Source organism: Nicotiana tomentosiformis, chromosome 4 (assembly GCF_000390325.3).
Source record: "Nicotiana tomentosiformis chromosome 4, ASM39032v3, whole genome shotgun sequence".
Taxonomy (NCBI): Eukaryota; Viridiplantae; Streptophyta; class Magnoliopsida; order Solanales; family Solanaceae; genus Nicotiana; species Nicotiana tomentosiformis.
The window spans coordinates 19,104,269-19,176,357 of record NC_090815.1 but is presented as its reverse complement, the minus strand read 5'-3'; the positions used below and the strand labels follow the sequence as shown (position 1 = coordinate 19,176,357).

The window sequence follows — 72,089 nt, the reverse complement described above, 5'->3', positions numbered from 1 at the left end:
ATTTATCATTTCTCGACTTGCGTGCGCAGTTCGTAAAATTTTCCAAAAAGTTTTCACGTAAAAAATAGATTAAATGTGAATTAGAGCTTTAAAACTCAATTGAGTTGACTTGGTCAATATTTTGAGCAAACAGACTCAGATTAGTGTTTTGCCAGTTTTGGTAGGTCCGTATCGTGCTTTGGGACTTAGGCGTATGCCCGGAATCAAATTCCGAGGTCCCTAGCCCGAGATATGGAATTTTGATAAAAAATTAAAAGTATAAGTTCAAATAGTGACCGGATATCAAATTATGTGCAAACGATCCCAGAATAGAATTTTGATGATTCCAACAACTCCGTATGGTGATTTTGGACTTGGGAGCGTGATTTGAATTTTATTTGGAAGCCCGTAGTGGAATTAAGCTTGAAATGCCAAAAGTTAATTTTTTGGGATGTTTGACCGGGGGGTTGACTTTTTGATATCGAGGTTGGAATCTGATTTCGGAAATTGGAATAGGTCTGTTATGTCATTTATGACTTTTGTACAAAATTTAAAGTCATTCCGAATTGATTTCATGTGTTTCGGCACAAGATATAGAATTTAAAAGTTCAAAGTTCGTAGATTTTGATTTGAAGTGCGATTCATCGTTTTGATGTTATTTGTTGTGGTTTGAAGCCTCGATTAAGTTCGTATGGTATTTTGAGATATGTTGGAATAATTGGTTAAGGTCCTGAGGGTCTCGGGTAGATTTTGGAAGGTAAACGGAATGAATTTCGGACAAAGAGTGTTGTAGAAATTTCGCTAGAAGTTTCTGGTGCGTAGAGCCAATTTTGGAAGCTTATATCTCACATTTCATAAGAAATCAGAAAGTTTTCAAAACATGGAAGTTGTAGTCGTTTGATTCTAGTTTCCAGAAAGTTAAACCATTTATTATTTGGACATTTGTACATAAAGTTATGATCGATTGAAGGAAAGATGGTAGAGCAACTTCTGGTGGACTTTTAGTGACGGAAAAATGGACTTTTAGTGACAGATGGACAGAAACTTAAGGACCAAAAATGGTCATTTCCTTCATTTCGTTTTGGATTTTTAGAGCACGGTTCTTGGGCGATTTTTATGCGATTTTCACAGAAAAACATTGGGGTAAGTGTTCCTTATCCTATATTATTTATATTTCATGATTCCATACTCATTTACATCATGAATCCGTGAATTTATGGAAGAAAAATCAAGATTTTTGTAAAATCTTCCAAAAATGAAAATTTAAGATTTGGAGGTCGAGTTGTTATCGGAATTTGATAAAATTGGTATGGGTGGACTCGTAATTGAATGGGTTGTCGGATTTTGTAAGTTTCGCCGGATTCCAATATGTGGGCCCTACGGGAAAATTTTGAGCTAATTTAGGATTTTATTAAAAAATATAATATTTTCTTATGAAATTGATTACTATAATTTTTTACCTCGATATCAAAAAGTCAACCCCCGGTCAAACTTTCCAAAAAATCAACTTTTGGCATTTCAAGCCTAATTCACTACGGATTTTCAAATAAAATTTTGATCACGCTCCTAAATCCATAATCACCATACGGAGCTGTTGGAATCATCAAAATTCTATTCCGGGGTCGTTTGCACATAATATGACATCCGGTCACTATTTGAACTTATACTTTTAATTTTTTATCAAAATTCCATATCTCGGGTTAGGGACCTCGGAATTTGATTCCGGACATACGCCTAAGTCCCAAATCACGATACGGACGTACCAGAAAAGTTAATACACTAATCCGAGTTCGTTTGCTCAAAATGTTGACCAAAGTCAATTCAGTTGAGTTTTAAAGCTCTAATTCACATTTAATCCATTTTTCACCTGAAAACTTTTTGGAAAATTTTACGAACTGAGCACGCAAATCGATAAATGATAAAATAGTGCTTTTTGAGGTCTTAGAATACAAAATTAAGTATTAAATTTAAAGATGACATTTTGGATCATTATATATATATATATATACACGCAAACATAGAAGACAACTCCGAAATAAATTTCCAAGCTCACATAAATTAGGGAATGAGTACGACTACCGTTGCATGTGATGGAAGAATAAGACCTCCAGGTTTCAGAAAGCAGTCTCTAGCAGTGATAACACTTCCCAACATGCTCTGCAAAGTAAGACAAGCATATTCCATGTGAAAAAGTTAAGAAGTCATGGATTCTCCCGCATACATCAAGCCAAACTAGATGTAAGCGTGCCTCGGCGCCAGATCAGCCATTAGAGAAGCAATTTCTACAATAAATGTCTATAAGAGAAGCATTAGAATGTGCCTGTCTCTCCGCTATTACCTCATAAAAAAGCATGTAACGCTCAGAGGCGGATTCAGAATTTGATGGTTACGGGTGTCACTCAGGAGCGAATACACATTTATCGAAGCAATGTCAGGCGACACCACTTCGTGAATTCTTTTGCTAAATATATGTATTAATATTGCGAGGAAGCGGATAAGTAGAAAAAAATGACGTCACTTGACATAATTTATCTCTTGGTATATTGGTTATGTGCTTGATTTTGCTCTAAGAGGTCAAAGGTTCAAACCTCAACTAGCACCTCTTTTTTTCTTTTTGCAAATATTTGAGAGAATCTATGCGGTTAAAAATTGTGATGAAGTAGAATTTAATTCAGGACTTTTCTGACTTAAGACTCAACAAAACCAATACACTAAAGTTATTTCTTGTGTAGAAGTATGATAATTAAAGTTATTATTCTCGTTCTTTTATAAATTTTAACACCGCTTATAAAAAATCGGTGAATGTCCCTGGTGCCACTGCTTTTAATGCAAACCGACCATAGTGAAGAGATTGAACTTGGGTGTACATTTAGTCGGTTTGATCCATTTTTTATTAATTCGGTACGGTTCTGTCCATTTTGAATTAATTCAATTCAATTTAAAAGATTGTTTTATGCATAAATGAATATGTGATCACAAAATCGAATAAGTTATATCCAATTCGGTCTAATTCTCTAGGTTCAAATTCGATTAATATGATTAAAAAATATAAAGAAAAATAAAATTTTAAATTAAGAAATACATCACTTCAATCTACGTATAGCTCGATTAATATTACGTCTTTGATGCATCACTCTAGTTTCTAAAATTAATAAAATAACATTAGATAGATAAAAAAAAGGAAATAATTAAAATCACATTCAAATAAAATAAAGATCTAGACAAAGAAAAAGGAAGCAAATATACAATTTAAATAAATAATAAAAAGGAGATTGTACAAAATAGAGTAAATAACAGAGGTGAAGAAATTAAAAGAAATTAAAAGAATTTAAAAGAAGGAGCATAAAGAAAGAAGATAACAACAAAACAACTAGGATTTCAACAGAGTCTCGATCCTGGGTTTTTCATGTGGAGTTTCAGTGCTTTAACCATGGCACCTACAGTCATTTTGTTACTTGGGGTGCCACTCTTTATATATGTTCAATATTTGAGGAAAATACTAGTACATATATACGATTTTACTCGAGCGACCGGGTGGCGTACCACCCCCAAGCCCCTACATAGATCCGCCCCTGGTAACGCTGCGGAAGCCGAATATATAGAGAGTGATTAAATCATAACTATTATTTCTAAAGGTAGCTAATAAATAGTAAATAAAACAATAATAAAAAGAACACCAGAAATTAACGAGGTTCGGCAAAATTTGATTTTTGCCTAGTTCTCGGACACAATCAACTCAAACTTTATTTTACTCCAAAAATACAAGTGAAATACTACAAGAGAGAAAGAAGATTCAAATGCCTTAGGAGATAAGAAGGCAAGTTGGAGATGCTTACAAATGAACAAAACTCTTGCTATTTATAGAAGGAAAATGACATTAATAATGTCATGCATGACATCACATTAAATGTGATCATGCAATGTAAATGCATGAAAAAATATATCTACTAATTGTGAACACCTAATTTTTGACTATGCGTGAATAGTTTTCACTCACACTCTCACTTTCCCCATGCACTTCCCTCACATAATCCCTCCACCAACACACACGGACACTCACAAAAAAAAGGAGATTCATCTCTACAGGGGCGACTCGACATAATACGGGGCCTAAGGCGAAAATAAAAAGCGAGGCCTTAAATTTTTTTAATTATTTATTTTACTCTTATAATTTATCGAATTATAATTAGTTTTAATTATTGTCAATGTCTAACTAATTTGTTTAATCTCTATTGTGTTATCATATTGAACTTTATCAATTTAGTTTTGAAAACTTTTTTCAAATGAGGAACAAATATAGAAATTGTTAATGGTAATTGAATTAACACTTTTTACCTGATTGAGTTTGTCAATTAGAGTATTCTTCTACTTATACAGTTCCTCTTAGCACTTTTAATCCTAAATATAAGTTGAAACAAATAATATTGTAGTAACTACTAGTATGTTTCATGAGTCATTCAATGTTAATGACGAATTTTAATTAATATTTACTTGTCAAAGTAGGTTGAAAAATGTATAAAGGCACTCAAGAATTAAGAAATATTTTTCTAAACTAACATTGCAAGAAGATCGATTTAAGTTGGCAAGAATTAAAGAAAGAAAATAACTAGTAACTATAATTTAAGATGCGTAAAACTTTTAACTATAATTATTAAATATTATATATATATATATATATATATATATATATATATATATATATATATATATATATATATATATTACTTATAGGGTTTGAGGCCCTAAGTATTTTGGGGGCCTCAGGCCATTGCCTTATTGGCCTTAGGCTTCGGCCGACCTTGCATCTCTACCCCAAACACATACAATACTCTACCCCAAACACATACAACACAAAGTCAAAAAAGGGAGGAGGAAAATCAAAAAGAGGGGAGATTCTTTGCACAACAGAGAGAGAAGCGGGGGAATATAGAGAGAGAGAAACATTAAGAGGGGATTGACGAAAAAAGAGAAGGTACAGATCTAGAAAAGAAAAAAACGCAGCCACACCTCCTCTCTTCTATTTTATCTTTTTCCTACCACTTAATCACAAACCAGCTATTTTCTTTCATCCATTTTTAGCCATGTGACCTTTAGCCACTCAAACTCCAGCTGAAAATCAGCAACAAACCCAACAACAAAAACACACCAAAATCCACCCAAAACACCCCCAAAATAGCCCCCTAAACCACCGAAATCACCCCAAAAAATAGCCCCCCAAAACCCAGCAAAACACCAGCTGAAACCTGCTGCCGAAACCGCTCAAAAATAGTCCAAATATCTGGCAAAAAAAGCAGTCAAAATTCAATGAAAAAACAGCCATAAAATATGCCGCAAAAGCATCAGCTCATCTATAAAGTATTCGAGGTTCCGGCGCCGCTGCGTTTCTATTCGGGTTCTGGCTGGTTTTCTATATTGGAGTCCATTCGGCTTTGATTTCAGCTGTTGTAATTTCACTGGAGGTGCTTACAAATAAAGGAAATATTTTTGTTACTAAAGGTCCGACCGTTTACTTTAAGTTTCGTTATTTACATATTTGTCTGTGATTTTTCTTAGATATGGGTTTGAGTTTATTTCGATAAAATTATTGCCCGAAGAATCATGCTGCGTATTTGTTGCTCTGTGTACCTATGCCCTATTTAGTATAATTAATCATCCATTTGTTAGTTATGGGAAGAGAAGCATGATAATTTTAGGAGTAAATGTATAATTGGATCTTTGTCTTTAATCAAGTGGGTCGTTAGTTCTTTTAAGAGTACTTGGGCTTTAAGACTATTATTTGGACCGAGCATTTGCATTTATTTGAATCTCAGCAATATTCATTGGCAATTTAATTCACTCTGTAGTTTAATTTGTAATTTCGAAAGAATGTTAGCAATTAATTAAGTTGTAACATAATTGTTCTTGTTAATAATTTTTAGTTAAAACATAGATTTCTTCCTCAAGTAATTCCATAATTCATGACCTTATAATAATCTCAAACTTTAAGAAGAATAATGAACACCGATAAAGTGCTTTAGGCGCGCTTTTAATTAGTTTATTGCGATTATATATACGTTCGCGTGACATAATTGTGATTTCCAAATTTAAAACAAAAGTATGTGTTCACGCAACTTTGGTAAAAATAATCTTAATATAATAAAATGCTATTAATTGTGTACACGTACGCGTGATATAATTTTGGTACAATAAACAAAACGGATTCACACACAGTGATTCGTTACAAAGATAGTTTCATATTTTAATAATTAAAAGCGGATAGATAAAACATGAAAATCAATAAATCACAGTTTATCCAGAATTAATTCAAGTGAAGTTGTGGTCAATAAAGCGACCGTATTAGAATCACGGGACTCGGAGAATGCCTTACACCTTCTCCCTGGTCAACAAAATTCCTTATTCAGACTTTGTTTTCATAGACCAAATTAGAAAAGAGTCAAATCTTCTTTTGAATAGGAATTCAAATAAAAGGTGACTTGGAACACCCAAAAAATAATTCCAAGTGGCGACTCTAAATAATAAAATAATACATACTTCAAAAACATCACTTTAACTGGAAAAACTCTTTAACCCACAAGAATTCATAACACACTTATCTTATCATTTTGAGGGTAGAAAATGAGTGTGACAGCTCTGGCGACTCTGCTGGGGAATCTCAAGAACTCGAGCTTGTACATTTAACTTTATTTGGCTTTATGAATTTTTGTATATACTGTGATTTATTTGGGCCTAATGTGTTATTTGTCTGCTTTTTACCATTTTGATATTGTTGAAATGTACATATAAACTGTCTTTTCTCGCACCCCTCAGAGTCTTCTTGAATTTAAATTGGAAATTTACTTGACATAGCCCGCTTTATTTGGGATAGCCGAGGTGCTTGTCACCCGATGAAGGATTTTAGTCACACATATTTTAGGCGGGGAGTACCACCAGCTAAGCCGGAAAGCAATTCTACTGGTACGCGGATCCTCCTCGGCTTGAGTTGTCCGCTCGAGTAAGCCAGTCTAGATACCTTCTCCCCGAGGATTTAAACATAGAAGAACATACCTCATACCGGATCCCTAGTAGGTACGTTTTTTTGCATCACGTACATTTGACTTTGGGGACTCAACACAGGGGTTGGGTCCATCTAGGACAAGTGCACCCAATTTATAAAGCCATCCTGATGCATTTAACGTGCTACTTGTGCACTTATTTGTTTTGGCTTGCATGTTGACCATCTTCTAAAATATCCAGGTATTTGAAAAAATCCTGAAACTCTACTGAAATTTTGAAAAAAAAGAATCATTTCAAAAATAAGCAAAATATTTTCAAAAAAACAAAAAAACAAAAACAAAATCATGTTTTTGTGTTATGTCAACACCGATCGAACTACGCGGGTATGATTCTCACCGGATGTGAGATACGTACGCAAGCCCCATCGATTCCGACCCCCAATTTTCAATAATCCAAAAAGATATGTTCCTTTAATTTCTTCTTTAGAAATATTTCTTTGAGACGTCAAATCCAAAAATTCAAAAATATTTTCTTCCTTTTTTCTAAAAAAACATTTTCTCCCAAAATTCAAAAAACAATCAAAATCAAAATCCATTTTTTTTCTTTCTTTTGAATAATAAAAAAAAATCAAAATCCAAAAATATTTTCTTTCTTCTTTAGAAGTCTTTCTTTCACCAATTCTCCTAAAACAAAAAAATAAAATCAGAAAAAAATTTAAAATATTTTCGTTGCTAGGAGATTTTGTCGGATTATTTGTATATGAGTAAAAAAAAGGAATTAGTTTATTTATTTTATTTCTGATCTTCCTGAACTACGTAATGATCTGATTGATGCGACATCATGATACGTAGGCAATCCCCATCACATTCGATCATTGCCATTAAGAAAAAACAATTGAGTGAAAAAAAATGAAAGAAAAGAGTGACTAAAATAATAGGGATTCCATCATTGCCACTAAATAAACTAAGTGAATGAAAAAAACAAAAACAAAAAAAAGAAAAAGAAAAAAAAATAGAAAAAAGAGAGAAGAAAAACAAAACAAAAATCAAACAAGTTAATGTTGATTGAACTATGTTTGACTTGATTCCGAAAGGATACGTTGACAACCTCTCTCTGGGGTTCAGTCATACCAAAACAAAAATTTACATTCGCCCAAAAGTTGAAACTGGGGCATATGTTGTAATGGTTCGGCGATGGTTCCGCCTGTAAGGTTCCAAAGTTGTAATTCAATCCAAATTTTTTTTACTCAAATTCTTCTCAAGTCCTTTCGATCAATCAACGAGAATGTTCAAGAATTGGAGGATACAATCACTTGGATCTGATGCAACCACAATGAGAGAAATAAAATAAAAGAGTCTTATTGGTGAAAACCTTCACGGGCATCAAAGGGCGATGACGAGCAGAGAAAATAAAAATGAGATAGTCTTGTTAGTGAAAACTCACAAAGATCACTATAAGACGATAGTGAGAAGAGAAATTAGAGAGGCCAGCTGGTAAAAATTCGAAAATGGCACTACTGATCGAAAAGAGGTTCCTCACAGCCAGTAGTATCGACACAGTCCTGGGCAAGGTTTTTCGGTTTCGAGGCGAAAGTTGTGATGAATTTTTTAGGGTCGAATGGTTTATAAGGATTAGGCGTCCAGTCCAAAATGTTCATTGAAGTCCGCATGTACTCCGAGATAAGTCTTTCTTTAATTTTTGTTCCTCGAAAGTGACACCTCTTGTTTAAACTCATTTCTCCATTCCATTGCTGTTTACTTTCAATCCCTTTCGGTATAACTTCGTGTCAAAATAAAGGCAAAGAAAGGATGATAAGACCGATTACAAGGCTCTCGTTTGAAGCGAACGGATACATTGAAAAGGCACCCAACCTCGGTAAGGGCATCAAGGCCACAAACTGACCACCACGTTGAACACTCATAATTTTCTTTATTTGCAGCAGGAACAAAGAAGTGCATAATGGCAATTCCTACAGGACGAATGTCACCATAGGTAAGTTTCCTCATAATCTCCAATTTCTTTTATTTTTAGCATGCATCACTACCATTCATACCTTTCATTTTCGTAGCTTAACCCAGGTAGAACCTTTTCGCCTAAGGTGATCCAGCTCATATTTCCGGGTAGATGTATTCTTCGCCCATGCTTTCTTTACGTTTCTTAACCCAGGTAGAACCTTTTCACATAGGGGTATCCAACTCATATTTTCGGGTAGAAGTACTCTTTGCCCAGGCTAATTTTCGTAGCTTAACGTAGGTAGAACCTTTTTCGCCTAGGGGGATCTAGCTCATATTTTCGGGTAGAAGTACTCTTCACCCAGGCTTGTTTTGCATAGCTTAACCCGTGTAGAACCTTTTCACCTAGGGGGATCCAGCTCATAGTTCCGGGTAGAAGTACTCTTCGCTCAGGATGTTTTACTTAGCTTAACTCAGGTAAAACCGTGTCTCCTAGGGATATCCAGCTCATATTTCCGGGTAGAAGTACTCTTCGCTCAGGTTGTTATATGTAGTTTAACCCAGGTAAAACCTTTTCGCCTAGAGGGATCCAGCTCATAGGTCCAGGTAGAATTACTCTTCGCTCAGGATGTTTTACATAGCTTAACCCAGGTAGAACTATTTTGCGTATGGGGAATCCAACTCATAGTTCCGTGTAGAGTACTCTTCGCTCAGGATGTTTTACGTAGCTTAACCCAAGTAGAACCTTTTTTACTAGGGGTATCCATCTCATAGTTTCGGGTAGAAGTACTCTTCGCCCAGGCTGTTTTACGTAGCTTAACCCAGGTAGAGCCTTTTTCTCCTAGGGGGATCTAGCTCATATTTTCGGGTAGAAGTACTCTTCGCCCAGGCTGTTTTACGTAGCTTAAACAAGGTAGAGCCTTTTCACCTAGGGGGATCCAGCTCATAGTTCCAGGTAGAAGTACTCACTCTTCGCTCAGGATGTTTTACGTAGCTTAACCCAGGTAAAACCTTTTCTCTTAGGGGGATCCAACTCATAGTTCAGGGTAGAAGTACTCTTTGCTCGGGATGTTTTACGTAGCTTAACCCAGGTAGAAACCTTTTGCTAAGGGGATCCAGCTCATAGTTCCGGGTAGAAATACTCTTTGCTTAGGATGTTTTACGTAGCTTAACCTAGGTAGAACTTTTTCGCCTAGGGGGATCCAGCTCATAGTTCCGGGTAGAAGTACTCGTTGCTCAAGATGTTTTACGTAGCTTAACCCAGGTAGAACCTTTTCGCCTAGGGTGATCCAGCTCAAAGTTCCGGGTAGAAGTACTCTTCACTCAGGATGTTTTATGTAGCTTAACCTAGGTAGAACTTTTTCGTCTAGAGGGATCCAGCTCATAGTTTGGATAGAAGTACTCTTCGCTCAGGTTGTTTTACGTAGCTTAACCCAGGTAGAACCTTTTTGCCTGCGGGGATCCAGCTCATAGTTCCGGGTAAAAGTACTCTTTGCTCAGGATGTTTTACATAACTTAACCCAGGTGGAACCTTTTTGCCTAGGGGGATCCAACTCATATTTCTGGGTAGAAGTACTATTCGCTCAGGTTGTTTTACATAGCTTAACCCAGGTAGAACATTGTCACCTAGGGGGATCCAGCTCATAGTTCCGAGTAGAAGTACTCTTCGCTCAGGATGTTTTACGTAGATTAACTCGGGTAGAACCTTGTCGCCCAGGGGGATCCGACTCATATTTCCTAGTAGAAGTACTCTTCGCTCAGGTTGTTTCACGTAACATAACCCAGGTAGAAGTTTTTCGCCTAGGGGGATCCAGCTCATAGTTCCGGGTAGAAGTACTTTTCGCTTGGGATGTTTTTTATACCTTAACCCATGTAGAACGTTTTCGCCTAGGGGGATCTAGCTCATAATCCAGGTAGAAGTACTCTTCGCTCAGGTTGTTTCACGTAACGTAACCGAGGTAGAACCTTTTCGCCTAGGGGGATCTAGCTCATAGTTCCGGGTAGAAGTACTCTTCGCTCAGGCTTGTTTTACGTAGCTTAACCCAGGTAGAACCCTTTTGCCTAGAGGCATCTAACACTTTATTCGTAATACCGGGTACCAACCCCTGGTTACATTCCTTTCAGTAATACAGGGTACCAACCCCTGGTTACATTTCTTTTAGTAATACAGGGTACCAACCCCTGGTTACATTCCTCCTTTCAGCAATACTGGGTACCAACCACTGGTTACACTCATTTAAGTAATACAGGGTACCAACCCCTGGTTACATTCCTCTCAGTAATACATGGTACCAACACTTGGTTACATTTTCCTTTAGTAATATAGGGTACTAACCCATGGTTACATTTTCCTTTAGTAATGCAGGGTACCAACCCCTGGTTACAGTTTTTTTTAGTAATACAGGGTACCAACCCCTGGTTACCTTTCATTTTCAGTAATACATGGCACCAACCCTTGGTTACATTTTTCTTTCAGTAATACAGGGTACCAACCCGTGGTTACATTTCCTCTTCAATAATACAGGGCGCCAACCCCTGTTTACATTTAGTATCAATAATAAAGGACGCCAACCCCTGGTTATATTTTATTTCAGTAATACATGGTACCAATCCCTGATTACATTCTTTTTCCGTAACACAGGGTATCAACCCCTGGTTACTTTTCCTCACCAGTATCGGGGTACACTAATCCCTAGCTGTGTTTTCCCATATAGGATCTCCACTCCTTAGTTGATTTTTATTTTTTAGAGATAGGGTCTTCACTCCTTAGTCTCCTTACCAGTATCAGGGTACACTATTCCCCATCGTATTTCCCCTAACATAAGTTACACCAATATTTAATTGAGGCATCATTAAGACAATCAAGGTACACCATTCCCAAAGAATCATATTTTCCCAAGGTACACCAATCTTTAGTTGAGGCACCATTTAGACAATCAAGGTACACCATTCCCAAAGAATCATATTTTCCCAGGGTACACCAATCCCGACCTTTTATTGCTTTCAATAATGAAGTAGTATAAAGTTTTGTTACAAATAACTCACAAAATTTTCCTAGTGAAAACTGGGGTAGAAAAATTTCGTTCGTTTGTTTGTTTTGGTGACTGAGCAGGTTTTACTTCGAGGCACGGATTGGAGATGACCAATAAAAGAAGTCTCAATCCAAAATAAAGGAAGTGAATCCAGATTGCAGAAGCAGATGAAAAGATGTGAACTGTTCAAGACATGACTGAAGTCACGAGCATTGCATTTCCCGTCTTCATCAGAAGAGGCCGTAGAAGAATGAACTGGCACCAGCAGCGAGCAAGCATCAAGGTTTAGATCAGAGTCTGCGTGAAGAACTAGTCAAAACTCAGATCAAGTTTTATAAGACTTATATATATGAATCTTGTAACTCATAGCTGATAGGGTTGTTTAGTCTCTTCTGATTTTGATGTAATAACACAACTACAGACCGAAGCCTCGACGGAACCTCACTCGACTCTCCAACTCTAACATTAAATCCTTTTCCTTGAACTACACGCGACCTGATTCCCTTATAAACCAGTAAATGTAGGCCGTCCAAAACCAAGACTCGGTTGTACTCTTTTTGCTCTTCCCTTTTGAATAATTTTATGGTAAAAAATTAGTCGTATCGCTCACCTTATCTTTGCTTGAAAACTCTTTATGTTTCCAAACAAAGAGGGGCATGCTGTGAGCACCTAATTTTTGACTATGCGTGAATATTTTTCCACTAACACTCTCACTTTCCCCATGCACTTCCCTCATATGATCCCTCCATCAACACACACATACACTCACAAAAAAAGGAGATTCATCTCTATCCTAAATACATACAACAAAAAGTCAAAAAGGGGAGGAGAAAAGTCAAAAAGGGGAGAAGGAAAATCAAATAGGGGAGGAGGAAAGTCAAAAAAGAGGGGAGATTCTTTGCACAATAGAGATAAACGGGAGAATATATATAGAGAGAGACATTGAGAGGGGACAGACGAAAAAAAGAAGGCACAAATTTGGAAAAGAAAAAAACGCAGCCACACCTCCTCTCTTCTAGTTCATCTTTTTCCTATCACCTAACCACAAACCAGCCATTTTCTTTCTTCCATTTAGCCATGTGAGATCACCTTTAGCCGCTCAAACTCCAGCTGAAATCAGCAGCAAACCCAACAACAAAAACACACCAAAACCCACCCAAAACACCCAAAAAACAGCCTCCTAAACCACCAAAATTACCCAAAAAAATAGCCCCCCAAAACCAAGTAAAACACTAGCTGAAACATTTTGCCGAAACCGCTCAAAAATAGTCTAAAAATATGACCAAAAAAGCAGTCAAAATTCAATGAAAAAACAACCATAAAATCTGCCGCAAAAGCACCAGCTCATCCGTAAAGTATTCGAGGTTCCGGTGCTGCTGCGTTTCTGTTCGGGTTCTGGCGGGTTTTCTCTGTTGGAGTCCATTCGGCTTTGATTTCAGCTATTGCAATTTCACTGGAGGTGCTTGCAATAAAGGAAAGATTTTTGTTACTAAAGGTCCGGTCGTTTACCTTAAGTCTTCGTTTTTTACATATTTGTCTGTGATTTTTCTTAGATATGGGTTTGAGTTCATTTCGATAAAATTGTTGCCTAAAGAATCCTGCTGCGTATTTGTTGCTATGTGTACCTATGCCCTGTTTAGTATAATTAATCATCCATTTGTTAGTTATGAGAAGAAAAGCATGATAATTTTAGGAGTAAATGTATAATTGGATCTTTGTCTTTAATCAAGCGGGTCGTCAGTTCTTTTAAGAATACTTGGGCTTTAAGGCTATTATTTGGACCGAGCATTTGCATTTATTTGAATCTCATCATTATCCATTGGCATTTTAATTCACTCTGTAGTTTAATTTTTAATTTCGAAAGAATGTTAGCAATTAATTAAGTTGTAACATAATTGTTCTTGTTAATAAGTTTTAATTAAAACATACATTTCTTCCTCAAGTAATTCCATAATTCATGACCTTATAATAATCTCAAACTTTAAGAAGAATAATGAATACCGATAGAGTGCTTTGGGCGCACTTTTAATTAGTTTATCGTGATTATGTATACGTTCGCGTGACATAATTGTGATTTCCAAAATTAAAACCAAAGTATGTGTTTACACAACTTTGGTAAAATCAATCTTAATATAATAAAATGTTATTAATTGTGTACACGTACGTGTGACATAATTTTGGCACAATAAACAAAACGGATTCACACATAGTGATTCATTTCAAAGATAGTTCTATATTTTAATAATTAAAAGCGGATAGATAAAACATAAAAACTAATAAATCACAGTTTATCTAAAATTAATTCAAGCCAAGCTATAGTCAATAAAGCGACTGTGTTAGAACCACGGGACTTGGGGAATGCCTTACACCTTCTCCCCGGTCAATAAAATTTCTTATCCGGACTTTGTTTTCGTAGACCAAATTAGAAAAAAGTCAAATCTTCTTTATAATAGGGATTCAAATAAAAGGTGACTTGGAACACCAAAACATCAATTCCAAGTGGCGACTCTGAATAATAAAATAATTCCTATTTCAAAAATATCACTTTAATTGGAAAAACTCTTTAACCCACAAGAATTCATAACACACTTATCTTATCATTTTGCGGGTAGAAAAGGTGTGTGACATCAATTTTCTCCTAAAATGAGGCTTCCAAATGTTCATCCAGTTCACATTAATCTTGTCAAATTCAACAAATCTCCACCTTGGCAAGATTCCACCAATTTTATCTCACTGATAAATTTTGATTGTGTCTTCAACTTCAATCTTCAAATTTCAACAATGTTGATCAAGTTCAAACAATGTTGAAACTTGATCGCAGTCACTACTTTTGTTAGCATATCAGCAGGGTTGTCTGTAGTTCGGATTTTCTGTACCATGACTCCACATTCTTCTATAATATCTCGTATAAAGTGATATCGAACATCAATGTGCTTCGTCCTTGCATGATAAACTTAGTTCTTTGCTAATTGGATAGGACTCTGACTATCACAAAATAATGTGATGTTTTCTTGACCAATATCAAGCTCTCTAAGCAACTCGTGAAGCCAAATTGCCTCATTTATAGCCTCCATAGTTGCCATGTACTCTGCCTCAGTAGTAGACAAAGCAACCTTTGACTGCAAAGTAGACTTCCAACTAGCTGGTGCATGTGAAAAAGTGAAAACATAACTAGTAGTTGATCTACGCTTGTCCAAATCACCCGCATAATATGAATCACAATATCCAACTAGATACTGACTATCTTCCTGCTCAAAAATCAATCCAACATCTACAATATTACGAATATACCGTAGAATCCATTTCACAGCTTGCCAATGCTCTTTTCCTGGATTATGCATATACCTGCTTACAACTCCGATAGCATGTGAAATATCAGGTCTTGTGCAAACCATAGCATACATCAAGCTACTAACGACATTCGCATATGGTACTCTTGACATTTACTCTCGTTCAGCTTCATTTTTCGGCGACATAGCAACACTAAACTTAAAGTGAGGAGCAAGCAGAGTGCTAACTGACTTCGTGTTCTCATTCATGCCAAATCGATCTATTACTCTTTTCAAGTATTGTTTCTGAGATAGATAGGGTTTCTTTGAATGTCTATCTCGTTTTATCTCCATGCCAAAAATTGTTTTTGCCTCACCCAATTCCTTCATCTCAAACTCCTTTCTTAGTTGAATCTTCAACTTCTCAATTTCCTCTTGACTTTTGGAAGCTGTCAACATATCATCAACATTTAGGAGAAGATATATGAAGGTTCCGTCTTCAAGCTTGCGCAGATACACACAATGATCGTATTTGCTTCTTCTGTACCTCTTCCTCAACATAAACTTGTCAAATCGCTTGTACCATTGTCTAGAAGATTGTTTCAATCCATACAACGAATTTTCAAGTTTGTACACCATATTTTCTTTTTCAGCAACTTTGAATCCTTCTGGCTAAGTCATATAGATTTTCTCTTCCAGGTCTCCATGTAAATATGCAGTGTTTACATCTAACTGAACTAGTTTCAAATTCAACTATGCTACCAAAGCCAACAAAACTCTAATGGAGGAGTGCTTCACGACTAGGAAAATACCTCATTGTAATCAATTCCCTCCTTTTGAGCGTATCCCTTGTTCACCAATCTTGCTTTGTAGCGAACATCTTCTTGGTTAGGAAATCCTTCTTTCTTTGCAAATACCCATTTGCGCCCAATTGCTTTCTTGCACTTCGGGAGATTGTCCAATTTTCATGTACGATTCTGATGAAAGGACTGCATTTCTTCATTCATGGCAATCCTCCACTTATCTTCTTCTGAGATTTGGACTGCGTCTTTATAAGTGGTAGGAACACCATCAGTTACAATTGAGAGGCTGCACAAGCCACCGTCTCTATGAGACGGTCATGTTTCTTTATTGTTCTTTTTGGCTTGCTGGTTGCTATTGATTCAAGTTGTTGTTGAGGTTCCTGAATTGGAATCTCCCTCTCTGTTGACTCTTCTTCAAGGGGAAAATATTTTATTGTTTTCTCGTTTTCTCCCTATGTTGGAAAAATTAATTTTCCCTCAAACTCCACCTGCTTTGAAGCACCACCAATTTGTTTGGCATCTTCAACTGTCACCTTATCTGTTATGGCATATTCATCAAAAGTAACATCTTTGCTGAATATAATTTTTCTTGTCTATTGACTCCAAAAGTAATCACCATAAATATAGCTTTCTTTGCTCTCGGATCCAATTTTGACTCTTTCACATGATAGTATACAATTGAGCCAAACACATGCAAAAAATTATAATCTTCAGTAGGTTTTCCATACCATTTTTCAAATGGTGTCTTGCCTCCAATAGTGATAGATGGTAGACAATTAATGAGGTGGCGTGCATATGTTATTGCATCAGCCTAAAATTCTTTGCCCAAGCTAGCATTGGATAACATATACCAAACCTTCTCCGGCAATGTCCGGTTCATACGTTCTGGCACTCCATTCTGTTGTGGCGTATTTCTGACGGTGAAATCTCTCAAAATTCCATCATCTTCACAAATCTTATTGTAAAGATCAATTTTGTATTCTCCACCGTTATTTGTGTGAAGACTTTTTGCCTGTTTGAGTCTCTATCATCGCCTTCAATTTGAGAAAAGTTCCCAACACCTCATCTTTGGTTTTCATAATATACACCCACTGTCACAACTCGCAATTTGGAGTTGTGATCTCGGCCAAGAACTGGTGAGAAAAGGTCCTTCTGATGGTCTGACGTAGAACTGTCTACTCGGGTAACTTGGGATTTTTAATTTTAAGCATATATAAGGGGGGTATAGGTGATGAAAGCTCCGACCTGCCTCCCCCATACGTTCTGCCACCAAGCCGTATAGAACGAGCTACCTTGGGAGCAACCTCAAGGGCCTGCCTAGATGTCTCAAAGGAGTGTCAAAGGTATCCACACGAGTTTGGGAACTCGTGTGGATGACGCTACGCCTTCGGGCCTACTTTGGGCATCAAAGTGGCGATGGAGGTTCGATGTGTGGAACGGCTAGCCCCGTAGACTGCCGAATGTTGGAACTATACCTCCGTGCTGAATGGATACTTGACGCACCTATCATAGGGGCATCATGTGTCGACTTGTGAGCATGGCTTGGGTCAACCATGCAAGTAAGGGTCCGTTGGCCTAAAGGTACAGTTGTGGGGCGACACTGCACTATTCGGGATGGAAGCGTGTCGCGAGGGCAATGTATGGGCATGGCACAAAAGACGCGCATGACAATGACCAAGGGCTAAAGGTTGCCTTACTCGGGCGAGGCACGAGCTAGTCGCGGATGCACTAAGCGAGTGTCAAGCTTGAGGGTTGGGTTGTGCATGCGGGAGTGATGCTCAGTCTTGGGCTAAGGACAAGGTATGTCCTAAGCCAATCCCACAGGACGCACATGGATTGTGATCCTAAGATGAAGCGCCACGACCTATCTAAGACCAAGGGCCTAGGCCTCTTACGGGCGGCACAAGTTGGGGAGAGCCTACGGGCGAGTCCCATCAACAGGCACAGGATCATGCTTGGGAATCCTGGGATAGGATAACGCCTGGCCTGCAATGAGGGGAACTGCGGGCGCCGCACGGGCAAGCAGGTGACGCTACCCTATGTAAGGATTTGGGCCTATGACACTTGGTATCAGAGCTGATTAAGGCCATATTATGCGATGGCACAACGTCAAGGCAAAGGGTGGATATGGCGATCGCATTTTGGATGTAAGTGCAGAGATCACGTCAATGTAGAGATTGATGTTCATATGCCACCAAAGATCGAGAACCCGATACTGATGGTCGACGAAATAAATGGGTGATTTCATTGTATTTCATGAGTCTAAGGTGCTACTGAATGAGGTGATATGCCGATGAGTCGGATGGCCAAGAGAAAGCCATGTTTGCCAGGTCGTTCAACCATATTGCGAAGAGTGGGAGCCATGGACTATAAACTTGGGCATGATCATAGCGGAGATCTTGCCAAGGATGCGTGCAACACATCAAGTGGAGTGTCTTTCCTACGGGAGAAGACCTTTGGGCTGCCTGAGGGCATTGCCAAGGTGAGGAAACAGATTCGAGGGTATAGCGAAGCTTCGAAACTTGGAGGATTTCCAAGTTAGAAGGTGTCATTTTGGAAAGAGGTACGTCGAATGATCGGGGACCGTGCGTGTCCAGGTGTGAGGCACACCGAACCGGGAAGCCGTGCTAGCAGGGCCAAGAGGGCGCCTGTCTATAGGGCGAGTATTGAAGTACTACCGGGAGCATTGGCTACTTGCTGAGGAAGTGACAGTTGGAAAACAAAGATCTTTGTTTGGGAATGCGGCGATCTATGCTATGACTTTGGAAATGTAGTACTCACCAAAGGTCGTCCCAACTGCTGGCCGAATGCCAAGTGGGACGACAGAGCTAAGATGTATCCTCCACATTGAGTGTGGGAGGATCCCGCCTGTGCAAGAGGCATATGGGAGAAGTCGTGGGTCTGGAAGCGAGCACATCTTCAAGGTAGTGAGGGCAAGGAAAGCTACGAGAGCGAAATGCTACGTGAGCTATGCCAAGAGGGCATCTTAATGCTACGGGAGCGAAAGGCTACGGGAGCCATGCCAAGGGCATCTTAAGGCTACGGGAGCGAAAGGCTACGAAAGCGACGTCAAAAGAGAACATGATGTGCTAACTTGTGAAGGGAAAGCTTCAGACTGACATGAAGGCCGTGAGGGTCATGGTGTGATTGAATAGTGTGGGTCAATCACAAAGTTAGACACCAGAGAGTGCAAGTACGGAGGCACGCTTGGAAGATACTTAGGGGAGAAGTGCATGGGGCACGACTCCTTTTGAGAAAGGACTTCGAGGAAGTCCAACCCACAGGACAAAGGGAGCTTAAATGGGCATACCTGAGGGGGCAGACTCCGGGATGTCTTAAGCCATGATGTGTCATCGGGGACGATGACATTATGAGTGTGGGAGGATGTCACAACTCACAATTTGGAGTTGTGATTTCGGCCAAGAACTGGTGAGAAAAGGTCCTTTTGATGGTCTGACGTAGAACTGTCTACTCGGGCAACTTGGGCTTTTAAATTTTAAGCATATATAAGGGGGGTATAGGTGATGAAAGCTCTGACATGCCTCCCCCATACGTGCTGCCACCAAGCCGTATAGAACGAGCTACCTTGGGGGCAACCTTAAGGGCCTGCCTAGATGTCTCAAAGGAGTATCAAAGGTATCCACACGAGTTTGGGAACTTGTGTGGACGGCGCTATGCCTTCGGGCCTGCGTTGGGCATCAAAGTGGTGCTGGAGGCTCGATGTGTGGAATGGCCAGCCCCGCGGGCTGCCGAATGTTGGAACGAGACCTCCGTGCCGATTGGATACTTGACGCACCTGTCATAGGGGCATCATGTGTCGACTTGTGAGCATGGATTGAGTTCAACCATGAAAGCAAGGGTCCGTTGGCCTAAAGGTGTAGTTTTGGGGCGACACTACACTATTCGGGATGGAACCGTGTCGCGAGGGCAATGTATGGGCATGGAAGGAAAGACGCGCATGACAATGACCAAGGGCTAAAGGTTGCCTTACTCGGGCAAGGCATGAGCTAGTCGCGGATGCACTAGGCGAGTGTCAAGCTTGAGGATTGGGCTGTGCACGCGAGAGCGATGCTCAGTCTTGGGCTAAGGACAAGGTATGCCTTAAGCCAATCCCCCAGGGTGCGCATGGATTGTGATCCTAAGATGAAGCGCCATGACATGTCTATGGCCAAGGGCCTAGGCATCTTATAGGCGGCACAAGTTAGGGCGAGCCTACGGGAAAGTCCCATCAACAGGCACAAGATCGTGCTTGGGAATCCTGGGATAGGAAAAAGGCTGGTCTGCAGCGAGGGAAACTGCGGGCGCCGCACGGGCGAGCAGGTGCCGCTACCCAATGTAAGGATTTGGGCCCGTGACACCCACACTCTTCGAGAAAAGTCATCAATAAAGGTTACAAAATAGTGTTTTTTACCTAATGAAGGTGTTTTAGAATCACCCCAAACATTATAGTGAACATAATCCAAAATACCTTTAGTATTATGGATAGCTGTTCCAAATTTAACACTTGTCTGTTTTCCCTTGACACAATGCTCACAAAAATTGAAATTGCAAGTCTTTACTCCTTTTAACAATCCTTAATCTCATAAAATTTTCAAGGATTTTTTTCCAGCATGTCCCAAGCGCATGTGCCATAGCTTGGTTGCTTCTGCCTCCTTGTCATCACTTGATGTCACTAATGTTGTCCCAATAAATGTACTACTATGATAGTGGTACATGTTATTATTTCGCCGAATTACCTTCATTAATACTAGTGCACAAGAGCATATTCTCATTACCCTATTTTCTGCAACGACTTTGAGCCACTTTGACTCTAGGGCTCCTACAAAAATGAGATTTTTCTTCAATTCCGGTACGTATCGAACATTTGTTAATGTTCTGATCAATCCATCATGGTTCCTTAATCGGATTGAACCAATACCATATGCGGTAAGATGAATGTTATTTGCGGTGTGAATAACTCCATATTCTCCTTCTTGAAAATCAACGAACCAGTCCCTGTTGGGACACATATAATAGCTACAAGCTGAATCCATCAACCATATGTCAGATGGTTTGAATGGCTCACTTGTAACTAGTGAGAAATCAGAGTAGTCACAATCACCTACATTTGAATCCATGATAGCCTTCCCATTGTTAGGTATGGCCTTGTTTTTCAACTTTGGATAGTCTTTCTTCTAGTGCCCCTTTTCTCGGCAAAAGGCGCATTCATCTTTACTGGGTCTGGATCTTGACTTGGATCTTCTTTTCTTCGTTCTCATATGATTTTGAGAACGACCTCGCACGACCAATGCTTCTTCTTCTCCACTCTTTTGTTTTTCTCTTTTTCTTTGTTCATAGTTGTACAAGGCAAAACAAACTTCTTTGAGAGACACTTAATCATTCCCATGATGTAGAGTAGTTTTGAGGTGCTCGTACTCATCGAGAAGTGAACTTAATAATATTAAGTCCATATCTCCATCACTAAAAGTCACGTCCATATTCTGTAAATCTATCTCCAACTTATTAAAGCTGGTGATATGATCATTCATTATAGTACCAAGAACATATGTGAAGCATAACGGTCTTTTTTTCATGTAAGGTTTATTTTGACTGTTTTTCTTCAAGAATTTATCCTCTATTGCATTCCACAATTTACTTGCAGAAGTTTATTTTGTATATGGATACTTCTGTTCTCTTGCTAGGTACGATCGAATGGTACCATAAGCGACGCGATTGATAATCTTCCAATCTCCTTCTCCGATATTTTTCTGGTTTCTTTTCTTCTATGGCAATATCTAGCCCTTGTTGAAAAAGGACATCAGAACCTCAGCTTGCCACATCTCGAAATGTCCTGACCCGTCAAAAATTTCAACTGCAAATTTCGCATTTGACATAATTTTTGTCATAAGAGAAGATGCCAACGACGCATTACTGACAGCCAATGTGGACTCTTCATTTTTATTATCTCCTATTTTGCTACAAATACTATTTATTTGCTGACAGTACAAAACACCAAAGTAATTCTTTTCTGATGTGGAAGTTTAGACTATGCTGCAACCACAAAGCATACTAAGATAGAACCTTGGCTCTGATACCAAATGTTCCGGAAGACAAATATATATAGAGTGATTAAATCACAACTACTATATCTAAAGGTAGCTAATAAATAGTAAATGAGACAATAATAAAAAGAACTCCAGAAATTAACGAAGTTCAGCAAAATTTGATTTTTGCCTAATCCTCGGACACAATCAACTCAAACTTTATTTTACTCCAAAAATACAAGTAAAATACTACAGGAGAGAAAAAAGATTTAAATGCCTTAGGAGATAAGAAGGCAAGTGAGAGATGTTTACAAATGAACAAACTCTAGCTATTTATAGAAGGGAAATTGCCTTAATAATGTGATGTAACATATCCATTCTGAAACTATAACATCAACTTCTTCATCAATTTCAACATTTTGAACTAACCAAAAAGTATGATATAGTCATTAGTCACCACAGTAAAATGAATTTATATAATAACAAGGGATTTATTTATCCATAATAAAGCGATTCAATTACGACAAAGTTAGAAATGCCTACTTTTTCATTGGTGACGACTATGGAATTTCAGGTGTAGTGAGAACATTACGATATTTTCTTCTTCTTTCCTAATGTTTGAGGGGCATGGGCATCAGGTAGTAACTTAATGCCATTGAATATTGAAACCTATTCACTTCTCACCTAGGTTCTTCTTCCTTTCTCTCTCTCTTAATTCATGAAAAGGGAAGGTTATTTCTAAAATGATTCTAGGACTTGCAACAACTAAAATGTCACTCGACGGGATTCTAGTTGTCTTATCAACCAAATTTTGAAGCATATTTTAATGGTTGTTGGTTAGAGATGGACTTTATTTATACTAATATAAGCTCCCGATTAGTTTAGGTTATTTCATAAGTCCCAGAGTGAAGGGTACCACTACTACATCCCCATCTCCCTCCATTGAGCCTACCGGCTTTACAGAAGCCTCTAAGTTCAAAGAATGGCGTGATGCTATGTCATCTGAGATGACAACTTTGTTAAAAATCAAACATGGTCATTGGTTTCCTTCAATTCCTCCATGAACACTCTAGGGTGCAAATGGATCTTTCAGATTAAAAGAAACTCTGCTGGAGCTATTGAGCGCTATAAGGCTCGCTTAGTTGCCAAGGAATTTCATCAGGTTGAGGGTCAAGATTATCATGAAACATTCAATCCAGTCATTAAGCCCATGACAATTCAAATTATATTATCATTGGCAGTCACCTATGGTTGGACTCTAAGGCAATTAGATGCATGCTCAAAATGCTTTTCTACATGGTGATCTTCAAGAGGATGTCTATATGGTTTAGTCTCCGGGTTTTGTTCATGTTTGCGAGCTTCACAAATCTCTTTACGGTCTTAACCAAGCTCCATGAGCTTGGTATAAAAAGCTTAATTAATTTTTCATCTTTGTTGGTTTCACCACCTCTAAGACTGATGTTTCTTTGTTTATCTACTTTCATTACAATGTGGTTGTCTACCTATTAGTCTATGTGGATGACATTGTGCTCACAGGAAACCGCTCTTCATTTATTGACTCATTTGTTCAAGCTCTGGGTCGTGCATTCTCCATAAGGGACCTTGGTCCACTACATTACTTCCTTGGAATTCAGGTGTGCCACAATAGTGATGGTATTTGTCTCTCTCAATCTCAGTATATCCAGAGTATCCTCACCAAAGCTGGTATGATTCATTGTAAGCTTCTAAGCTCACCCATGGCCACAAATGCAAAGCTTAACAAAGGTGACATTCCCGACTTTGATGATCCAAGTCTTTATCGACAAGCTGTTGGTGCACTTCAATATCTTACTTTAACAAGTCCGGACATATCATTTATGGTAAATAAAGTGTGCCAGTTTATGCACAATCCATCGTTAAACCAGTGGGTTGCTGTGAAGCGCATCCTTAAATATCTCCAGCACACTAAATCCATGTCATTTCTCATTTCAAAGGCTTTTAACCTTTATTTACAAGCTTTTACAGACTCCGATTGGGCTAATAGTATTGATGATCGCTGTAACGATCCGGCCGGTTATTTCGAGAGCTATAATACCATTTTTATACATTTCTACTTCTTTTCATGCTATTCAGCTATATTATATTATATCGGGTTAGTTCGTTCGGGACCGGAGTGGTTTCAAAGTGAATTGAGATACTTAGTCTCTTAAGTAGAAACTTAAGTTAGAAAAGTCAACCGGATGTTGACCTATGTGTCAACGATCTCAAATTTGAATTCTGATAGTTCTGTTAGCTCCGTTAGGTAATTTTGGACCTAGGAGTGCGTCCGGAATGTGATTTAAAGGTCCGTGGTAGAATTAGGCTTGCATTGGCGAAATTGGAAATTTGACAATTTTGGTTGGCTGTGGAAAATTTGATATAGGGGTCGGAATGGAATTCCGGAAGTTGGAGTAGGTTCATGGTGTCATTTGTGATGTGTGTGCAAAATTTGAGGTCATTCGGACGTGGTTTGGTTGGTTTCGGCATCGGGTGCAGAATTTAGAAATTTAGAAGTTCTTAGCCTTGAATCTGAGGGTAATTTGATGATTTGATGTTGTTTTGAGTGATTCGAAGGTTTGAATAAGTTGGTATGTTGATATATGACTTGTTGATATTTTTGGTTGAGGTCCTGAGGGCCTCGGGGTGATTTCGGGTGGTTAACAGATTTGTCAAAGTTGGAAAATGCAGCTGAAGCTACTGCTACTACTATTTTTGCACCTGCGGAAGAAAGAGTCGCAGGTGTAAGGCCGCTGGTGCGCGTGAGGAATTCGCAGGTGAGGGCAATGCTGGGCTAGGCAGTATGCACAGGTGCGAGTTGGAGGTCGCATCTGCGAGCCTGCAGGTGCGAAACCTGGGGCGCAGATGCGGAAAAGGGAATGCTGGGCAGGCTTCGCAGAAGCGGAGGAAACGCGCAGGTGCGCCTTCGCAGGCGCGGGGTTTTGGGCTACAGATGCGGAAGCTGGGCTCCTAAGTGAGTTCCGCACCTGTGATGGAGTTTTTCGCAGTTGCGGTGGGGCAGAAGCGTGAAAGTTTCCGCATGTGCGAAAAACCTGGGCTTTAAATAGAACCCTTTGCGAATTTCGTTCATATCCACCATTTTCAAGTCGGTTTTTTGAGCTTTTGAAGTGATGTTTGAAGGGTGATTCAAGGGCTATCAGTGAGTTAAGTTTCTTGAGCCCTAATATTCGTATTTATGATGATTTCCCGTTGTTTAATCATGTAATAAGTGAAAATTAGGAGTTAGGGCTTGGAATTGTTAAAGAGTAATTTAAGGATTTGAAGGACCAAACGATGTCAGATTTTGATGAATTTGATATGGTTAGATTCATGAGTAAATGATCTTTCTAGTTTGTGACTTTTGTCGGATTTCGAGACATGGGCCCGGGGGACAGGTTTGAGCCGGGTTTTGGTCTAATTTTGTAGCTTTTCTTGTGAAATTCATTCCATTAGCGCGTATTGATGGTATTGTACTGATTGTGAATAGATTCAGAGCATTTGGAGGACGAGTCTAGAGTCAAGAGCATTGCGGGTAGAGATTTGACCTATTCGAGGTGAGTAACGATTGTAAATCTAGTTCTGAGGGTACCAAATCCCGGATTTTGTATCATTCTACTATTTTTAGTGACGCACATGCTAGGTGACGGGCGTGTGGGCGTGCACTGTTGGGGATTGTGACTTGGTCCGTCCCATAGAAAATGTAAAGTTGCATACTTTGTTGAAACTATATGATACTTATATGTTTTAGAAAGAGTTTATGTAAATTGGGTTGAATGACATGTTTGGGCCTTGTGCCAGTGTTGTTTGGACCCTTAGGGGCCTTTTCTTACTATTCTCTCATTGTTTTCGATTGAAAATCTATACTCAGTCATGGTTATACTTGTTTACTGCATACCTCAGTTTTATGACTCTATTTTGATGCATATAAATGTTGTTTTGGGCCGAATGCTCTGTTTTTACTGAAATGCCCGAGTGACTTGAGAGGTTTATGACTGAGTGAGGCCGAGGGCCTGATTTGTGAGGATATTTATGGGATTGGGATACATGCCGCAGTATGTTTGATATCGGCCGAGGGCCTGAGTGATTTATTTCATGATTTGGCTAGATATAGCGATTGGGCTGATCGAGCCCCTCCGGAGTCTGTAAACACCCCCAGTGAGCGCAAATACCTACTGAGTGCGAGTGCCGAGTGCTGAGTGACTGGGTAGCATGAGTGATTGTGAGGTATGCCCGAGTGGCAAAGAGTGATTGTGAGGTATGCCCGAGTGGCAAAGAGTGATTGTGAAGTATGCCCGAGTAGTTCGAGTGATTGTGAGGTTTGCCCGAGGGGCAATTTATGATTTCATCATTTTTTTCTCTCCTTTGCATTTTTCCTATGTTTGAAAACTGTTGAAAAATATATATTTAATTGATTCAAATCCTGATTTTAAAAGCATGTGGTATTTTTACTGAGATTTCCTGATATGAACATTATATGCTTTATTGCTCGTCATTACTGCTCAGTCATTATTTATTATTGTTACTTACTGAGTTGGAGTACTCATGTTACTCCCTGCACCTTGTGTGCAGATCCCGGTGTAGCTGGACATGGTAGCGGTTGGTGATTGTTCTGATTGCAGATTTTCCCGAGGATAGCAAGGTAGCTGCCTGGTGATCGCAACCCTGCTCTTCTCCCTCTTATCTTTCTCTTGTTGTATTTAGCTATTTTCCAGGCTGAGTTAGCCTTGATATTATTAGACAGATTGTAGTAGATGCTCATGACTAGTTACACCCCGATGTCGGGCTTTTCCTTCCGCACTTTTATTTTGATTGGAACTCTTTTACGAAGGTTTTTGTGTTAAATAACATTGAAATTATCTTTGAAATAAAAATATCGGTTTGTTTTGGAAATGAGTCGTCTTGCCTAGTTCCACGATGTGTCGTGACATATTGGTATCAGAGCCTAGGTTACATAGGTCTCACGAGTCATGAGCGGGTTTAGTAGAGTCTTGCGGATCGGTACGGAGACGTCTGTACTTATCTTCGAGAGGCTGCAGAACCTTTAGGAAACTCCAATTCTTGAATTCTTGTCGTGCGAATCTGTTGGTTCTAGTAACTAAACATCTGTTGTTTTATTCTCTCACAGATGGTGAGGACTCGTGCTACCGATCAGGAGGACCAGCCACTAGTACCACCAGCCGGGGCCGCTAGAGGCCGAGGCCACTATAGAGGTCATGGTAGAGGTAGAGGTGCAGCTCGTATAACAGCTGGGGCAGTACTTGCAGATCCACCGGTTGTCCCAGATCAGGACCAGGTTCCAGTTGGTGATGCACCAGCTCAGGCACCACCTGTGCCTATTGTGATTCCAAGCCTTCAAGAGGCCCTAACTCAGATTCTGACAGCGTGTACCGGCCTTGCTCAGGAGATCTCTAGCTCGACGGCCGCACCCACTTCTCAGGCTAGGGGAGGCACTCAGACTCCCGTCGCTCGCACACCCGAGTAGGTTATTCAGGGACTTCAGACACCAGAGGCACCACTAGCCCAACCAGTTGCAGTTGCTCAGGATTATGTGGTTCCTGCCATGCCTGAGGAAGATCATCATAGGTTGGAGAGGTTTGGGAGACTCCAGCCACTACCTTTCAGTGGCATAGAGAGAGAGGATGCTCAGGACTTCTTGGACAGATGTTAGAGGATACTCCGTACTGCTGGTATTTTGGAGACTTGTGGGGTCTCATTCACTACCTTTCAGTTACTGGGGCTGCACTCAGATGGTGGGAGACTTATGAGAGGTGTAGGACTGTTGGCGCAGCACCCCTTACTTGGCAGCAGTTCTCCGTGGTCTTTTTGGAGAAGCTCGTGTCTCGATCCTGCAGAGAGGAGCTATGCAAATAGTTTGAACGGCTTCGCCAGGGTGATATGTCTGTGACACAGTATGAGATGTGGTTCTCTAAGTTGTCCCGTCATGCTATCTGGTTGGTTCCCACGGACAGGGAGAGGATCATGAGGTTTATTGATGGTCTCACTTATCAGCTACAGTTGCTCATGACCAGAGAGAGGGTTTCAGGTGCTTCTTTTGATGATGTTGTCGACATTGCTCGGCAGATTGAGATGGTTCGCGGTCAGGAGAGGGTTGAGAGGGAGGCCAAGAGGATTCGTGGTCGGGGTAGATTTAGCAGTGCTATTTTTGGGGGTCAGTTCAAGCACGGTAAAAGTCTTCATTTCAGACAGGCTCAGTCATCTCGGCCATTTCATCGGGGTGCATCATCTGGCCATAGTTCTAACAGTTCTGATCAGGGCCACTCATCACTTAGTGCCTTTCCAGCTTAGATTTCGTCCCGTACTCCACCTGTTCAGGGCTCTTCCATCCAGGTTCTTCTACCAGTCATCCCGGTACTATGGGTTCCCCTCAGTTTCTGCCACCAACACCAGAGAGTTATTTTGAGTGTGGGGAGTTTGGGCATATGTGGAGGCATTTTCCTCGTCGTCATGGAGGTCTATCTCAGCAAAGGAGTCAGCCTCCGACTTCAGCTCCAATTACCTCACCATCCGCACAATCAGCTCGGGGTGGAGGTCAGTCAGTTAGGGGTCGCCCTAGAGGGGGAGGCAGATTATGGGGTGGCCAAGCCCATTTCTATTATTGTGGACTACGTATATCAGTCATGTGTGGTGACTATTGGGGGTCTGGAGACCCAAATAGACCTTTTGCTGCTCAGTATGGTTGACTTTGATGTGATATTGGGTATGGATTGGTTATCTCCATGTCATGTTGTTCTAGATTATCATGCTAAGACGGTGACGTTGGCTATGCCGGGAATTCCGAGGGTTGAGTGGAGCGGTTCTGTAGATTATGTACCAAGTAGGGTGATTTCATATTTGAAGGCTCAGCGCATGGTTGAGAAGGGTTGCCTATCTTATTTGGCTTTTGTGAGGGATGTTAGTGCAGAGACTCCTATCATTGATTCTGTTCCGGTGGTACATGATTTTCCGGATATGTTTCCTGCAGACCTGTCAGGCATGTCGCCTGACAGGGATATTGACTTAGGTATTGATTTGGTACCGGACACTCAGCCAATTTCTATTCCACCGTATCGTATGGAACCGGCAGAGTTGAAGGAATTGAAAGAACAGCTTCAGGAACTCCTTGATAAGGGGTTTATTCGGCCTAGTGTGTCACCTTGGGGTGCACCTGTTCTATTAGTGAAGAAAAAGGATGGTTCCATGAGAATATGTATTGATTACAAGCAGTTGAACAAGGTCACAGTCAAGAACAAGTATCCTTTGCCTCATATTGATGATTTATTCGACTAGCTTCAGGGAGCGAGGGTGTTCTCCAAGATTGATTTGAGGTCCAGTTATCACCAGCTGAAAATTCGGGATTCAGATATCCTTAAGACAGCTTTCAGGACCCGATATAGCCATTATGAGTTCTTGGTGATGTCTTTTGGGCTGACCAATGCCCCAACATCGTTCATACATTTGATGAACAGTGTATTCCATCCCTATTTGGACTCATTCATCGTTGTATTCATTGATGACATCCTGGTGTACTCTCGTAGCTAGGAGGAGCACGCTCAGGATTTGAGGATTGTATTACAGAGATTGAGGGAGGAGAAGCTTTATGAAAAGTTCTCCAAGTGTGAGTTTGGCTCAGTTCAGTAGCATTCTTGGGACACGTGGTGTCCAGTGAAGGTATTCAGGTTGATATGAAGAAGATAGAGGCGGTGCAGAGTTGTATTTAGGCTTCCACAGACTTCGAGGAAGCTCGATGCTATTTGGGTTATTGTGGATCCGCTGACTAAGTCCGCGCACTTCATTCCAGTTGGTACTACTTACTCTTCAGAGTGGTTGGCCGAGATTTATATCCGAGAGATCATTCGCCTGCATGGTGTCCTAGTTTCCATCATTTCAGATAGGGGTACGTAGTTCACATTGCAGTTTTGGAGGGTCGTGCAGCGAGAGTTGGGTACTCAGGTTGAGTTGAGCATAACTTTTCACCCTTAGACGGATGGGCAGTCCGAGAGCACTATTCAGATATTGGAGAACATGTTGCGTGCTTGTGTCATTGACTTTGGGGGTTCATGGGACCAGTTTCTACCACTCGCGAAGTTTGCATATAACAACAGTTATCAGTCGAGTATTCAGATAGCTCCGTACAAGGCTTTATAAGGTAGGAGGTGTAGATCTCCGGTTGGATGGTTTGAGCCGGGTGAGGCTAGGCTCTTAGGTACAAACTTGGTCCAGGACGTATTAGATAAGGTGAAATTGATTCAGAAGCGGCTTCGCACAGCGCAGTCTAGGAAGAAGAGCTACGCGGATAAGAAGGTCTTTGATGTGTCTTTTATGGTTGGGGAGAAGGTTTTGCTGAAGGTATCACCCATGGAGGGTGTTATGAGGTTTGGGAAGAGGGGCAAGTTGAGCCCCCGGTTCATTGGGCCTTTTGAGGTGCTTCACAGGATAGGGGAGGTGGCTTATAAGCTTGCCTTGCCACCCAGCTTGTCGAGTGTGCATCCAGTGTTTCATATTTCCATGCTCCGGAAGTATATTGGAGATCCGTCCCATATTTTGAATTTCAGCACGGTTCAATTGGAGGGTGATATGACTTATGATGTGGAGCCGATGGCTATTTTGGATCGGTAGGTTCGAATGTTGAGGTCAAAGGATATAGCTTCAGTGAAGGTGCAATGAAGAGGTTAGCCTGCGGAGGAGGTCACCTGAGAGACTGAGCGGGAGATGTGGAGCAGATATCCACGCCTATTCGACACTCCAGGTATGTTTCTAGACCGTTCGAGGATGAACAAATGTTTAAGAGGGGGAGGATGTAACGACTTGGCCGGTCATTTCGAGAGCTATAGCCCCGTTTTCCCCATTTCTACTTATTTTCGTGTTATTCAGCTATATTATGTTATATCGGTTTAGTTGATTCTGGACCGGAGTGGTTTTAGAGTAAATTGAGACACTTAGTCTGTTAAATAGAAACTTAAGTTAAAAAAGTCAACTGGATATTGACCTATGTGTCAACGATCTCGGATTTGAATTCTGATGATTCCGTTAGCTCTGTTAGGTGATTTGGGACCTAGGAGTGCGTCCGGAATATGATTTGGAGGTCCGTGGTAGAATTAGGCTTGCATTGGCGAAATTGAAAATTTGGCGATTTCGGTCCGCAGTGAAAAATTTGATATCGGGGTCAGAATGGAATTCCAGAAGTTGGAGTAGGTTCGTAGTGTCATTTGTGATGTGTGTGAAAAAATTAAGGTAATTCGGACGTGGTTTGGTTGGTTTCGGCATCGGTTGCCGAATTTAGAAATTTACAAGATCTTAGGCTTGAATCCGAGGGTAATTTGATGATTTGATATTGTTTTGAGTGATTCAAAGGTTCGACTAAGTTGATATGTTGATATATGACTTGTTGGTATTTTTGGTTGAGGTCCTGAGGGTCTCGAGGTGATTCCGGGTGGTTAACAGATTTGTCAAAGTTGGAAAATGCAGTTGAAGCTGCTGCTACTGCTATTTTCGCACATGCGGAAGAAAGAGTCGCAGGTTCGAGGTCGCTGGTGCGCGTGGGGAGTTCACAGGTGCGGGCAATGCTGGACTAGGTAAAATGCGCAGGTGTGAGTTGGAGGTAGCATCTGCGAGCTCGCAGGTGCGAAACCTGGGGCACAAATGCGGAAAGGGGAATGCTAGGTAGGCTTCGTAGAAGCGGAGGAAACACGCAGGTGCGCCTTCACAGGCGCGGGGTTTTGGGCCGAAGATGCGGAAGCTGGGCTCCTAAGTGAGTTCCGCACCTGCGATGGATTTTTCCGCAGGTACGGTGGCGCAGAAGCGTGAAATTTTCCGCAGGTGCGAAAAACCTGGGCAGAAACCTTAAATAGAATCCTTTGCGAATTTGGTTCATTTCCACCATTTTCAAGTCGGTTTTTAGAGCTTTTGGAGTGATTTTGAAGGGTGATTCAAGGGCTATCAGTGAGGTAAGTTGCTTGAGCCCTAATACTCGTATATATGGTGATTTCCTGTTATTTAATCATGTAATTAGTGAAAATGAGGGTTTCGGGCTTGGAATATTTGGAGAGTAATTTAAGGATTTGAAGGACCAAACGATGCCGGAATTTGATGAATTTGGTATGGTTAGATTCGTGAGTGAATGAGCTTTCTAGTTTGTGAATTTTGTCGAATTTCGAGACGTGGTCCGGGGGGGGGGGGGCCGGGTTTGAGCCAATTTCAGGTTTTGGTCTAATTTTGTAGCTTTTCTTGTGGAATTCATTCCATTAGCGCGTATTGATGGTATTGTACTGATTATGAATAGATTCGGATCATTTGGAGGCTGAGTCCATAGGCAAGAGCATTGCGAGGTAGAGATTTGCCCGGTTCGAGGTAAGTAACAATTGTAAATCTAGTCTAAGGGTACGCAACCCCAGATTTTGTATCATTCTACTAATTTTAGTGACGCACATGCTAGGTGACTGGCGTGTGGGCGTGCACTGTTGGGGATTGTGACTTGGTCCGTCCCATAGCAACTATAAAGTTGCATACTTTGTTGAAACTATTTGATACTTATATGTTTTAGAATGAGTTTCTGTAAATTGGGTTGAATGCCATGTTTGGGCCTTGTGCAAGTGTTGTTTGGACCCTTAGGGGCCTTTTCTTACTCCTCTCATTGTTTTCGATTGAAAATCTATACCCAGTCAAGCTTATACTTGTTTACTGCATAACTCAGTTTTATGACTATATTTTGATGCATATAAATGTTGTTTTGGGCCGAATACCCTATTTTTACTAAAATGCCCGAGTGGCTTGAGAGGTTTATGACTGAGTGAGGCCGAGGGCCTGATTTGTGAGGATATTTATGGGATCGGGCTGCACGCCGCAACATATTTGATATCGACCGAGGGCCTGAGTGATTTATGCCATGATTTGGCTTGATATAGTGCTTGGGCTGAAGGAGCCCCTCCGGAGTCTGTACACACCCCCAGTAAGCGCAGGTACCTACTAAGTGCGAGTGCCGAGTGCTGAGTGACTGGGAGGCATGAGTGATTGTGAGGTATGCCCGAGTAGCAAAGAGTGATTGTGAGGTATGCCCGAGTGACAAAGAGTGATTGTGAGGTATACCCGAGTGGCACGAGTGACTGTGAGGTTTGCCCGAGGGGCTGCATATGAGTGATGTTTTGCCCGAGGGGCTGTTTAGGATTTCATCATTTTTTTCTCACCTTTGCATTTTTCCTCTGTTTGAAAACTGTTGAAAAATATTTTTAAATGATTTTTACTGGAACTGGGTTTAAACGAGATGTTTTGATTCAAATCCTGATTTTAAAAGCATGTGGTATTTTTACTGAGATTTCCTCATATGAACGTTATATGCTTTATTGCTCGTCACTACTGCTCAGTCTTTATTTATTGTTGTTACTTACTGAGTTGGCGTACTCACGTTACTCCCTGCACCTTGTGTGCAGATCCAGGTGTAGCTAGACACGGTAGCGGTTGTTGATTGTTCTGATTGTAGATTTTTCCGGGGATAGCAAGGTAGCTGCCTGGCGATCGCATCCCTGCTCTTCTCCCTCTTATCTTCCTCTAGTTGTATTTAGCAATTTTCCAGAGTGAGTTAGCCTTGATATTGTTAGACAGATTGTAGTAGATGCTCATGACTAGTGACACCCCGATGTCGGGCTTTTCCTTCCGCACATTTATTTTGATTGGAACTCCTTTACAAAGGTTTTTGTGTTAAATAACATTGAAATTATCTTTGAAATGAAAATATCGGTTTGTTTTGGAAATGAGTCGGCTTGCCCAGTTCCACTATAGGTGCCATCACGAGAGGGGTTAGTTTGGGTCGTGACAATCGCAAGTCAACAGATGGCTATGTAATATACTTTGGCCCAAACCTGATATCCTGGTCATCCAGCAAGCAACGAACAGTGACACTTCTACCGAGTCTGAGTACAAAGCATTAGCTGATGCTGCTGCAGAATTGATGCGGACTCAATCTTTGATGATTGAGCTTGAAGTTTAGCTGCCTCGCGCTCCAATTTAATGGTGTGATAATATTGGTGCTGCATACCTCATACCTGTCTACTAATCCTATTTTTCACTCGCACTAAATACGTTGAGATATATTTTCAGTTTGTCCGAGATAAAGTTGCGAGACGTGACCTGCTGGTTCAATTCCTCTCTTCCAAAGATCAGGTGGCTGATATTTTCACAAAACCACTCGAAACAAGCAAGAATTCAGTTTTTCCGGAACCCCCATAATTTACCTTCTATATAAGCCCCTGGATGTCATACCTACCCCTTCTAGTACCACGTGCAACTATGAGCAAAGTATAATTAATGCACTAAGATATATAGCTTGGACTTTCAACTTTGTGGTTGCAGCCTTTGCAATTCTTGCAGCTACAAAGGAGTTGGTGAATGCTGGTTCTTAATCCTTTTTTTTGGGTGTAATTAATCTTTTCCTTTATTTTCATCAGCAATATCTCAATTCCGGCTGTAAGAATACCCTCTTTTGGGTGGCATGTCACTTCTGGAATTCATAATTTGCAAACATGAAATTCTGATTCAGATTACACCTTTTAAAATGGAAAGCCACCGGTTAAATGGAATTGGTATAATTACTTAGGTAGTAATCACACAGCCTAGTGGTTACACATTATTATAATTACGGTGACCTTTTTGTTTGTCATAGTGTAATTACAAGTTTACTATTTGATTGCACAAGTGTAATTACACAATTAGATTAAATTTTAGATATAGAGTTAATTATCAAAATTAAAATTTAATATTGAACAAATATATGCCTTTATAAATAATACGTATTAAATTTGACATTTAAGATAGATATTATTTCTTGAAAATATATTAATTAATAATTATATATTTGTAACTAATATTGTAAAAATAATTGATATATATTTTTCAAATTAATAATATTTTAATTTAATCAATAATACAAATTAAAATTACATATGTTATATGAACATATATTCAAAATCCAAAAAGAAATTAACATGTACTCTTATGTAAAATATAACATAACATAAAATAAGTTTTAATATAATTCAAAAGAAAAGAAATACATAAGTACAATGAGATTCTACTTTAATGACATCACTCATTATATGCTAAGTTTATTGATAATTTATTATATCTAATATTAGGAGTAGATTCAAAACTAGAATAATAGCACAATTATGCTAAATGAAGAAAATAAAAAAATAAAAAATGTGAGCAACTATATGGAATCACAAAAAATAAAAGTTGGAAAATGAAAATATTATTTAAATATTAAAAAGTAATCTATCATTTTAACATAGTTAAGTTTGCATATAACTCATCAAATAACAAAGTTCAACTTTAATGACATCAAGTCAAGTTTGTGAAGGACTTATTCTTTTTAAGATTACGGGTATAATCTTTTAGAAAAATTAGAATTATAATGTAGCTATGTGTAATAATGAGAAACAAGGCTTGTAGTAGTTTATCTAGTTGGAATGACATGTCTTTTATGGCAAAGCAAGAAAAAGAAAAAAGGAATAACATGTCTTTCAACAATATCCATGCTTATGCAGAGAAAGCAATAAAGAAGTAAAACAATAGACACAACAGAAACGGAAAGATGGAGCAGTTTTATTACAACTTAGAAAGAGAACATGAAATGCGGTGACTCCTTAATCCTTATCAAAGAGCATCATCATACCTTAGCTTGATTTCTGGCATGAAGAGAGAGAAAGCTGTGTTGCGGATATATAGTTATCACTGCTGAGGTAATCTCTGTCGTTTGGAAAGAAACCACTAAATCATTCACAATATTCCATCTACTATATATAGTGCAATATAAGTCAACATATATACATTAAAAGAAGGAATACTCATGTAGACATGCATATTATTGATGCAAAGGACACTCAAACCTTTATATATTGACTCTGAAGAATGAAATAATCATGGAAGAAACAACAACAACAACAACCACCCAGTAAATCCCACTAGTGGGGTCTGGGGAGGGTAGTGTGTACGCAGACCTTACCCCTACCCGAGAGAGTAGAGAGACTATTTCCGATAGACCCTCGGCTCATCAAGACAGAAAAGAGATAATATATCAATACCATCAACGGAAAATATAGATGACGGAAGAAACAACCATAATAAGAATAATGATACAGTCTCAAAGGTATATCTAATAGTAATGGCAGTAGCTGGACATGAATATATATTGTAAGTCATTTCAATAGGAAAAAAAATAAATTCTACTAACCTTTCAACTGCATGTGACCATCTATCTATTCAGTATCAGGGGGCGATAACGTGAGCTTGAATTTGATGCTTTTCATGAGTTTCCTGCGCTCTATTTCTCTCGCTGATTTGGCTGCTTTTCTTGTGTTTTCCAGCTTCATCTCTTCAAAGCTAGGTACATCAGCCAGCTCACATGGCAGTGCTTCAAGATTTTCACAAGATTTAAGAACAAGGTGCCTAAGTTGTGGGAAATGATATTCTGAAGCCTCCCAATTTTCCAAGTCTGCCCCTTCAATCTTTAAGACCTGGAGTTCATTAAAACCACCTCGTTTCACCTTCCATAACATCCCCTCGAATGCATTTTCTTTCAATTTCAGGACCTCAAGGCATTCCAACCGCCCCAGTATATCCGCCTCGCTCCAATCAAACATTGTATTAGACAAAGTTAACTTCTTCAGTGTGCGTAGACACTTGAAAAATGGAGGAAGATAAGGTTTACGAGAGTATGAACCATCATTGTATATTATCAAACGTTCCAGGCACCATAGCTCTTTAAGATTTTGCCATCCACCCTTGCTAGTTTCAAGGAAAGCCTCCATATTCCCTCGGATACCCAACTTTTTGAGATTACAAGCTTTTGCAAAGGCATCTTTCGTGCAACTTTTCGGTGTAATCAGAGAAAGAGTTTGTAGGCAAGAAGCTTCACCTGTTGGGATAGGAGGTAGCGGCAATTCTGCAGGGACGTTGGTGTGAAGATGCCTCAACCGCAATAACTTCCATATGTCTGCTTTTATCTCAAGGGTGGAATTTGATGTATTAAGTATAAGAGTTTGTAAATATAAGAATTTACCTAAGGGTACAGGAATAACCTTGAAGTCACCTGAGATAGCAATATATCTCAATAGAAATAACTGGAGAAACTCTTTGGAGAAAACAAGATGGCCGGATTCAAAGTCCAAAACCCTAAGCAATGGAAAGGCTTTGGTGATGTGTTTGATGTCACTTAGCGACAACCTCATTTGACTTTGTGTTGAGGTAAAACAGTAAAAAGATCTAAGATGCTTTCCTAATGGCTTTGTGGAGAGAAAATCATTCAGAACAGAGGATTGAACACACAATTGACGAGTAGTCTCTGGTATACTACTGCCAATATCTTCATATACTTGTTGAAAAGACCATCTTTTGGCCTCCTCTTTGCAAAACTCGTGCAAAAGGTCATGAACACGACATGTTTTTATATGACCACAAGAGCTTTTTTGGATCACCATTACTAGATTCCTATCGACGAGGCTTTGCAAACATTTTTCTGCTCTCTCCTCAAGCGATGACGATGGGTTGTACTCTATTAAGCACTCAGCAATCCATAAGCGGATCAATTTCCAAGCTGGGATATCAAATCCTCGCGGAAAGACGCTGAAATACAAGAAGCACAACTTCATTTCCTCAGTCAAATGATCGTAACTCTGGTTTACAAATTGATACATGGTTGTACTGTCGTCATCGTCATTCATCTCATGTTCCACCATATTTTCCTCGAATATTTGCCATTCTATTTGGCTCCTCCAACCTCTTAATGCTCCTGCAATTATCACTACCAAAATTGGTATTCCACTACATTTTTGTGCGATTCTTTTTCCAAGTTCGATTAACTCATGATCAGGACAACTTCTCCGGCCGAAAACTTTCATTTTTAACAACTCAAAACTTTCATCTGGAGTCAGAAATTTCAGATAATGAGGATGTGAATCGGCATAATTGGTAATAATAGCCACGTGGCGCATGCGAATGGTCATCAGGATACGGTGACCTTTCCCATCTTCTCGAGAAATCCTTCTGAAGAAATCAACAACATCAGTGGTCCGTACGTCGTCCAAGACAATAAGACGTCTACCTCCTTTATCCAAAATACCAAGTATTATCTCCTGTAAATCATTTTCATTCATATCTTCATATTGTTCCCAGCTTCTTGTGGTGATCAGCCCTTTGAGAAAAGAAAGACAGATATCCTTCACCTTACCTAAATGGCCGACGGTAATCCAAGAGCAGCTGAAAAATTCATGCGAAATTCGAGTATCATGATATATTTTTCTTGCCAGTGTGCTTTTGCCCTGTCCGACCATACCCACAATGGGAACAATTACATCATGATAGCCCGATCCTCTAAGAAGTCGCTCGATCACTACTTCTGCTTCCTCGTCAAAGCCGATCACTTCGTCATCCTCTGACTCAGGACCCTTTAAAGATTAAACAGAATCTTCTTTATTAATTTTGAATTAGAATTAAAAAGAGAAGTCCCAAGCCTTGGCCTTTGGACTATGTTTGAGTTGCAAACTGAACTCCAGCTCGTTTGTACAGGTTGTTAAATATTTTATTGTAAAATGAGTGGGAGAATGTTGGTATATTTTATTGTATCTTATTAGTATTACTTTAGATACAATATTTGTTTTGAATGTTATTTAATTTTATTGTATCGTATTATTAAATCTGTTGTTACGTAATAACGAAAAGTGTCATTTTATGGAACGACCAATTTGGTGTGGTGGCATCGTTACCTTAATGTTGCAAGCTTATTCTTCGTGTTGTATTCATTAAACAACATAGTCCAATATAATTCATTATGAAACGAGTAACAACAACAACAACCCAGTATAATCCCACTAGTGGGATATGGGGAGGGTAGTGTGTACACAGACCTTACCTCTACCCTGGGGTAGAGAGGCTGTTTTCGATAGACCTTCCCTCCAAGAACTCTCCACCTTGCTCTTGGGGTGACTCGAACTCAAGACCTCTTGGTTGGAGGTGAGAGTGCTTACCGCTAGAGCAACTCACTTTTATATTAATAAGATAGAATAGCACTAGCACATAAAGGAGCAGGTTTTCTCTTTTTACTACTCCTTACAATATAGTTATCTTACATACAGATTGAAAGAAGGGAGTTTTGTGTAACATTTAAAATCACATCGAAGTTGTGTCACAAGCCGAAACATTAAAGGAGGTTTATATATACACTAAAGCCTATCCATAAGAGCATTGATTGTTTTTTTATTTTATTGTAAAATGAGTGGGAGAATGTTGGTATATTTTAGTATTATAATATTAAAATTATTTTATGCTATGATCTCTTATTAATTTTCATTATCCATGATCTTGAGAAGTGGCCATAAGTCCCACTAACTCACAACTGGCCACAATTGCTTTGTAACTACTCTCCCATTTTTTACTAAATTTACACACGAACTCATCCATTAACCAATGTTTTTCATGATCTCATAAAATTCCTATACCTACAAATATGAGTGTTTCTTTCATAATATGGTGTAGCTTAAAAAATAACCGAATTCTGCTAAATTCCGTATCGGTCGAAATTAGTACATAATCATTCACATTAATCATGCATATATTCAGAAAACTATTTAATAGCTTAAATTTTAAGGGTTATTCCATTTATTTACCCTTTGTCTCTCCTTATAAGGATAAACCACTCTTGAGAAACTTTTAGGGTATATTTAGAAAATCATGTGTAATTACACGACTATGTAATTATTAAGTAGTAATTACATAATTTGATAATTACATAGTATATTAATTACAATAACATGTTTGCACGTCGGAACGTAATTAAATGCATTTTTTACTATCATGTTTGGTTGTACAAATATAATAATTAAATAATTTTTTAAAATTGACATGTAGATAAATTTTATTATGCCACAAATATATGCAAATTAAAAATATAAATATTATTCATTATGAGGTATTTAAAATAAATGTTTATCTGTAAAATATAATAATAATTGAATAATTATGTAAGATACAATTTCATCTAATAATTTAATGAATGTTACTCCAATTAGAAGGGAAGTTTAATTTGCTACACTATTAAACGTCTACGTGAATTTGCATGATGTAAATTTATCTTCAAGGGAAACTAGCCAGACAAGTGAGACTTGCTCAGTTGGTAAAACACTTTCACCCACGGCCGTTAGGTCCTGAGTTTGAGTAACGCTGGAGGCAAAGCGTGGAAACACTATAGATCCTCCTATTTGGAAGAGATTTTAAAGAAAAAAATAAGGGAAAAGTAATGAAAAAACGATTCAAGTGTTAAAACTGCGCTAGTACAAAAACTCATAAATATTTAATAGCACAACTAAGTAAAACAAAGAAATACACGCCCGGAATTGGAATGTTGGAAAATGAGAAGAAAAAAGTAGTGTAGAAAAATGAATTTGAAAAAGTCACATTGTAATTACATGGTGTAATTATCACTAATTATTCGGGCGCGTGCAAAGACGAGACATAGATATTCCGGTTAGGAGGTGTGTGAGATGTTGACCATGACGGGTCTAAGGAAGTATAGGGGTAGGCCAAAGAAGTATTTGGGGTGAGGTGATTAGGCATGACATGTTATTGCTCCAGCTTACCGAACCGAGGACATGACCCTCGATAGAAAAGAGCGGAGATCGAAAATTAGGGTGGAAGGTTGACATGTAGTCGTTAGTGTCTCTTCGTCTTACCAGTAGTACTAGTACTATTTGTGTATTTTTCTTATTCTTGGTTCTTTATTATTACATGTTGTGCCATTTGCTGCTATTGCATTATTGTTGTCACTGTTTGTTACTTTGTTTTCATTGTTCCTTGAGCCGAGGATCTATCGGAAGCAGTATCTCTACCTTCACAAGGTAGATGTAAGGTCCGCATACACATTATCCTCCTCAAATCCCACTTGTGGGATAACACTGGATTTTTGTTTGTTATTGTTGCCACTGTTTGTTATTTTATTTTCCTTGTTCCTTGAGTCGAGGATCTATCGGAAGCAGCATCTCTACCTTCACAAGATAAAGGTAAGGTGCGCATACACATTATCCTCCTCAAACCCCACTTGTGGGATAAAACTGAATTTTTTTTCTGTTGTTGTTGTTGTTCTCATCTCTGTCTTGAAAATTGGAAATGCAATTACATTCATTCAATTACACTCAATTCCATGTAATTACTCAAATTAACATGCTATTAAATTGTGTAATTACATCCAATTATACACAAATTTAATTTTTAGATGGCTTTCCAAACATGCTCTGGCAATCATTTATGGAGCTAGGGTAGATTTGGAAACAAGTAATTAAATTTGATTGGTTAAAACAATATTTAGTTACAAAAGTGAGCCAAAATCTCACGTGCGTCTCTTCAAGCTGTACCTACTACTAATCAACAAAAATTCAATGATCTTATTACTTCAATTCCACAACGGAGAGAGAGTAAACTACTGTCTGTCTCACTCCCTATTTGATAGCCGTAATTAGGGGCGGTAAACAGGCGGGTTCAGTCGAATACAGATAAAAAACGAGTTAATCTGCGGATAATATGAATATTCATATTATCCATGATTTTTTGAGTGTGATTATTTTTTGGAGAATTCCTAGTCTTACCAATTTGAGTTTCCCCCAATTTGAGGCTTTACAAATGTAAAGTTAAACCCATTACTTATTTTTTGGTTATCTATTTTCTAAGTGGATAATATGGTTTTTATCTGTGTACGGTCAAAACCGATCCTCATTCATAAAGACCGGTCGAGACGACGACGTTTCGATCAAAGAATATCTACATGATGAGCTCGATCGAATTCCGAAGTAGGGATGTCGAGCTTCGAGCCAATAGACCGATCAACGACAAGAGTCGGTATCATTGTCGAACCCATATCCAAATCGAACTACGAGACAATTCGTAGTTCATCGAAGATGCCTAGACCGACCAACACTCGCCCCGAATATCGATGCCCCAAGGCAGAATCAAGCTCAAACCAAGACCGGGGGCTCGATCTAATACCGAGCTCGAGCCAGTATCAAGCTAGGAGACAAGAGCCGTTACAACCGCACCAAGGGAGAGAATCTTAGCGAGAATCGAGGAAGAGACAAATCATTATGGGTCCTCCACTATATGCATTATTTTATTATGTTATTATAGATAAAGCAATGACCCTCTATTATAAAAGGGAGCATCCTTGTGAGCTAAAGACACACGGCAATAAACATATCCTTTTCTCGGATACATTGAGATTTCTTTGTGCTTGTTTCGTCTCAACTTATTCAATTTACCAGTATTTTATTTTTGTATCAAAGAAATTTGCGTATCCTTAGAACCATACCTAAATTTAACGTTATCTGATTTTTCGGGTAAACAGTTTGGCGCCCACCATGGGGCTAAGGGTAACAGTGATTGTTTGATATAAATCTACAGTATACTCAAGCTTACAACTTCAAGTCAGCAATGGCCCTACCTATCGACCTTGAAGCCGTCATTCAAGATGAAACCAACAACATGGCCCCCGGGGCCCGAAGGTTACCTGACGATGGCAACGAGGCTCGAATCGAGGAACCCGAAATTCAAGCTGAAGTACCATTGGATGTTAATTCACAAATAGCTCTGGAGGTGAATCAGCATTCTGAACCGGAAAGAAGCATTCAGGGCGGTGCTCGACCCGCAGCCCGAGACACCCACAACATGGGGGAAATCAGGGTCAGCTTTGCGTATGATTTTTGAAATGCTACAAGCCCAACAAGCAGCGATAGCTCAGTTGCAGAGCCAAACTCATATGCAAAGCAGGCCAAACTCCAATCCACTTCTTCAAGAAGTCACCCCAGAACGGAGCCCGCCATAGTGAAATCAAACGAGCAAAAATCGAGGACCGCTCCTGAAATTGCTAAACTGCTCGAGGAACTCACAAAATGAGTCGAAGCCAACGACAAGAAAGTGGAAACGTATAATGCTAGGGTCGATCAAATCCCGGAGGCTCCGCCAAAGATAAAAGGGCTTGATTCGAAAAAATTCATACAAAAGCCTTTTCCCTCGAGTGCGGCCCCAAAACCAATCCCCAAAAAATTCTGTATGCCCGAAATTCCCAAATATAACGGTACGACCGATCCTAACGAACATGTCACCTCCTATACATATGCCATCAAAGGCAACGATTTGGAAGACGATGAGATCGAATCCATGTTGTTGAAAAAGTTCGGAGAGACCCTCGCAAAGGGAGCAATGATCTGGTATCATAACTTACCACAAAATTCCATCGATTTTTTTGCCATGTTAGCAGATTCGTTCATAAAAGCACATGCTGGTGCCATAAAAGTTGCAATAAGGAAATCAGACCTCTTCAAAGTAAAACAAAGGGGTAACAAAATGCTGAGAGAATTCGTATCCCGATTTCAAATGGAACGTATGGATTTGCCACCGGTCACAACTCATTGGGCCGCACAAGCTTTCACCCAAGGGGTGAACGAGCAAAGTTCGACAGCATCACGTCGGCTGAAACAAAATTTGATCGAGTACCCAGCAATAACTTGGGCAGATGTACACAACCGTTATCAATCGAAAATCAGGGTCGAGGACGATCAATTGGGAGCTCCGTATGGACCTGTGTATCAGAACCACACAACCACTAAAATCCAGAGGGAGATCAACAGAGAACCAAGGTCGAACAGAGACCGATATCAACCGTACGTCACAGATCGGGCGAACAACGGTTCAGCATATCATACAGTTCGGAACAGTCGAAAGACTGATAGAGGGAAAAATTCTCGACGACTTATGAGCAAGAGCGACTTTGATAAATATGCTGATCCTATAGAAGTTCCTCGATTATCGGAATATAACTTCAACATTGATGCATACGTCGTCGTGTCGGCTATCGGACACATCAAAGACACCAGGTGGCCTCGACCCTTGCAGACTGATCCTGCCCAAAGGAATCCCAATCAAATGTGCGAATATCATGGCACCCATGGCTACATAACAGAAGATTGCAGGCAATTAAGAGAGGAAGTAGCCCGCTTATTTAACAAAGGGCACCTTCGGGAATTTCTAAGTGATAGGGCGAAGAATCATTTCAAGAACAAGGACTTCAGCAAGCAAAACGAGCTAGAAGAACCGCAACACATCATTCACATGATCGTCGGTGGCATCGATACCCCTCAGGGACCAGTGCTTAAATGCACTAAAACATCGATTGTGAGGGAAAAGCGATCTTGAATTCAAGATTACACACCCATAGGAACTTTGTCTTTCAATGATGAAGATGCAGAGGGAATCATCCAACCCCATAACGATGCACTAGTAATATCCGTACTCATGAATAAAATTAAGATTAAGCGTGTGTTAATTGATCCAGGTAGCTCGGCCAATATCATCAGATCGAGGGTCATAGAACAGCTCGGCCTGCAGAACCAGGTCGTACCCGCCACTCTGGTTCTAAAAGGATTCAATATGGCATGTGAAACCACAAAAGGCGAGATAATCCTACCGATAAACATGGCCGGAACCATCCAGGAAATAAAGTTTCACGTGATCGAAGGCGATATGAGATATAATGCCCTTTTCGGAAGGCCGTGGATCCACAGCATGAGGGTTGTACCTTCGACCCTACACCAGGTCCTCAAATACCCAACATCGAGAGGTGTCAAAATAGTGTACGGAGAACAACCGGCCACAAAAGAAATGCTCGTCGTCGAGGAAGCAAAATCAATATCTTCGTCTTCACTGATAAAAGGAACGGGTTCAGAAGGAGATACAATCGAAGAACAGAACGCCAAATAGAAATCACAGACATCGGCTTCGACCCAGCCAGGTAAGCAGAACGTCGAAGAAGATAATGATCAATGGATCCCTCGATTCTTCGTGACCCCCGATGATTCCGATGCCACTAAATCAACAATTGAGGAACTGGAGAAAATCATACTAATCGAACACTGGCCCGAACGAAAGGTATACCTGGGAACGGGTTTGAGCCCCGGACTTAGGAAGAAACTTATTCAATTTCTTATCGATAACATCGATTGTTTTGCCTGGTCCCATTTAGATATAACAGGGATACCACCGGACATAACGACGCATCGGCTGAGCTTGGACCCTAGGTTCAGACCGGTGAAGCAAAAAAGAAGACCCCAATCGGAGGTAAAGCACGCATTTATAAAGGATGAGGTAACCAAACTTCTCAAAATAGGGTCCATTCGAGAGGTAAAATACCCCGAATGGTTAGCCAATGTGGTTGCAGTGCCTAAAAAATGGAACAAACTTAGAATGTGTGTGGACTATAAGGACTTGAACAAAGCATGCCCCAATATTCCTTTCCACTGCCCAACATCGATTGCATGATCGATGCCACGGCCGGCCACGAGATCCTCACCTTTCTCGATGCCTATTCCGGGTATAATCAAATTCAGATGAACCCGGAGGATCAGGAAAAGACTTTATTTGTGACCAGATATGGAACATATTGTTATAATGTAATGCCCTTCGGGCTAAAAAATGCAGGAGCCACTTATCAACTCTTAGTAAATAAAATGTTCGAAGAACAAATAGGTGAATCGATGGAAGTCTATATTGATGACATGCTAGTTAAGTCCCTGCGCGCAGAGGACCATTTTGCCCATTTGCAGGAAACGTTCGAGATTCTGAGGAAATACAACATGAAGCTCAAACCCGAAAAATGTGATTTCGGGGTCGGTTCGGGCAAGTTCCTCGGCTTCATGGTGTCAAATCGGGGAATCGAGATTAACCCCGACAAAATCAAGGCCATCGAGGACATCACCATCGTGGACAGCGTGAAAGCCGTACAAAGGTTAACAGGAAGAATTGCAGCCTTAGGCCGATTCATTTCAAGATCATCAGATCGAAGTCACAAATTTTTCTCTCTACTCAAAAAGAAGAACGACTTCGCTTGGACACCGGAATGCCAACAAGAATTACAGGAATTGAAATGATATCTATCGAGCCCACCACTGCTTCACACTCCTAAAACCAACAAAAAACTTTACTTGTACTTGGCGGTATCAGAAGTTGCCGTAAGTAGTGTCCTGGTTCGAGAAAAGCAAGGTACACAATTTCCAGTTTATTACGTAAGTCGGACCTTAGGAGAAGTGGAAACTAGGTATCCTCACTTAGAAAAATTGGCACTTGCGCTAATAAGCGCCTCTAGAAAGTTAAGATCGTATTTTCAATGTCACCCCATAAGCGTATTGACCACCTGCCCACTTCGTAATATTTTACATAGGCCCGAACTATCAGGCCGATTGGCCAAATGGGCCATCGAACTCAGTGGGTTCGATATCGAATATCAACCCCGTACGGCTGTCAAGTCTCAAATTTTAGCAGACTTTGGCCGACTTCACGCCAACCCTCGTACCCGAAGCCGAAAAAGAACTCCTGTTAAAATCAGGTATATCGTCGGGGGTATGGATCTTTTTTACGGACGGGGCTTCGAACAAAAAGGGGTCCGGGCTAGGCATAGTTTTGAAACCCCCCACGGGCAACATTATTAGGCAAGCTATTAAAACTATCAGGTTACTTAACAATGAGGCCGAGTATGAAGCCATGATTGCAGGTCTCGAGCTAGCTAGAAACTTGGGAGCAAAGGTCATTGAGGCTAATTATGACTCTTTGCTGGTGGTGAGTCAAGTAAACAAAACCTTCGAAGTTCGGGAAAGTACAATGCAAAGGTATTTGGACAAACTGCTTATCACTTTGCACCATTTCAAACAATGGACTCTACGGCATGTTCCGCGAGAACGGAATAATGAGGCCGACGCGCTTGCTAATTTGGAATCGTCGGTCGAGGTAGATGATTCAAACTCGGGGACTGTCGTTCAATTTTCAAGATTGGTAATCGAAGATAGGCACGCCGAGATAAATTCTACTAGCTTAACCTCGGATTGGAGAAACAAGTATATTGAATACTTAAAAAACGAAAAGCTCCCACCACACTATAAAGATTCCAGGACCCTACGGACTAAAGATGCTCAATTTACGTTGGCCACAGACGGAACACTATATCAAAGGACATTCGATGGACCGATGGCAGTATGCTTGGGTCCGGGAGATACCAAGTACATCCTACGGGAAGTACACGAGGGCACTTGTGGGAATCACTCCGGTGCTGACGCATTAGTTCGAAAAGTGATCAGAGTGGGGTATTATTGGATCGATATGGGCAAAGGTGCGAAAGAATTTGTTCGTAAATGTGATAAATGTCAAAGGTTTGCGTCGATGATCCATCAACCCGGAGAGCAACTTCACTCGGTCCTATCCCCATGGCCGTTCATGAAATAGGGAATGGACATCGTCGGCCCTCTGCCATCGACCCCAGGTAAAGCCAAATTAATTTTATTTATGACTGACTATTTTTCTAAATGGGTTGAAGCGCAGGCATTCAAGAAAATAAGAGAGAAAGAAGTTATAGACTTTATTTGGGATCATATCATATGCCGATTCGGGATACCCGCCGAAATAGTATGCGATAATGGGAAGCAATTCGTTGGCAGCAAAGTCACAAAATTCTTCGAAGATCACAAAATAAGAAGGATACTATCAACACCGTACCATCCCAGTGGGAACGGACAGGCCGAATCAACAAACAAGACTATTCTTCAAAACTTGAAGAAGAGGTTGAACGAAGCTAAGGGAAAATGGAGAGAAATTCTGCCCGAAGTCCTTTGGGCATACCGGACAACATCAAAATCCAGTACGGGGGCGACCCCATTCTCCTTAGTATATGGTTCCAAAGCATTGATACCAGTCGAAGTTGGTGAACCTAGTCCCAGATTTCGATTCATGACGGAAGAATCAAATAACGAGGCTATGAACACCAGCCTCGAATTATCGGACGAAGGACGAGAAGCTACCCTCGTCCGATTGGCCGCCCAAAAGCAACGAATCGAAAGGTATTATAATCGAAGAACTAAGCTTCGCCATTTCAAGCCCGGGGACTTAGTGTTAAGAAAAGTCACCGTCAATACCCGGAACCCAAACGAAGGAAAATTAGGACCGAACTGGGAAGGACCATATCAGGTGCTCGAGAACGTCGGAAAAGGATCATACAGGCTCGACATCATAAACGGCAAACAGCTATCAAGCAGTTGGAATGTATCACATCTAAAACGGTACTACTGCTAAGGTACGACCTTTCAATATTCATTTAACTGACCCCTGCAGAAGTCCGAACAAGAACTGAGGTGGATCTTTCGCCTAAAGGAACGTGTTGCACTCTTTTTCCCTTAGACCGGTTTTATCCCAAATGGGTTTTTCGGCAAGGTTTTTTTTAATGAGGCAATCACCGATCGTGCTACACTTTTAACAGTATCCGATCGTGCTGCACTTTTAACAGTATCTGATGCCTCTTTCCATTCGACCTCGAATATCGGGGGGGGGGAGGGGGCATCATGCCCTCAAATACATCAAGTTCAGATGCAAGAAAGTCATTTCACAACAATAGGGTTCCAACAGGAAAAATTGTAAGAGCCAAAATGGTCAAAACGAACCATGCTCATGTAGATTGGCCCGAACAAAGGCGCAAAACATGACCACATGTACTATGACTTGAGATTTATTGTCCAACCAGAATTAAGATTCACTCGACTATTAAGCCTACGGGCTACTTTTATTACGAGTTCGAGCAAGCACTCACTCGACCATTACGCCTACGGGCTACATTATTTCGAGTTCGAAAGTTCGAAACATTCACTCGACTATTAAACCTATGGGCTACTTTTATTACGAGTTCGAGCAAGCACTCACTTGACCATTACGCCTACGGGCTACATTATTTCGAGTTCGAAAGTTTGAAACATTCACTCGACTATTAATCCTACGGGCTACTTTTATTACGAGTTCGAGCAAGCACTCACTGGACCATTACGCCTACGGGCTACATTATTTTGAGTACAATTTCGAGTTCAAAACATTCACTCGACTATTAAGCCTACGAGCTACTTTTATTACGAGTTCGAGCAAGCACTCACTCGACCATTATGCCTAAGGGCTTCATTATTTCGAGTTCGAAAGTTCAAAACATTCACTCAACTATTAAGCCTACGGGCTACTTGTATTACGAGTTCGAGCAAGCACTCACTCGACCATTACGCCTACGGGCTACATTATTTCGAGTTCGAAAGTTCAAAACATTCACTCGACTATTAAGCCTACGAGCTACTTTTACTACAATTTCGAGCAAGCACTCACTCGACATAGTCAATCTTAAAGTCAATCTTCAGAGTGCACGGGCCAGGAATATAGTCGTGAACGGACGGCTCTGCCGGTGCCTTATCATCGGACGGCCGCGAGTCCTTGGAAGTTTTTGCCATTAATACGAGAGGAAAGAATGCAAAGGAAAGTGAAAAATTGACAACACCAAAGCTCTGGTGTAGGCGGCTCTGAAGCAACGAAATGGAGAGGATAAATAAGAGAATTTGGAAGAAGAGAAGGCGCCAAAGTGGTAAAGGTTGTATGGAAAGGCTATTTATAGACTGAGGCTTGACGGTTCAGTATCAGCGGTGGCCGACCACCGTCTGACACGTATTAAATGCCTCGGTAAAATTGAGCCGATGGGACAGCTATCACATACGTCATGGTCGGGATCGATAAAAACAACAACATAAATTTGATCGAGCCGTAGGGAAATCATATCGTTTCTCGCCATATCTTTTTCCGAGAAACGAGGGGACTATCTGTGTACGGTCAAAATCGATCCTCAGTCATAAAGACCGGTCGAGACAACTATGTTTCGATTGAAGGATATCTACATGATGAGCTCAGTCGAATTCCGAAGTAGGGACGTCGAGCTTCGAGCCAATAGACCGATCAACGACAAGACTCGGTATTATTGTCGAGCCCATATCCAAATCGAACTACGAGATAATTCGTAGTTCATCAAAGATGCCTAGACCGACTAACACTCGCCCCGAATATCGATGCCCCAAGGCAGAATCGAGCTCGAACCAAGACCGGGGGCTCGATCTAATACCGAGCTCAAGCCAGTATCAAGCTCGGAGACAAGAGCCGTTACAATCGCACCAAGTGAGAGAATCTTGGCGAGAACTGAAGAAGAGACAAATCATCATGGGTCCTCCACTATATGCATTATTTTATTATGTTGTTATAGATAAAGCAATGACCCTCTATTATAAAAGGGAGCATCCTTGTGAGCTAAAGACACACGGCAATAAACACATCATTTTCTCTGATACATTGAGGTTTCTTTGTGCTTGTTTCGTCTCAACTTATTCAATTTACCAGTATTGTTATTTTTGTATCAAAGAAATTTACGTATCCTTAGAGCCATACCTAAATTTAACGTTATCCAATTTTTCGGGTAAATATTATCCTTATTTGATCTGTTTTAAAAAGTATTATCCAACTCATTTTTAATGAATAATATGAATGAATAACTATATTCTTTAATCATTTTACCACCACTGACCTTTAACTAATTTCTCTTGAGATAGCTAATTCAATGGGGAGGGCAAAAAACAGCGTCTATGGGAGGGCAAGAGGTTTGTGTTTCCGCACTTGTTTCTCAAGTGTACTATTGCTTCATTCTTTTGTTTTAGGCGAAAGCTAACTTTAGACAAAATTAAGGATGAGTATACTGTATGATGTTGCTATAGAAAATTGTATTCCATTTGCTACAAATCTTTATAGCATATGGAATATGCTTCATAATTAAAATAACACGTGCGTAGGAAAAAGAGAAAAGAGAGTGGTTGGCTAATCTTATAAACAAGTTAAATTGGCTTATAAACATATTTTGACTTATTTAACCGTTTGACGAATACTCAAAGTAAGCTAAAATCAGTAATAAGTCATAAGTTGGTCACCCCAACTTATAATTTTTACTAGTTTGACCAACACTTTTACTAGTTTATTCTTAATAATATTTTCTAATTCACAAAATACTTTTACCAAAATAAATTTCCTCACTTCTCTTCATTCTATATTCGTTGTTAATTCTTTTCTTTACAAAGAAATTTTTTAATTTATAGTCTTTGAAAAAAACTCAAGATATTTTAGTAATTTTAACAAAAGAATAGCTTATCAACACTTTTTTATATATATCGGTAAAAAAAAAATTAGCACTTTAAATTTATCAGCTATTTGTGAGTTAATCCAAACTTACTCAAAAAGTAATTTTGCATTTCTTACCTCTAGCGGTCTTGGAACATAATTGAAAGGGTTAGATTTCTTAATCTCAGTCATCCAACGCTCAAGCACCTTGGTAGGCTTGACATCACGTAGAGTATTTGAAATCAGAATATATTTTTGGCTGGACGTCGACGGAAGAGATTGTGAAGAATATGGCATCATCATGTCAAGGAGGCCATCGATCTCTACCGAAAGATTCTCGATTATTCTTTTCCCTCGGTCAGAATCTAAGAATTTTGGCCATTTATTTTTCAATTGGTGAACCAGGAAATTATCAATGCCGTCCTCACATCTATATACTGCAGTTATAATGCGCATGCTCAAATCTTCTCTCAATTGATGTGTCCTTCTCATTTCTGCAACTTCGATAAGGCAGGCGTTAAGTAGTTCAACTAGTTCGCGGAGAACTCGAAACTCACTCTCTGCACCTGCGATCAAATTCGCATCTTCATGTGACAGCTTCAACAAGTTCTCCAACAGAGATTTCACCAAGATATGTTCCATTTAAATATCTTTACTTGGATGGATATATGCAACAAAATGAATACGATATATATTATAGCCTTGACATCTCAATTTACGATAGCTGTCTGTATATATAGAGTGAGGATCATATAGAAGAGATTATATATATCTCAAGTTGACGCTTAGGTGTGAATTAACTAATATGCACCCGTCCGGCCGTGGAAACGTTTTTTTTAACACAAGCAGGTAACTAACTTTAAAGCCTATTTATTAGAGTTGAGTTTTTATTATTTATTAGATCGTCGATCTTGATTCGGAATAGCTTAAGACTCTTTGAATTATTGGTATGGTTATAAAAGCTTGTAACATAAAAAATTTAAGTTAAAATATATTTTACCCAAAAGCACTTTTCTTGAAGATTGAGATGTGGCTAAAATCAAAAAGTGGTTTGAGCATCAGCAGAAACTGTAAACTACAAATTATCCTTACAAATTCTTTTATATTTATCAAACTATCTCTCATTAAATTAATCTCAACTACAAATAAATTTTTTTCTGCTCTTTTTGGGTTTAACACATTTATATTGATTAGAAAATTTAATATATATTTTTTATGTTTTAAATTTAAATAAATAAAAATAAAAACTTAATTAAAATTTTCATGAAATAATATGTAAAATTATTTGTCTAGTCAAATAATAGGAATTGTAAAATGAACCTTAAATTTTCACTACTAGAAATACGCTAAAAACCGACCAAAAAAATCGACCAAAGTTGGTTGGTCGGAAATATATTTTATTAATTTAATTTTACCGATCAAAGTTGGTCGATTTAACTAAATTATATTTTTTTATTAATTATTAAAATAAAAAAAATGACCAACTTTGGTCGGTAATTGAAAATATATATATTTTTAAAATAATTAAAATTAAACATTACCGACCAACTATGGTCGGTAACCTCAACAGTGCAGGCAAAATACCGACCAAAGTTAGTCGGTAATGTTGAATTCTGGGAATTCAATGTTCATTAACTGTAATGATCCGACCGGTCGGTAATATTATGACTTGTGTGAATTGTTGGTTTTGGTTTAAAGGTATTTCAAAGTTAGCTTGGAAGAATGAATTTTCAGGTTGGAAGCTTAAGTTGAAATAGTTGACCGGATATTGACTTATGTGTTAACGACCTCAGAATTTAATTCTGATGATTGCAATAGCTCTGTTTGGTGTTTTGAACTTAGGAGCGTGTACGAAAAATTATTTGGAGGTCCGTAGTGGAATTAGGCTTGAAATGTCGAAAGTTAAATTTTGAAAAGTTTTACCAGGGGGTTGACTTTTTGATATCGAGGTCGAAATCTGATTCTGGAAATTTGAATAGTTTTGTTATGTCATTTATGACATGTGTGCAAAATTTGAAGTCATTCCGGATTGATTTGATGTGTTTGGGCACAAGATATAGAATATGAAAGTTCAAAGTTCATAGATTTTGATTTAAGGTGCGATTCGACGTTTTGAAATTATTTGATGTGATTTGAGGCCTCGAGTAGGTCCATGTTTTGTTATGAAACGCGTTTGTATATTTGGTTGAGGTCCCGAGGGGTTTGGGTGTATTTTTGGGTCATTGGTTGAGAGATTAATAAAGTTAAGAAATTTGAGAGTTTGGCCATGGTCAATATCGGATTAAGACGACCTCTTTTCAGTATTTTGAGTGCGCGGGCAGGTCCGTAGCATGTTTTATGATTGAAATTCATATATGGTTTGTCTCCGGGAGGTTCCGAATGAGTTTTGGGGTGAGTTTTGAGCGAGTCCCGGCATTTTGGCACTCTAATATTGTTCTGGCACTTTCGGGGGCGTGGGCCGCGTATTTTTGGGCGCTGAGGCGAAGGAATGACGCGAACCACACATTTTTGGGCGCTAGGGCGAAGTAGGGACGCGGTCCGCAGCAGAATTTCACGGCCGCGCTCAAAATTTCACGGATCGCGCAATTCTGTCCGTGGCCGCGCTCCAGGAAGTTTTGCAGACCTGCTCGTCCGAATTCGAAAGCCTATATCTTTTGATCTATAAGGAATTTTGAGATGATTCAAAAACGAAAGTTATAGCCCTTCGTGTTTAGTTTACACAAAGATAAAAAAGTCATCAGTTGGATATCTGTAGATAAAGTTATGGAAAAAATACTAAAGTCTGGCAGTGCAGACCCAAGAATTTCGAGGCCGCACCATTTTTTTGCGACCGCGGGACTTGGGGCGCGGCCGCGCTTGGAATTTCGCTGACCGCAAAATTTGAGTTCAGAGGATGTACTATATATCTGAGGTTTAGGTTATTATTTCATTTTTGGACTTTGGGAGTTCGGTTGGAGACGATATTTAGTGGGTTTTTCAAGAAATTCATCAGGTTAAGTGATTCTAACTTGGATTTGGTTAATATACATGAATATATCAATGATTTCATCATCTGATTAGTACTTTGAGGTAGAAATTTGGGGAAAATTATAGAAACTTCATAAAATGAATTTTTGGGATTTCAATGTCGAGTTGAGGTCAGATTTGAGTGAAATTAGTTTGGTTGAACTCGTAATTGAATGGGTTGTCGGATTTTGTAACTTTTATCGGGTTTCGAGATGTGGGCCCCACGGGAGATTTTTGAGCTAAATTACGGATTTTTATGGAAAATTAGTATTTTCTCATGGAATTAATTCCAGTAAATTTTATTAACTTAAGCGAATTATTTGTGACTAGATTCGAGGTATCGGGAGGCCGATTTGCGAGGAAAAGGCATAGCAGAGTGAAGAATTTCACGCTCTGAGGTAAGTAACAGTTTTAAATCTGGTCCTGAGGGTATGAAACCCCGAAATTTAGTGTCATATGATTACTTTGGAGGTGACGCACATTCTAGGTGACAGGTGTGTGGGCGTGCACCGAGGGGATTGTGACTTGATCCGTCTCGTGAGACTATAAAGTTGAATAACTCGTTGTTAGCTATCTGCTCTCTATGTATTGTGGAAATTTGAATAGAAACCATGTTTAGGCTATATATTGGTACTGTTGGGACCCACAAAGGTCGTGTACATGTTGAACTATTTGCTTAATTGTTGTTTGTACTCAGTCACAACTTACTTGATTATTTTATCTCAGTCTCTGTTATTATTATTATTATTGATACATCATATCATTGTTGTTTTGACTGATTTCATGATTATTGAGAGCCCGAGAGGCTGGAGAGCTTTATGACTGAGTGCGGCCGAGGGTGATTTTGAGATATCATACTATAGCACGTGAGTTGGCCGTGCAGCACGTGAGTTGGACGTGCGGATCCTTATATTATACTATAGCACGTGAGTTGACCGTGCAGATCCTTATATTATACTATAGCACGTGAGTTGGCCGTGCAGTTCCTTATATCATACTATAATACGTGAGTTGGCCGTGCAACACGTGAGTTAGCCATGTGGATCCAGATATTTATATTATGGCACGTGAATTGTCCGTGCAGCACGTGAGTTGTCCGTGCAGATTATAGCGCTTGGGCTCTAGGAGCCCCTCCGGAGTCTGTACACCCCCAGTGAGCGCAGGTACCTATTGAGTGTGAGTGCTGAGGGCTGGGAGCCCAGTGAGTGATTGTTGTCCTGAGAGGCTGCACTTGATTTTCATTGGTTGATGCACTTAGTTGCTATCTGTTATTTTGGTGGAATTTTTGAAAGATTCTATATCCGGATTATATGAACTTGAATTGTATAAAATTGATTTGATTTAAACTGGCGGATCTTAAAGCATGTCTATTCTTTGCTGGAATTACTGAAAGTAAACTATAATTGTATAGCTCGTCACTATCTTCAGTTTCTTATTTATTATTGTTACTTGCTGAATTGATTGTACTCATACTACACCCTACACTTCGTGTGCAGATCCAGGTGTTCCCGGACATAGCGGGTGTTGATTCTTCCGCACAACTGATTTTCCGGAGATTCTGAGGTATCTGCCGTGTTTCACAGACCTTGCCTCTCCTTCCCTATCTCTTTATTTACTATACTTGGTCTCAGACTGTCATGGACCATATTTTTCCAGACTTGTATTCACACTAGATGCTCATGTACTCGGTAACACCAGGTTTTGGGGAGTGTTCGTATTAGTATTTGTGGAATTTTGTATTGTATTTAAATATTATATTTTTAACCTTAAAGAGAAGTTTTGGTTTATTGAGATTATCGGCTTGGCTAGTATCAAGATAGGCGTCGTCACGACAGGTTGGGATTTTGGGTCATGACAAGTTGGTATCAGAGCTTAGGTGACATAGGTCTTACGAGTTATGAGCAGGTTTAGTAGAGTCTTGCGGATCGGTACAGAGACGTCTATATTTATCTTCGAGAGGTTGCAGAACCCTTAGGAAATTTTCACTTTCTTGTATTCTATCGTGCGGAATTGATTAAGTTTGCAACATAACTCTTTGAATTCCTTCCACGAATTCGTATACGCACATGTACGCTCGGTATTAGCTGTGCATCGCCGGCTTGTGATTTTATAATGAGGTTAAAGATGTGTATTCTGTGTTTTGGTGATGGGCCAGTCTGGAGGACTTGAGGCCAGGTTTATACCGCAGCTTAGGCTCGGTAGCTTCAGTTGTAATCTGTACATTTGGACTTATATGTACAGTAATGTCCTTACGAGTGGAATTTGTGGCTCGATGAGCGGTGGAATGTCTTTGTGATGAGTATGATGTAACTGCGGGATGTGTTAAGATGATTTGAATGTGACGAGAAGTGTTTCCTTGAAATGTAAAAGAAGGCGATTGGGTGCTTTATTTTCATTTTGATGTGACGTACAATCTCGAGTGTGAATGTTTTGAAAGATCTTTCACATTGTTAAATTTTGGGGCAAATTAAATTCTCGTGTCTGGTTAATGAGTTTGGACTCAAAAGGATTTAGTTGTTTCATATTAATTGTGGCTACGTAAGGGTATAACAAGATGCCAATTTGAGACTAAGCACGTGGGTTATCTCCTGCGGAGTAATTTATCTATGTGTGTTCCTTATGATGTGAACAAAGAGTTTCTTTTCTGCCAGCGGGGTGTATGTGTTGAGACTTGATTTTGAATCTGGTTGAGAAAGTTGACTTGAGTGTTAAGAGAATGAATGCGAGATTGGCGGATGATTGAGGTATTTTATGGTGGGTGTGTCTTGTTCTTGAGAAGAATTTTCGTTGAACTGACTATGGTATTAAGGCAGTAATAAAGTATGGGTATTGTGAGTTATTAAGTATTTTAATCTATGGCTTTGAGCCAAGTGGGGTAGCCTGTTATTGACAATTCAATTCATGGTTATATGTTAAAATTTTGGTTGGTCTAAAGCATACTTGGGGATCAGTGATGACTTGCAGAGGTGGAGTTCGAGAATGACTCGAGTAAGGAAATTTCCTGAATACGGGATATAATGAACTTACGAAAATATAAATATTATGGAATGATTAAGTTGTTATTTTGAAGGATATAGTGCATACGAAGTATGAATTTGATTGGTCGTGTTAAGACAGGGTTATTTATTTGAGTGTTGATTGTGCTAAAGGAGCATATGTCTTTTGGCCCGTTTGGGGCGGAGTAAATTAGATTTGAGCAGAATGGATGATTCTCGAGAAGGTTCTAATGGATTCAAAATGTATATGTGGAAAATGAAATTTTTTCGAATTTGTATATCACTAGAATTAGTTACTTACATTGGATGGTATCGGGACGTACAGTAATTCTGTTTGACTATGGATTCTACATTTTCAGTATAAGAAAAGAAAGAGGAACAATTTTAAATTCGCATAAGGTATTTTCACAGTGAGTGTTACGGTTGGGGTATTTATGAAGGTGCTTAAGAAGAATATAGTAGCTTATGGGCCTTAGGGCGATGTGGTTTATTTTAGGATGTCTTGTAGTGAGCTTGGGGTAAGAATAGTAGTGTTTTGACAAGGATAAATGTCAACCTGAAGGTGATTCAGAAGAAACTCAGAGAAAATAGGACAAATGGGTAACATGCTGGATCAGTATGGTAATTGTATGCTCAGTTCTTTTGGTTCATATGATGATATGGGGCTTTACGGGTGTTTAGTGGCAATACTCTCGGATTTGGCAACTTGTGTGGCTTGGTGGAGTTAGGGGGATTCAGTTCTGATAGCTTGGTTATGTGTAAATGGATTTCAAAGTATTCTTAATGGTTTCTACCATGGGTTGAACCTTATATATTCTACCGGTGTAGGGAACATGTTGTGTATTATGAATTCCACGTTGGAGGAAGCAAGATGAAGGTTATTGAATGACCGGGTATGTAATTTGCTGGTTACCCAAAGTTGATAATGAGATTCTCGTGCTTCTCACATGATGACATGATAGATGTGGTGTGTGGCGCGGGATTAAGATTTTCATGTACAAGGTGGCAGTTCATTCTTGAAAGGAGGATCACGAATTTTGGACAGAATGGTCAATTTCAGATAATTAGATGAATGCTATAACTGCTCGGTAATCCCCGAGAAGGGTGATAATTTCAAAAGGTGCATTATGTTTTGACTTACGGATGTTCATTGGTATTGCAGTACTCACCTGGTTGATAGACTGCTGATATTCAAATTATTTCTATGTGGCACAGAAGAATTATGAAAGTATTCCTTATGGGAAGATCGTGAATGGAAGATGTGTTAGTCATTCTAGTGTTAGAGTTGGGATCAGTTACGGTGATTCATGTGTTTGATGAATTTGGAGGCTGAGAGTTCTCAAAAGTATATTGTTTCAGGTTACGGCCTGTTTGAAGAGAGTATTTTATTTTAACTCAGTGGAGGTACTAGTTGCGTTAATTATTTGTGATAGCTACGCGCTATAAGTGTGCATATATGTGAGGTTGGAGTCCATGTGCGGGCATTAGAGCAAGTATTCATACTCGGAGGAATGCTTAGGCTATTATATGCCTAGAGTCGACTGTTAAGCGTAAAGTTATAATGTTTCCCGTATTCGTACCTTTGTTGAGAACTATCTCAGCTATACTTGAGGTTACAAAGAAGATGATTCCCTAAATAAACGGGGTAGTTACTAATTCTGCGTAAAATTGCCGATTTGAAGTGTGATAGAAGACTTTGCACATGCTTGCACTATGGTGTGCTATTTATACCAGTCCAGGAGCATGAGAATCTTATTTCATTATCATATACAAGTGTACTTGTTTAATTTCTCTTGTATAATATGATGGGACTGGAGGCCTGTGACCATGCCGGGCGATTCATATTATTGGCACGTGAATTGTCCGTGCCATGTGTGGGAATTTTATTTCTATGATAATTTATCTGATTTATTAATTTCCTTGCTCTACAATTGTGCACATGCGCCTACGGTTATCCTCTTCATGAAATTTGAGAAGTTGGTTGTAACATTGTGGTTGTGGTAGTGCTTGTTGAACTTGCAATATGGTTCACTTCCTTGAGACATCTCCCATATTTGGGTACATGGATTGCGCAGTGGTGGCTGGGGTTATATTGATGTGGCGTGTCTGTGGGATAGTCGTATTTAATAATACAAGGCCATTGGACCTAGAATGGGTACTATCAGGCTTGATTATGGTATATTCGAGAGGATTATGGTTCTGGTTGGGGCGAGAGAGCTCCATGGCTAGTTGATCTGATGAGTGGTTATGAGTTTTTGATTGTTTCTTTCATTATTGACAGTGTACGAAGGTTTTGGAATGAGGTTCTGTTGAATGCGGGGTTTTATACTATCACTTGGTTGGTTTTGATTAGTTACTGTGATCAGAAATGGTGTTACGAGTGTGCGAGCTGTGTAGTATGTTATACGATTGTATCTGGGATAATGGTTATGGATGGGTACATCTTGTTCAGGCTTATACAATGTGTAGATGTGAGATTCGGGTCTTGAAAAGAATTCTGGATATTAAAAATTTGGCTCCAAGGTTTTCGGGCTAAGGTTAAATTAATAATTTTTAGTTATGTTGTGTGATCATGCCTATATAGAATAGGGTGACGTGAAATCACCCCCAGGTATGTGAATGGTAAGGAGGAACAATAATTTAACGGCTTAGGAACAACTCTTGGCACGTTCGAGGATGAACGTATGTTTAAGTGGGGGAGATTGTAATAACCCGATCGGTCATTTTGAGCATTTAGGCTCCTTTCAACTATTTGAAGTCTTGAACAATTTCCTACCTGGTATTATGACTTATGTGAATTGTTGGTTTTGGTTTTAAGGTATTTCGGAGTTAGCTTGGAAGAATGAATTTTCAGATTAGAAGTTTAAGTTGAAATAGTTGACCGGATATTGACTTATGTGTTAACGACCTCAGAATTTAATTATGATGATTGCAATAGCTCCGTATGGTGATTTGAACTCAGGAGCGTGTACGGAAACTTATTTGGAGGTCCTTAGTGGAATTTGGCTTGAAATGCCGAAAGTTGAATTTTGGGAAGTTTGACCGGGGGGTTGACTCTTTGATATTGAGGTCGAAATCTGATTCTGGAAATTTGAATAGTTTTGTTATGTCATTTATGACTTGTGTGCAAAATTTGAAGTCATTCCGGATTGATTTGATGTGTTTCGGCACAAGATATAGAATATGAAAGTTCAAAGTTTATAGATTTTGATTTAAGGTGTCGTTCAACGTTTTGATGTTATTTGATGTAATTTGAGGCCTCGCATAGGTCCGTGTTATGTTATGGAATGTGTTGGTATATTTGGTTGAGGTCCGAGGGGCTTGGGTGTATTTTTGGGTCATTGGTTGAAAGATTAATAGAGTTTAAAAATTTGGGAGTTTGGCCATGGTCAATATCGGGCCAAGACGACCTCTTTTCAGTGTTTTGAGTGCGCGAACATGTCTGTAGCGTATTTTATGATTGAAATTCATATATGGTTTGTGTCCGGGAGGTTCCGGATGAGTTTCGGGGTGAGTTTTGAGCGAGTCTGGGCATTTCGGCACTCTAATATTTTTGTGATTTGAATGTCAAGTTGAGGTTAGGTTTGAGTGAAATTAGTATGGTTGAACTTGTAATTGAATGGGTTATCGGATTTTGTAACTTTTGTCGGGTTCTGAGATGTGGGCCCCACGAGCGATTTTTGAGCTAAATTACGGATTTTTATGGAAAATTAGTATTTTCTCATGGAATTAATTCCAATAAATTTTATTAACATAAACGAATTATTTGTAACTAGATTCGAAGCATCCAGAGGCCGATTTGCCAGGCAAAGGCATAGCAGAGTGAAGAATTTCACGCTCTGAGGTAAGTAACCATTTTAAATCTGGTCCTGAGGGTATGAAACCCCGAAATTTGGTATCATGTGATTACTTTGGAGGTGACACACATGTTAGGTGACAGACATATGGACGTGCACCGAGGGGATCGTGACTTGATCCGTCTCGTGAGACTATAAAGTTGAATAACTCGTTGTTAGCTATGTGCTCTCTATGTATTGTAGAAATATGACTAGAAACCATGTTTAGGCTATATGTTGGTATTGTTGGGACCCACAGAGGTCGTGTACATGTTGAACTATTTGGTTAATTATTGTTTGTACTCAGTCACAGTTTACTTGATTATTTTATATCAGTCTCTGTTATTATTATTATTGATACATCATATCATTATTGTTTGGGCTGATTTCATGATTATTGAGAACCCGAGAGATTGGAGAGCTTTATGACTGTGTGAGGCTGAGGGCCAGATTGTGAGATATCATACTATGGCACGTGAGTTGGTCGTGCAGCACGTGAGTTGTCCGTGCGGATCCTTATATTATACTATAGCACGTGAGTTGGTCGTGCGGATCCGTATATCATACTATAGCACGCGAGTTGGTCGTGCAGCACATAAGTTGGCCGTGCGGATCCAAATATTTATATTATGGCACGTGAGTTGTCCGTGCAGCACGTGAGTTGTCCGTGCAGATTATAGTGCTTGGGCTGTAGGAGCCCCTTCGGAGTCTGTACACCTCCAGTGAACGCGGGTACCCATTGAGTGTGAGTGCTGAGGGATGGGAGCCCAGTGAGTGATTGTTGTCCTGCGAGGTTGTACTTTTTTTTCATTGGTTGATGCACTTAGTTGCTATCTGTTATTGTGGTGGAATTTCTGAAAGATTCTATATCTGGATTATATGAACTTGAATTGTATAAAATTGATATGACTTAAACTGGCGTATCTGAAAGCATGTCTATTCTTTGCTGGAATTACTTAAAGTTAACTATAATTGTATAGCTCGTCACTATCTTCAGTTTCTTATTTATTATTGTTACTTGCTGAGTTGGTTATACTCATACTACACCCTGCACTTCGTGTGCATATCCAGGTGTTCCCGGACATAGCGGGTATTGATTCTTCCGCACAGCTGATTTTTCTGAGATTCTGAGGTAGCTCCCGTGTTTCGCTGACCTTGCCTCTCCTTCCTTATCTCCTTATTTACTGTACTTGGCCTCAAACTGTTATGGACCATATTTTCCAGACTTGTATTCACACTAGATGCTCATGTACTCGGTGACACCAGGTTTTTGGGAGTGTTTGTATTAGTATTTGTGAAATTTTGTATTGTATTTAAATATTATATTTTCAACCTTAAAGAGAAGTTTTGGTTTATTGAGATTATCGGCTTGCCTAGTATCAAGATACGCGCCATTACGACAGGTTGAGATTTTGGGTCGTGACATTAACCGACCAACTTTGGTCGGTATTTTGGAATAATTATTTTTTATATTAAAAACCGACCAACGTTGGTCGGTTTTTCTGGGGTTTAATTTTGGCATAAAATGCATGTTTTGGCAGCTACACCACCTGCCAGCATACCAATACACCTAATAAAAACTGAATTATAACAATAACAACAACAATAACAACACAACAACCAAAACATTCAATAAATACTTTAAAACTAATAAATTAAAGTTCAATTGAACATAAAAATCCAAAACCAAGTTAAAACAAATTACAACTAGTTCAAAACTGGTTCTATTTGTCTAGTTCAAAGTATATAAAAGTCAAGGGGTGTTTTCTACAACAGCATCATCACCGTCTGATGAACTTTCATTTACAAGACGGTATAGAGAACGGTTTTGTGGAGGAAGAGAAGAACGATCACGGGGAGGACGGGAGGAATGATCACGAGTAGGATGGGAGGAACGATCACGTGGAGGTCGACCCTCTGGAGATGACTCACGAGACCGGGGCAACAGAAAAGCTCCACTAGATAGGAGAGTTTTGATTTGAGCTTGCATGCCAAGGAATTGAGCATCTCTAAGCCTTTCTCTTTCCTTGGCCGCTTCTAGCTCGGAATTGAGCATCCCTATTCCTTGCATTTCACATTTATAGCGATGGAATGTTTTAGTAGGAAACCCGTATACCTTCCCCCATTTTGGACTGCCAACAGACTCCAACTATATTCTTTTAGCATCCTCATCCGAAGGTTGGGTTGGCTCACCCGATTCACCAGCTGGATGACTACGGATGAATTCCTCCACGTTACTTTGGTAGAGACCCTATATTATTTTAAATTATAAATCAGTATTTCAAAATTTTTATAAAAGTAAATTATAATACTTAAAGAAAATTGAAAGTTTACATATGCAGTCGAGGCCCGGTCCCCGACCCACCTTTCTTGATCCCCCTCTTTCTTCTTCTTCACAATATGCATCTCCTTGAATAGCTCATCATGGCTCATTGGACGCCCATACTTCTTTTCCTGAAAATAAATTAATTTAGTTAATAAACAGAATAGATATACTTAGAAAAGTAAAATAATTTAAGCAATTACGTACAAATTTTCTTTTTATTGTCCCTAGGCTGATCGCACCTCCAGTGTGCAAGGAGCCTCCCTTCTCGGATGCACGAGCTTTATTTCCTTTTTCGCTCCTCTCTAAGAACTCCGCGATAAGCCATTGCCTTTGCAAATTATTCCACAAAGATGAAGCTTAACTTCCTCCGGTTTTTTAAACTTCATACAATCGCACCTGACACAAGGGCACCTAATTACTCCTTCATTTTGGTACGGTGGAAGTGACATTGCATGTCTAATAAAGTCATCAACCCCTTCTACGAAATCCTCCCGCAATCCCCGCCGATTAGGATAATTCCTATTGTACATCCAAGTACGATGTTCCATCTATACAAATAAAACAAGAACAAATTAATTTATTCTACAATTATAAATTAATTAAATTTTTTTAGTTAATTCAAGATAATTATTTTTTTCTAATTACACCAATTTATATCCTACAAGTTCAATTCATATCCAAAAAGTTTAATTTTTATCCTACGAATTTAAACATAAACTAACAGTTCAATTTATATCCTAAAAGTTCAATTCATATCTAAAAAGTCCAATTCATATCCTAAAAGTTCAATTTATATCCTAAAAGTTCAATTCACAAGAACAAATCCTAAAAATTAAAAGTTCAATTTATATCCTACGAGTTTAAACATAAACTAAAAGTTTAATTTATATCCTAAAAGTTCAATTCATATCCTAAAGGTCCAATTCATATCCGTTCAATTCATATCCTAAAAGTTCAATTCACAAGAACAAATTCTAAAAACTAAAAGTTCAATTTAAATACTACGAGTTTAAACATAAACTAAAAGTTTAATTTATATCCTAAAAGTTTAATTCATATCCTAAAAGTTTAATTCACAAGAACAAATCCTAAAAACTAAAATTTCAATTTATATCCTACGAGTTTAAACATAAACTAAAAGTTTAATTTATATCCTAAAAGTTCAATTCATATCCAAAAGTTCCAATTCATATCCTAAAAGTTCAATTCACAAGAACAAATCTTAAAAACTAAAATTTCAATTCATATCCTACGAGTTTAAACATAAACTAACTTAACTAAAGAAATTCAACCCATACCCTAAAAGTTCGATTCACAAGAACAAATCCTAAACCCTAGATTCTAACTAAATTATTCAAGATAATACAAACTCAAAATTAAAACACTCATCAATTAAAACTAATTCATAACTAATTGACTAATTAACAAAACTAATTAGTTAATAAAACTAATTAACAAAACTAATTAAAACAAGACCTAAACCCTAGTCCTCAATAAAATGCAATGTTCAAATAATTGAAACACTAATCAATCGAAACTAAATCATAACTAATTAACAAAACCTAGAAATAACAAAGAAAGTTGTTGTAATTCAAACCTAGAATTTTTAGGAGGTGGAGAAGGAGAGGGGAGGCAGTGGCAGTGGCATCGGCGACGGCGGTAGCTGGGCGGTGGCGACGCGGGGTGGGGAATAGGATTTGTGTGAGGGAAATAGAGAAGGAGAGGGGAAGGTATTGAGTGAGGAGTTAGGGGAAATTTGGGGAAGAAAGGTAAGAGAAATGGGGGGAACCCGTTATTTCAATTCTGATTTCAGAATTACCGACCAAAGTTGGTATGTAATTTTGGTCGATACATTAAGTGTTGACCATTTGACCAAAAACCGACCAACTTTGGTCGATTTTTTTTTTTAATAATTCTTTTTTTTTGTGTGTTTTTTTTCTTAAAATATTATAAACTATAAAAAAATATTATAAACTATAAGCATTTATTTTATTTAACTATACAATTATTATAAAAATTATAAACCATAAGCATAATCTTTATAAATAATTATATTAACTATTTACTTTTAATAAATTATAATAGCATCTATCTAAGTAAATTTTCTAAGTTATAATTAAGTATATGAGTAATTTCTCTCTCACACACACATACACTATATTGTAATTGATGCTAATAACTTCTTTTTTCATTCGTTCATCACTAATAATGCATGACATAGATTAATCGATATATAGGTCGAGACGTTTTGATGAATCATCGATTAATATTCATCAATGCATCTAAGTAAGTTATAAGTCGAAGAATCAATTTACAAATAGATATATTTGATGATAAAGTATATATACTAATTAGGATCTTCACAAGTCTATCCCTAAAAGAACCCGACCCTGTGGTCCTAGCGCTTCGTGTTCTTATATATACACAGCTATACCTATATATATATATATATATATATATATATATATATATATATATATATATATATATATATATATATATATACACGCACACACACAAAAAAAAACACTTCACTGTCATACTTTAACTATATATATAGCTTGTTATAGTATATGTGAGTGTGTTTATATATAGCTTGTTAAAGTTTGACCATGTTTGACCTATTAATTTAACTCGTTTACTTTATACTAATAACTTCTTTCGTTTATTTAATTTGTGATCATATATATATATATATATATATATATATATATATATATATATATATATATATATATATATATATGTCAAAGATGTTTAGTATTGATTCTTCTATTTTTCATTCATTCATCACTAATAATGCATGACATAGATTAATCGATATAGGTTGAGACGTTTTGTTTTTACTATTAGTCGATATAGGTCAAACGTTTTGTTTTTAATATACATCGATGCATCTAAGTAAGTTATAAGTCAACGAATCAATTTACAAATAGATATATTTGATGATAAATTATATATACTAATTAGGAGCTTCACAAGTCTATCCCTAAAAGAATCCGACCATGTGGTCCTAACTATATATATATATATATATATATATATATATATATATATATATATATATATATATATATATATATATATATATATACACACACACACACACACACACACACACTTCATTGTAATACTTTAACTATATATATAGCTTGTTATAGTATATGTTAGTGTGTGTGTGTGTGTATATATAACACACGCTTCATTGTGCTACTTTAACTACATATATAGCATGTTATATATATGTCACGACCCAATTTTCCCTCCGTTTGGTATCGTGATGGCACCTAGTCTTAGGGACTAGGTAAACCTAACATTAATTGAAACAATAACATTATTTAAATAACATTTAACAAGTTAAATAGAAATCTCTTAAAATTCCCAAAACCGGTAGTACAAGTCATAAGCTCTACAGAGTTTGCTAATTTATTTCTAAATACAACTGTTTGAAATAAAGTAAACAGTATGAATACAAATCAGAAGGTGACTCCGAAGCCTGCGAACGCAGCAACATGTTTACCAGTCTCCACAACAACAGTTCGCACAGCTAGCTAATGATCAACTGACTTCGAAATACCTGGATCTGCATAAAAATGTGCAGAAGTGTAGAATGAGCACACCACAGCGATGCCTAGTAAGTATCAAGACTAACCTCAGTGGAGTAGAGACGAGGTACAGTCAAGACACTCACTAGTCTAATAACATGTGCAATATAATATACAAAATAATAGGAACCAAATAATAATAAGGGCAACATAAAACAACCAGTGATATGCACAGTAAGACAATAAAATCACCATTCATATCGCTCAACAATTGGTAAATACAATTAAACCCAGTCAAATCAAGTTCTTCAATTAAATATCTTTCACATATAATTCTTACGAATAAAACTCTTTTTTCAAATATAATTTCCTCAAATAAATATCTTTCAAATACAATTCTTTCATATAATTCTTTCAACTAAAAAGTCACCATGTGACACCTCATTTCATAATCATAAAAATACGGGTCTCAGCCCATTTTCATATTTTTACGGCACTTCGTGCCCATAATTAAATCGTCATATTTTTCCGGCATCTCGTGCCCTCATTTCATATCACAACTGCACGGACAATTCACATGCCAATATTCTCAATGTATATAAGATCCACATGATCAATTTATTTCCGATAAAATAAGTTTAAATTTTTTAAATCAAGTAAGAAAATCAACAAAGAAATGAATTTATTTCAGAAATCATTTGAGTGAAGAAAATAACATCTCAATTAAAATGAAGCACCTGATAGTTGCTGGATTGGATGTAAAACTTATAAGAACTAAAGCACACAATAATTTACCTATCACGGAAATACAAAAATAACCGAAGACAAATGCAACCACAGAGAATGTCAACAAAAGCACTCATGAGATACCGTCTCGTAGTCCCAAAAGTAAATATGCAATAACAACAATGCCCCCAGGCCATCACAAGTCATCACAATTCAATCTCCGACATAGTCCACCTTGTCTCGCCACATGTGCAATTGTAAAGTGAATGTCCGCCGTGTCTCGCCACACGCGCACAATAAAATTCTCACATTGTCTCGCCACATGTGCAAACCCACACATATATATATATATATATATATATATATATATATATATATATATATATATATATATATACCCCGCCTTGTCACGCCGCATGTGCATAAATTAATAGTAATAATAGCACGGCAGAAATCTCGTGCAAACACCCAAACATAACTCCCACGATATAACGTGCCAAAATCACATCTCATAAACTGCACCTCAAGTGCTCAGATATTACAACATATCACAGATTGCACATCAAGTGCTCAAATATCACAACTTGTCACAAAAATCAACAATACCTTATTTTTCACAATAAGGAGCCCATGGCTCGACCATAATGTGCACAAAAATCTTAACAAAATATCCGGAAGTGAACAACTCAATAAAATAATATTTCACATAAAAGTCAAGGTGGCAATCATATCAAATCATCATGTAAAAATAATTTCAACAAAACAAGGATCTAGGCATGACAAATAGAGGATTTAATAAGTGCCAATAATTTCCAATTTAATATATAAGGGCGTCTAAGGATTTTTAATCAATGAAATTTGCACCTATAAACCAAGTACGTACTCGTCACTTCGCGTACATGATTTTCAATTACACAATTTGCACATAAGACTCAATACCTAAGGGAAAATTCTCCCACTCGAGGTTAAGCAAGACACTTACCTTTTTGAAGTTGTGCCGATATTCCAAAATCGCCTTCTTGCTTGAATTGACCTCCAGACAGCTCAAATCTATCCAAATTAATTGTATAACTTCGTTAAAATTCATCGGAAACAATTCCGGATAATAATATGCCGACTAAAAAATTTATTCCAAAAAGTCAACAAAAGACAACGCGGGCCCCGCTTCTCGAAAACTGACATAATTTTTACGAAATCCGAACACCCATTCCGATACGAGTTCAACCATATAAATTTTATCAAATTCCAATAACAACTCGACCTCCAAATCTTAAATTTTCATTTTTGGAAGATTTTGTAAAAATCTTGATTTCTTCCCATTAAATCCTAATTAAACGATGAATATAATCGTAGATTCATGAAATATAATCCCTTTAGGATATAGAACACTTATCCCAACCAAGCTTGTGAGGAATCCCTCCAGAATCGTCCAAATCCTAGTTCGAAAAGTCCCAAAACGAAAATGGCGAAATGACCATTTTTGGTCCTTAACATTCTGCCCAGTTTGCGCACCTGCGAGGGGACTTTCGCATCTGCGCTTTCGCTGAAGCGACATCAACACCGTAGAAGCGGACGACGAAAATGCTGGGCATCGCATCTGCGATCCATGTTTCACAGGTGCGATCGCGCACCTGCGCTCCCCCTTCCGTAGAAGCGAAGCAACAGGACCTCCCCATACATTGCAAAAGCGACCTTCAACCTCACAGAAGCGGCTCCGCATCTGCGATCAAATCTCCGCATATGCGGTTACACCAGAACACTGCCCAATACTAGCTTTTGCTAAATTGTTCCGATTGATCCAAAGCTCCTCCGAAACTCACCCGAGCCCTTCGGGACCTCAAACAAAAATACCAATACATCCTAAATCACAAAACGAACCTAATCGAGGCTTTAAACCATGCCAAACAACGCCGAAATTATGAATCGCGCATTGAATCAAAATTTGATTTTTCAAATCTTCCATCTTCTATATTTTGCGCCGAAATGGAGAAATTCTCAAGTCATAATTGATGAAATGGAGATATTCTCATTTTCGGAATCGAAATCCGACCTTGTTATAACACCCTTCAGTCGAACTTTCCAAAATCTTCTATTATTTATTTTTCCAAACATTCTCCAAAATGCGTCGAATTGTCCTACAGACTTCAAAATCCGAATTCAGACATACGTCAAAGTCCAAAATCACCATACGAAGTTATTGACATCATCAAAATTCTATTCCGAGGTCGTTTTCTCGAAAGTCAACTCTTTCCATTTAAGCTTTTAAATAAGAATTGTTCTTTTAATTAAATTATGAATCTTCCGAAAAAATTAAACTCGACCACACCCACGGGTTATAATACACATTACGAAGTTTCTCGAGACCTTACATCACCGAACGGTACGTTAATTCTTAAAACGACAAGTCGGGTCGTTACAATATAGTATATGTTAGTGTATTCATTATTTGTATTACAAAAGTGTTAACAGATTGCATTTATATTATTTAGATAGTAAATATAACAGTAATTCAAAAGTTTGACCAATGTTGACGTAATAACCGACCAACTTTGGTCGGCTATTTTTCAGAAAATAAAAATTACCGACCAAAGTTGGTCGGTAAATGCTTCCCCTGCATTAACCGACCAACGTTGGTCAGTAATTTTAAATATAAATTCTTAAATTTTATAAAATATTTTAAATAATAAAATTATTATTTAAATTCAAAAAATTGGGTCCAGATTACCGACCAACGTTGATCGGTAATCCAAAACTTTCTTTGACTAAGCAAGTCTGACCAGTTGGGTCAACTTGTTAACCAATTTACCGACCAACGTTGGTCAGTATTTATTTTTAAAAGAATGTAAAATATTGTTTTTCTAGTTTTCGTCCAAGCTGGACAGTTTTTGGTCGCTGTGTTTGACCGACCAATGTTAGTTGGAAATTTTTGATCGGTTTTTAGCGGATTTCTAGTAGTGTTTATCCTTTTTCGTAAATGGACACTCAAAATGTCATGACCCAAAATCTCACCTGTCGTGATGACGCTTATCTCAATATTAGGCAAGCCAAAAATCCCAATAAACCACAATTTATTTTATGTTTAAAAACAAAATGATTAAATTCAGCGGAAGAAATCTCAAATTTCAAATATAATACTCCCAAAACCCGGTATCACAGAGTACATGAGCATCTAATATGAATACAATGTTCGACTGATAAAAACCATTGTATGAAAGTATAGAACAGTACAATAACTGAAGGAAAAAGAGACAAGGTCAGCGGACGCCAAGCAACTACCTTGATAGTCTCCAACTGATAGTACTCTGAAATCTAACAATCTCTGTGTCCGAAAGCACCTGGATCTGCACACGAGGTGCAGAGTGTAGTATGAGTACAACTAACTCAATAAGTAACAAGAGTAACCTCTGGGCAGAAAGAAATGATGATCTACGCAAGTACAGTCTTGTAAAAATAATGTTACAGAAATATAAGGATGCTTTCAAGTTCAATAGATAAACGCACTACAAATGAAATAGATCAATACTGCATGATATAAGGAATATGACATTTTAGTAGATAGACCTCCTGTAGATACTGGTCACCAATTATTCGGTCACTCGGTACAGTTTATGGCCAGTCCAGTCCCGGGGTGTTCCAACCCATATATATATATATATATATATATATATATATATATATATATATATATATATATATATATACACACACACACACACACACACACATCGACTGGCAGTCAGTCATTCAGTACCGTATAAGGCCAATCCAACCCTTGGGTAATTTACCCCCAAATGCAAATTATACGGACTAGATCCATGTCAAGGTAAATTCATTACAATATAAATAAGTAAGGCAAGTCCATACCCTGGAAAAATCCATCCCGAATATATATAATCATCTACGCTCACTGGGGTGTACAGACTCCGGGGGGGGCTCCTTCAGCCCAAGCGCTATAAGTCGACCGCGCTCACTGGGTGTGTGTGCAGACTCTCGGAGGGGCTCCTTCAGCCCAAACGTGATATAAAGCCAGTATGGCCTACTGCAGGAGGACAGTCCCGATCCGTATAATTAAAAAGCCAATGAGGCCTGCTGCAGGCGGACAACCCCGATTCATTTAATAATAAAGCCAATAAGGCCTGCTGCAGGTGGGCAACCCCGATCCATAAAATAGTAAAGCCAATAAGGCCTGCTGCAGGCGGGCAGCCCCGATCCAGAACAATAATAATGTACAAGGTCATTCTGGCCTTCTGCAGATGGGCAGCCCCGATCCATTTAATAATAACATATATTAAGCCAAATGGCCTGCTGCATTGCTCAGCTCAATCCCATAAATATCCTTACAATGGACAATTTTTACTGAGTGTGAAATGTATATTTTAGAATAATTAATTCAACAGCATCACGACCCCATGGGACCTAAAATATCGGCACATAGCCTAAACAAGATCTTTATTACTAGCCTCAGCTTAATTCCTCTAACACGTGCCACATGTTCAGATAATAACATGATTCATTAATCTTACAACTGGACAGGATTTATTCAAGACACAATTTATATGGTGC

The 72,089-nt window shown here is 38.8% G+C and overlaps 3 protein-coding genes across 3 annotated transcripts; 1 reads left to right on the top strand and 2 right to left on the bottom strand.

The window, feature by feature from the left end:
- Positions 1–14,910: 14,910 nt before the first annotated feature.
- LOC138909333 (secreted RxLR effector protein 161-like) lies at positions 14,911–15,399 on the bottom strand. The gene has a single exon (XM_070200521.1). It carries the CDS (start codon positions 15,397–15,399, stop codon positions 14,911–14,913), a length of 489 nt encoding a protein of 162 aa, XP_070056622.1.
- Positions 15,400–23,111: 7,712 nt separating this feature from the next.
- LOC138909332 (uncharacterized mitochondrial protein AtMg00810-like) lies at positions 23,112–34,458 on the top strand. Its single transcript, XM_070200520.1, has 3 exons — positions 23,112–23,301; positions 23,561–24,088; positions 34,409–34,458. Exons 1-3 carry the CDS (start codon positions 23,112–23,114, stop codon positions 34,456–34,458), a joined length of 768 nt encoding a protein of 255 aa, XP_070056621.1.
- A 1,093-nt stretch (positions 34,459–35,551) lies between these two features.
- Positions 35,552–51,510, bottom strand: LOC104092922 (putative late blight resistance protein homolog R1B-14). The gene is made up of 3 exons (XM_009598622.4): positions 51,230–51,510; positions 36,288–38,499; positions 35,552–35,803 (listed from the first exon to the last, which is right to left on the bottom strand). Exons 1-2 carry the CDS (start codon positions 51,392–51,394, stop codon positions 36,313–36,315), a joined length of 2,352 nt encoding a protein of 783 aa, XP_009596917.2. The 5' UTR covers positions 51,395–51,510; the 3' UTR covers positions 35,552–35,803; positions 36,288–36,312.
- Positions 51,511–72,089: the final 20,579 nt, after the last annotated feature.

What these genes read in the sequence shown, in the direction of transcription:
- LOC104092922 (XM_009598622.4), bottom strand. Translation starts at nt 51,394, where the DNA reads ATGATGATGCCATATTCTTCACAATCTCTTCCGTCGACGTCCAGCCAA. An exon ending in ATGTTCCAAGACCGCTAGAG is followed by an intron (nt 38,500 to 51,229) that starts GTAAGAAATGCA and finishes TAATCTTTAAAG; the next exon opens with GGTCCTGAGTCAGAGGATGA.
- LOC138909332 (XM_070200520.1), top strand. Translation starts at nt 23,112, where the DNA reads ATGAACACTCTAGGGTGCAAATGGATCTTTCAGATTAAAAGAAACTCT. An exon ending in ATCATTGGCAGTCACCTATG is followed by an intron (nt 23,302 to 23,560) that starts GTTGGACTCTAA and finishes TCTACCTATTAG; the next exon opens with TCTATGTGGATGACATTGTG. An exon ending in TAATAGTATTGATGATCGCT is followed by an intron (nt 24,089 to 34,408) that starts GTAACGATCCGG and finishes TTGTGGTTGCAG; the next exon opens with CCTTTGCAATTCTTGCAGCT.
- LOC138909333 (XM_070200521.1), bottom strand. Translation starts at nt 15,399, where the DNA reads ATGTCAAGAGTACCATATGCGAATGTCGTTAGTAGCTTGATGTATGCT.